Source organism: Triticum urartu, chromosome 7A (genome assembly GCF_056163025.1).
Source record: "Triticum urartu cultivar PI428250 chromosome 7A, HENAU_Tu73, whole genome shotgun sequence".
In the NCBI taxonomy this organism is placed as follows: Eukaryota; Viridiplantae; Streptophyta; class Magnoliopsida; order Poales; family Poaceae; genus Triticum; species Triticum urartu.
In genome coordinates, this window is record NC_141879.1 from 686,694,064 (window position 1) to 686,766,152 (window position 72,089).

General features: G+C 51.1%; 1 protein-coding gene across 1 annotated transcript; it reads right to left on the bottom strand.

Annotated features, from left to right (window-relative positions):
- Nucleotides 1-3,532: 3,532 nt before the first annotated feature.
- On the bottom strand, nt 3,533-34,859 carry LOC147961524 (uncharacterized). The gene is made up of 5 exons (XM_087533844.1): nt 34,350-34,859; nt 33,886-34,254; nt 33,692-33,763; nt 33,590-33,619; nt 3,533-3,769 (listed from the first exon to the last, which is right to left on the bottom strand). The coding sequence occupies exons 1-5, from the start codon at nt 34,857-34,859 to the stop codon at nt 3,533-3,535; spliced, it is 1,218 nt and encodes a 405-aa protein (XP_087389970.1).
- Nucleotides 34,860-72,089: the final 37,230 nt, after the last annotated feature.

Genomic DNA, 72,089 nt, shown 5'->3' on the forward strand with positions numbered 1-72,089 from the left:
TGCTAGCTTTGACACAGATCTGGATGACTCTAAGTCACAAACCGGATACATGTATATTTTGAATGGTGGGGCAGTAAGCTGGTGCAGTTGCAAGCAAAGCGTTGTGGCGGGATCTACATGTGAAGCGGAGTACATGGCAGCCTCAGAGGCAGCACAAGAAGCAGTCTGGGTGAAGGAGTTCATTACCGACCTAGGAGTCATACCCAATGCGTCAGGCCCAATGACTCTCTTCTGTGACAACACTGGAACTATTGCCCTTGCCAAGGAGCCCAGTTTTCACAGGAAGACCAGGCATATCAAGCGTCGCTTCAACTCCATTCATGAAAGTGTTCAAAGTGGAGACATAGAGATTTGTAAAGTACATACGGACCTGAATGTAGCAGATCCGTTGACTAAACCTCTCCCTAGAGCAAAACATGATCAACACCAGAACTGCATGGGTGTTCGATTCATCACAATGTAACTAGAATATTGACTCTAGTGCAAGTGGGAGACTGTTGGAAATATGCCCTAGAGGCAATAATAAAATGGTTATTATTATATTTCTTTGTTCATGATAATTGTCTATTGTTCATGCTATAATTGTGTTATCCGGAAATCGTAAAACATGTGTGAATACATAGACCACAACACATCCCTAGTGAGCCTCTAGTTGGCTAGCTCGTTGATCAAAGGATAGTCAAGGTTTCCTGACTATGGACATTAGATGTCATTGATAACGGGATCACATCATTAGGAGAATGATGTGATGGACAAGACCCAATCCTAAGCTTAGCTCAAAGATCGTGTAGTTCGTTTGCTGTAGCTTTTCTGAATGTCAAGTATCATTTCCTTAGACCATGAGATTGTGCAACTCCCGGATACCGTAGGAGTGCCTTGGGTGTGCCAAATGTCACAACATAACTGGGTGACTATAAAGGTACTTTATAGGTATCTCCGAAAGTGTCTGTTGGGTTGGCACGAATCGAGACTGGGATTTGTCACTCCGTATGACGGAGAGGTATCTCTGGGCCCACTCGGTAATGCATCATCATAATGAGCTCAAAGTGATCAAGTGATTGATCACGGGATCATGCATTACGGTATGAGTAAAGTGACTTGCCGGTAACGAGACTGAACAAGGTATTGGGATACCGACGATCGTGTCTCGGGAAAGTAACGTACCGATTGACAAAGGGAATTGTGTACGGATTGATTGAATCCTCGACATCATGGTTCATCCGATGAGATCATCGTGGAGCTTGTGGGAGCCAACATGGGTATCCAGATCCCGCTATTCGTTATTGACCGGAGAGGCTTCTCGGTCATGTCTGCATGTCTCCCGAACCCGTAGGGTCTACACACTTAAGGTTCGATGATGCTAGGGTTGTAGAGATATTAGCACACGGTAACCCGAAAGTTGTTCGGAGTCCTGGATGAGATCCCGGACGTCACGAGGAGTTCCGGAATGGTCCGGAGGTAAAGATTTATATATAGGAAGTCCAGTTTCGGCCTTCGGGAAGGTTTCGGGGTCACCGGTATTGTACCGGGACCACCGGAAGGGTCCCGGGGGTCCACCGGGTGGGGCCACCTATCCCGGAGGGCCCATGGGCTGAAGTGGGAGGGGAACCAGCCCCTAGTGGGCTGGTGCGCCCCCCCTTGGGCCTCTCCCTGCGCCTAGGGTTAGAAACCCTAGGGGTGGGGGCGCCGCCCTTGCCTTGGGGGGCAAGGCACCCCCTTGGCCGCCGCCCCCCCTAGGAGGTTGGATCTCCTAGGGCCGGTGCCCCCCCTAGGCACCCTATATATAGTGGGGGGGGGGGAGGGAGGGCTGCGCACCGAAGCCCCTGGCCTCTCCCTCTCCCTCCCGTGACACTCCTCCATCTCCCAGCGCTTGGCGAAGCCCTGCCGAGATCACCGTTGCTTCCACCACCACGCCGTCATGCTGCTGGATCTTCATCAACCTCTCCTTCCCCCTTGCTGGATCAAGAAGGTGGAGACGTCTCCCAACCGTACGTGTGTTGAACGCGGAGGTGCCGTCCATTCGGCACTAGGTCATCGGTGATTTGAATCACGTTGAGTACGACTCCATCAATCCCGTTCTCTTGAACGCTTCCGCTCGTGATCTACAAGGGTATGTAGATGCACTCCTCTCTCCCTCATTGCTAGATGACTCCATAGATTGATCTTGGTGATGCATAGAAAATTTTAAAATTCTGCTACGTTCCCCAACACATTTCTCAAAACCAAGAGAAACTAGTGTACGATCAAGCTTGATATTCCACGCCCGAGGAGCTTGGCATAGCCCGTACAATGCCTTGTGAAGTTTAACACCTTGCGCATCTCTTCTTTTTTGATGTAACCCGGTGGTTGCTTCACATATACTTCTTCTTTCAACTCCCCGTTCAAAAAAGCAAATTTTACATCCATGTGATGTAGCCTATAAGATTCTTGAGCCGCGAGAGCTATAACTAGCCTCACCGATTCCATCCTTGTGATAGGAGCGAACATTTCCTCGAAGTCTACACCTTGCTCTTGCACATATCCTTTGGCTACGAGCCTTGCCTTATGCTTCACCAAGTTTCCTTCGGCATCTTTCTTGACTTTGTACACCCACTTGAGCCCTATGATTTTATGGTCGTTGGGTGGATCCACAAGCTCCCATGTTTTGTTGTCTTGGATCGATCCCAACTCCACGTCCATAGCGCGACGCCAACACTCCTCCGTGTTTGCATCTTCAAATTTCGTCGGTTCCTCGACGCTAAGCAAACACTGTCGACCTCTTCTTTTAATTTTCACCGGATTTACTTTTGGAAGCGCTTCCTTTGGATATAAATCCACCACTGGTCGAAGACATACGGGTGTCGGCGGACGTTCCCTTGTCTCCTGTACAGTCAAAGACGAGGAATCATCATCTGAAGTTGCCACACTTCCGTTTTCAGGCGATTGGAGCACTCTTGGGCTGGCTACACGTCCACCAGGTGAACCATGTGAGATTGGTGTATGTACAGGAGAACCAACAATCCCATGCACGTGGCCTTCTGGCCCTCCTGACGCAACGTGAGGGCTACGTCCTGGGCTGGCTTCTCTGGACTCTGGCTCGAGTCCATCTTCAGGTCCATCAGTTGGGCCACTGGATGGGCCGCTCCCCTCTGACACGTTCTTTTGGCCAGCTGAGCGAGCGCTACCAGGGGCGTTGCGGGCGTTGCTGCCTGGCGTGCCGTACGCAGCTTCGTGCACGTCGGCTGCTGCTCCTTCTGGCGCGTGCCTCGCGCCATCGTTTTCTGCCGTGCTGCTCGCGATGCTCGAAGTCTTCGGTTGATCATTAATGTCTGCATGCTCGTAATCATGATAAACAATGTCGAAAATTTCATCGAAAGACGGGTATACCGGTGATATGTCTTCAACGTATCTATAATTTTGAAAAACTCTTCCTGTAAACCGACAGATTTCTGACTGTTTTAAGCCGCGTCGCTCGGATGATGCGTGTCTGATATGGGTCCACAAATGCTTATCCCCTCGTTCCCAACCGCCCAATGCTTATCCTCTCCTCCGCTCATTCTTCCACCTCGTCTCTTCCTACCCATCCTCTTCCCATACCAAGGTAGCTGTGCACGGAGATGCCGGAGGCGATGCCCGGCCGCACCTTGCTAAAAGATCCTGCTGCCCGGCCGCAGCGATGCTGCAGGAGGAAGCGTTGTCGCCACTCGCCATGCTGCCCGCGTGCTCCTTCCAGCATGATGCCGGATGCACCCATTGTGCTGCGAGCAGTGGGCGTCCTCGCCGGCGACGCCTACTTCAGAGAAACACGGGGGAGGGAGGTACATGCTTGAGGGAGGTGAGGGTGCCTGACGTATGGCGGCTACGCGGATGCCACTGCTGCTGCCCCCGCTTCATATCGATGCCGGTGTTGCGAATTGCGATGGAGCTTCTCAGAGTTACAACGAGCTTCGCCGGAGCCGTCGGTGCTGCGTTGGAGCTCGAACTTGCTTGCAATGGAGCTTCGTGGAGTTGCAATGGAGCTTTGCCGGGCCGTCGATGCTGCATTGGAGCTCCGGCAGGGCTGCAATGGAGTTTCACCAGAGGTCGATGCTGCTGCCACGAGAGCTACAATGAAGCTTTACCGAATGCCACCCCATGGATCTCGTCGCCGGCGGACACTACTAGGAAAATGCCTACTAATGGCGCATCACTGGTGCGCCATTAGTATCACGCCACTAATATTTATTACTAATGGCGCACCACTGGTGCGCCATTAATATCTGGTATACTAATGGCGCACCACCCAGTGCGCCATTAGTATATAACACCATGCGCCATTAGTATGCCTCCCAGGGGCCATATTTAACCATGTGCTTTGGCACACTAATGGCACACTGCGGATGGATGCGCCATTAGTATACTTGGTATACTAATGGCGCACTATTTGGTGATGCGCCATTAGTATATTTTGGCATACTAATGGCGCACTCTGTAGTGATGCGCCATTAGTATGAATATTAGGTTTTTTTTACTTTTCTAATTTTTGCACAGGTTACAAAATATATTATTTGACAGAATATAGACAGTAGCACAAAGCAACAGCAGATTCATCGAATACAATAGAAGATTAGTCTCCGAATACACTTCATCATATTAGTCTCCGAATTCAAAAGACCGAACAAAGATAAAACATTACAAGTCTCGAGACCGCGAGTATCGAGTTTGTCTTCACATTACAAGTCGATATCGATCATCTAAACTACCATCACATAGAAGAGAGCTGTGGTCATCATGATGAGCATCATCGCGATGAAACTGGTCTTCATCCGGTTCCTCCAACGCTCCCTCCTCTCTCCCGCTAGATAGCGGGCGTATCTAGATTCCGCCTCCGCCCTAGTGGTGTACCCTTTGTAACTGTTACCGATGAAATGGTGAACCTGTCTCTGACACTCCTCCCAGTCGTCGTAGACTCCGGGAACCTTACCCTTGTACACGACATACGACGGCATCTCTATGCACAAGCGAAACAACAGGCAATACATACATAAGTAATATATAAGTATGCAACAAAAGGATCGGAAGAGAAAAGCAAGACATGACATTAATAGCACGATTCATGGTTCTACTAATAAATAGCATCGATTACATCTAAGTTGAACGACTGTCCAAACCAAAGAGACATACAAGTTCATTAAAGTTTAATTACAACATGAGCCAATCAATGTTTCAGAACTACACATAGCATCACTACTGTCGACTCGACTCATGAGACCGGAGCGTGGATGAAGCCGCCGTCTGTCGTGATGGTCATGAAATCATGGGCGTTGTCAGCCTGCATTTGTAGCGTTCCGTCTATCTCCCCGTTGGATGGTTGATATCTGAGGTAGAACTGCCCCGAGGTATGAAGGACATCTTGATGGATGATGTCTGCAAACTCCGACTGGATGCGAAAGAATTCTTGTCTGATGTCCGCATCCTGGATTGCCGACAAGCTCGCGGCCCAATCTTTGAGATTATTTGGTAGCAGAAGATGATGATGGTCCCTTACGATCGCCCGCATGTGATGGAGGGCGTAGTAGGCATCCTTCTGACCGCCAGGCGGCTCCTTGACGCAGTAGAATGTCGTATTTGTGGGCGAACACGTGCTTGCCGTACTTATGAACTGCCCTGGTGAAGGTGCTTCCAGACTTGGCGTAGCCGGGGAGAACATCATCAAGAACTTTCTTGATATTTGTGTAGTCTATCTTGGAGTTACGGTTCGGGTCGAAATACGTGGCCATGGAATATTTCGGGCTTAAGAGGATGAGTGTGCAATGTGTGTCACTGCACAGAACACGGAACGTTAGAAAAAAAAGAACGATCGAAATCTAAGAAATCATATGTTACGAGGCGGTTAAGGGATGACTTACTCGGGAAAGTAAGCCACAAGGAAGTTATCCTTATCTGGGTTCGCCAGAATGACGTCTTCGAGGTGTGAACTCGTGACTTGGCGGTCCCCAGCGCTGCTCAAGAGCTTGGCACGCATGTAGAAGGTGTCGAAGATCACGATGTCCGGGGTCTTGTCTCTAATGATCCGCATCTCCATACTCAGCGAAAACAGCCGAACGAAGGTGTAGTGCAGCGGATGAAGGTTAAACATAGTAAAGATGTCATCAAACCGCAGGACGATCGTACCCCCGATGTCGCCATCCACAAAGCCCTTGCCCTCTGGCACCTTGGCCACGAAAACCGGGTATGCCACATCATTCTCTCTTAGACGCCGCTTCTCCAAATAAAGAACACTGTTGTGCAGACTCCGCATAGCACCGGTTGCAGCATTGAGCATATTTGTCGGTAGCATCGCCCTACCCGCCACATGCACCCTCCTCGAGATATCCTTAGGTGAAGGTGGCCCGTCCTGAGCACGGATCATACTCGGTGCCGGCTGGCTCTCACCGGCGCCCTTTTTAGTTTGCCGTTTCCGGCTCTTCTTCTTGATCTGTTATAATGGGACCGAGTTCTGCTCAAAGACCGCCTTCTTGAGCGTGTTGGCGCTGATAATATTTCGCACCTCAGCTATCTGAGGCTCAGTGAAGGCGGCAGCTGGAGGCGTCTCCTGAGAACTGAACGCTAGATGACGCCTATTGCAACTGGGTTTCTCCGACGTACCAGCTAGTTCGCGGTCGTCTTGGTTGGGTTCTTGAGAAGGAGGCCCGCAGAACTCGTCATCGTACCCATGTTCGGCAAAGTACTTATCGACGTTGGTAAATGTACCGTTGTCGTCGTCGTCCGGATCTTGTGCCATAGGGATGTCCGGCATGTCCGGTAGCGTTGTGGCATTCTTGCCATGGCTTGGCGCCGGCACGACTGGCGGTCTTGTCTGTGGGGTGGTGTCCCCCGCCCCCAAACGAATCTGGCTCTTCGGCCAAAGCAGGGGCCAACTTACGCAGGCGCTGAGGGTCATCTCATCTTCTTCGTCGGCCCCAGCGGGTCGAATCGGAGGTAACAGCTCGTCGCAGCCTGGCAGCACCCGAACCACTTCAACCCTATACATTGTGGGTGGCATCGGATTACCGTGGAACACGGGGTTGCCCGGTTGAACGATTCTGCCCTTGGCGACATCGACCAACTCGCCGCCCACGAAGTGCAGGAGAGTGCAAGGAACGTCGGCGGCACCCTGCAAAAACATGTAGGGCGTCAGGGATGCCCAGTCAAAGGCAAGGAGATGAAGTCCTCGGCCGAGAGGCTTAGTTACCGTGATGCCGTCGAGCTCGGCTAATGTCCAGGCACCGCCAATGGCGGGCGTGCAACTGACAGAGGGGCCGCTTGCTGGCGAGGTGCCGGCCGGCATACACCCGGGTGCATTAAGCTCCAATGCCGGTGTCGGAGACACCAATACCGCCACCGCCGGAGACACCAATGGCGCCGCCTCCGTAGACACCAATACTGCCGCCGCCGGAGACACCAATGGCGCCGCCTGCGCGTTGTGCGAGTTGCTGCCCGTGAAGCTGGGAATCGGGGGTGGCCCCTGTTGGCCACCCGCAATCCATGTCGTTATCCCATGAATCAAGGTAGGCATAATGCCAGTGAGCGTCGATCCCAGTTGTTGTTGCACTTGCTCTTGGACCATCTCCGGAATCCGCGCCACTTGCGCCTTGAGTGCTTCAACCTCGCACGACTGGCTTTCCGAGCTGGTCTTTTTCTCCTTTCGCCCACCAGCGGTATAGTATGACGACCATTTTGTGGACAAGCCTTTGCCGGCCATACGACCAGCTGACGTTGGCTTACTGAGCTTATACCTGTTTTTCATTACGTTCAACGCCCTATTCAAATGGGTGTCGAAAGGGGAGCTCTGAGACGACCCCGCGCTACTGCTTTCTTTGTCCTGCGGAAGGAACGTGGACCATTTAGAAATATTGGGGATTAATTAGAATGCAACCATATGGAGCTAATTACGCGGGGGTGTATTCCTTACAGAACAAGCTCAAGCGCCTTGGTCTTCGGATCCGTGGTAAGCTCCTTTGTTACCGGGTCCTCCTTGTACCGGGCCCTGAGAAAGTTCCTGGTCTGCTTGTCACGGTATATCTCGAAGCAGGGCGATAGGCCTTGCTCGACACGCTCCGCATCCTCCTTGTCCCATATAGGCTCCACCACTCTGTAACCGCCGGGACCGAGTTGGTGGACCCCTCAGTTCAACTGCCGCATTTCTTTCCCCCACTGACTTGATTCAGAGGTTGCGGGGCTCTTGCACTTGATCTTGAACTCCTTGTAGTCATCTTCGCTAATCAAAGGATATTTCGCCTTGATCTTCTCATAACTATCACCTTTGTCAATCATTGCCTTCACCATGCTTTCCCAAGTAGACAGGGCCGTGCTCATCCTCGTGAGGGTGGCACCGTTCACTTTATTCCCCGAGAGGCGTGTGTTTGCGAACTCAGCGGGGAACTTGTATCGTTCGTGCAGCTTCGTGAAGAGGAGGCTGCGCAAATTCCCTCGGTCCTTATGCCTTAGGTTCTCGGTGTTGATCGAGGCGGTGCTCCGGAGAATGCACCCGAGCTGAACCGAGTACCCCTTGACTACGTGTTTGGGCGCCGTCGGATGCCCGTCGGAGTTTACTTCAGTAAATTCCTCCCTGACGGTGCCGAGCACGTTCGGGCACCGGTCCTTCCGTTGCCTCTTCGGTTGGCTGCCATCTGTGCGTGCGCCGCCATCATCAGTGGTGGCATCCGTGGCGCCATCATGAGTGGTGTCATCCCCGACACCACTAGGTGTTGTGTAGTCAGGATCGGTGTCTTCCGCGGCGTCCTCATAGCGGTGAGGTTCTTCCTCCAACTCTCGGGACAGCTCCCAGAATTGCTTGCCGCCCGAACCGCCAGCCTCATCGTTGTGGGCCATGTTTCGCTCTAAATAGGAAAAAAGTTTGGTCAAAAAGTTGGTTATTGTCAAGGAACAAGATCATGGTCTCATCATTTAGGGTTTGTCGACACCGAGGCATCCTAAAACCTAACCTTTTATCATTTAGGGTTTGTCGACGCCGAGGCACCCTAAAAGCCTAAGCGTACATCATTTAGGTTCTCATCGACACCGAGGCACCCTATAGAAGCCAAGTTAAGTTTTCATCATTTAGGGTTTATCGATGCCGAGGCACCCTAGGTTGGGCCTAATCACTTGGCTCTATTGCCACCTATGTTGGGTTTATCATCTAGGGTTTATCGATGCTAAGGAGAATTCTAAGCTGGGCCTAATCACTTGGCTCTATTGCCACCTATGGTTTAATGCAGCAAGAATGGCGGGGCAGTTGATCCTACTTAACTAAGTACTAAGATACCCCGGCCCATGCATTAGTCGCAAGTACCCCATATGTCCTATTTTTAGCAAAGTCATGCTAAAATTCACGGAAAATTTCAGCATGACCTTTGCTGAAAATAGGACATATGGAGTACCCGAATTTGCCGGAACGGAAGTTAATCGACATTCCGGCAAACTCAAGGGCCTCTCGGGGTACCTGCAAATTCATCACGACACAATGGTCGGAGGCAAAACCCAGCCACAGACCATATGGTCCTCTACTTTCATATGGAAAAAAATCAGCTCAACTTATGTGAGCTTCCATTCCAGATATAATAGGTCACCCAACAAAAAATCATCAATAGTATGATCAATTTTGAATCAATAGACATACTTCTCAAAAGAGGCATGATCAAATTCTAGTGCCCTTGACTTACTAGTATTTATCTCTTATGACTGATGAATGTGCATTGAGTCTAGAAGCAAAGACTCTACAGTGAAATGAAAAAAACCTTGGAAATATATTTATGATAACTCTAAATGGATCTGAAGGTGCAGATGCACTTGTAAAAAAAGGTATGCATTTGCAGCAGCTTTGTTCTGATTATGACACCATTCTGTTAAGAAGGCAAAATAACATTATCATCCCAATTCATGGTTGAAGTTGAAGACCCTAAGCTTTAAAATGCCAAGTCTCCATTACGCATGTTAACTTATTTACCAGTTCAGAACTATCACCAGAAAATAGTAAATCCACATTGACCACATAATATTATTTTGCAACCACTCAGTTTGTCCTTGACTGGGACACTTGAAGCACAAAACAACTAATGCAGAGCTAGGTTGTATGTTTGGCTTAAGGGTTTTCCTTTTCAAATTCTGACTCTGTTTCTAAACAAAGTAGGCTTCTATCCTGTCTAGAACGTAACGAAGATGTGCTGGATAAGATGAGTGTTTTTTAACAATTTTCTCATTTTGACAGCATCTGTATCACATTACACTTGATATATTTTCACTCCTGTGTGTTGTAATGAAGATGTCTTGGTGAGACTTGATATATGTCAAAAATTAGAAAAATCACAAGGTACTTTCTCTACCTAATAAACTCCATATGACCACATAAAACCCTGTTTAACACACCTGTAAAGAGGAACAACCCCCCTAAGGAGCTAGAAAGCTATATCGCCCACTGCCTCGTCGAATGTCTGCCAAGGGAAGAGATAAAGAGCATATAAAACATTACCCACACAAAAAAATGAGAGCATGTAAAAAATTTAAAAATGAGAACCATATTGACCAATCTAAACTTGGCATTACACTTGGCACGGAGGGAGTACACAATGACATAGTAGTTATCAATTTTCTCCTGTATGAGCTGTAGCTATCCCCACATACAAGAAAAAACTGAAAGCAAAGCTTTACTCTCCCAACAAGATTCTAAGCATACTACTTGACTAATAATAGAAAGCCCATGACAGTGAGGGTATCTAATACAGTAGTATTTCTAATTCTATAAGCCTGCAAGTTTATGAAATTGACACAAACCAATTTGGTTAGCATGTCACGGCAGCACATGATAGTGAGGTAGCAGCAGAAATGCACCTGATGCAGAAACGTAACCTACTGCCGCTGGATCATCAACCTAGATTCTTGCATTACAGAAAAGAGCATCACAAACTCAATTCTGGCAATCATTCAGCACTAGTATTTCAACGACTTGCAGATGATAAGCAGCTACATATATACATGTCTACAGACGACAAAGGCTAAGGTGAGGTGAACTTGGCGACGGCCGTGGTGCCCTCGGACCTCGCCGGGGAGGGAGATGCGGATGGAGGTCTGGACCCTAGATCGATGGAGCAAGAGCGCGCCGTCGCGTATAGGCAAATCAAGAAGCTAGGGCTTCGACCGTGGCGGAGGTCAGCGGTGATGGTGCGAACCCTAGAACTAGAGGAGAGATGAGGGGGGACAGCGGAGGAGGTGGAGCGAAATTACCTACGGGAAGCCGCCGGAGAAGGGGAGGTGACGGCGAGGGTGGAGTCCGGCGGGGTAGAGGCGGTCATCGTCTCCTCCTCCTTGTCGGTGTACAAAAAGAGGGGTGCACTTTTGGTACCCCTATAACTGTGCACGGGCAGTCTGAGCCACGGGCACCACCACACTGAGCAAGGCAAGGGAGGTGAGCCAAGGTAAGGCCGAAGCTCAGGAGAAGCAAAACGACGCCAAGACGAAGACCACAAAGAGCAAAGGGGACGAAGCGGACCCCCCGGCAAGATCCTTGCCGGGAGGCGGTTTTAGCAAACCCGGCAAGACCCTTGCCGTGACAGCTCGCCCCACACCTACGGAGTGAGTCACCCTTGAGTCCACTGCCCCCATGGGGCAAGGATTTGGGAGACATCCCCGTGGTGGCATGCAGATCTTTGTGAAGACATTCGAGATCAGATACACCCTTCAGAAGATGATGATCCTTGGCAGGATCCCAGCCAAGGAGGACCACAAGGCCCCCGGCAAGAGCCTTGCCAAGGATGACAGCAGGCACCACGGCAAGACCCTTGCCGGGGCCCCGACAAGGCCCTTGCCAAGAACACCCGTTGGGCCACCATCAGGCCCACGCCAGTCGAATCTCCACCGCCGTTCGCATGCAGCTGCTGACCCAACTAGCTGGGCAGGCACCTGCGTGGCGGCATGCAGATCTTCATGGAGACCCACCACTGCGCCACCTCAGCTGCCTGCCTGCCTACATGGCACTGCGGGCGCCGCTGGCCAGGGCGCGTGTCGACGCGAGAGGGAGCGGCGACGAACGAGACAGGGCTCTCCCCCGTCCCCGATAAAGCAAGGACACCTGGGCAAGACGCATTAAATGCGCCTTGTCATGTAATGCGAGGGATAACCTCACATCACTGTTCCCTTTCCACCTCCTGGTGCTACTGTGGCAACCCCTTTCCTATAAAAGGAGGCCCGAGGCGACCAGGAGGAGGATTTGGCTTTTTGGAGCTCCTCACGCCCCATAGCTAGCTCAAGAACACAGATATACAATCCACCAAAGAAGGAGTAGGGTTTTACGCATCCCCGCGACCCTAACCTAGATAAAAAAACCATGTGCTATCTGTTTGATCCGCTCTTCTCACGACCCCGCTCCCCGCAACCGTAGTAGGGATTCTTGTGATCCCATAGGTGTCGTTCTCACCGACATCTTCGGCACGCCAGGTAGGGGGCGCAATGGTGAGAATCGGCTCTAGCAGTTAGCACGGCACTCCTTCATCTTCGTGACCCTTGAAGAAGAAAGGAGGCCAGAAGATCGACACTCGAGCGATCGCAAACAGAAGCTAAGTTGCACTGAACCCTTATTTGTGCTCCCCTTCTTATTTGAGGTTATTCCCCTGGAGATATTTGCTTTGTATGAGAAACCTACACACCAGGGGGCTCTACCACGATCAGCAATGCCCTTGCCCTGTTTCGAGTCCGCTCAACAGCTCAAGCGGCTGCGTCGAGAATGGCAGAGTAGCCTTCCGCGATCTGCAACGCCCCCGATTCTGACTCGAGTCAAGCTCGACAGTTCGAGCGGCCGCGTTCAGAACGGAAAGGTGGCTCGTTCGGCAGCACGCGTACCCGGCTGGCCATGGGGATCCATCCCCAAAACGCCGCTAGGGGCTTCCGCGCCGGCAAGCCTTCCCGATCGGAGTAGGGCGCGCATACAAAGAGGAATTGAACGGGGAAATAACATGCATGAAAATTAAGAGTACTTCAAAGTTATATTACATCACATCATAGCTGCGGTTCTAACTAAAGATAAAATTTGTCTTGGTCGGGAACCCACAGCGGCGAAGAAGAACGGGATGCCTAATCCCGGCGTTGGCCTTCCACCCTCTTGATTTCGTCGATGCAGTCGGTGATGGGTTTGATGCGCTCCTTGAGCACCGTGAGGTCAGCACCATCCGGCAAGCTATTCATCGCGGCCGCGAAGTCAAGATCGGGATTCCAGTACACCGTCTTGGTGAGGACCTTGGTCACGACCCTCCGGCAGAGTCGCCGGGCCTCCTCGGCCAGCGTGGCCGCCCTGTTGGAGTGAAGATACGCCAAGGCTCCGAGGACGCCCTCGGAGAACAGGGTCAACTTGGTGTTGACGGTCCCGCTGCGCTCAGGGGCGTACCTCACGTGTGACATCCCCATGGTGGCCAACTGCGAGGTGACCCTGCCGGCGACCTCCTCTAGGCGGCTGATCCATCTGTTCTCATCCGCCACATAATCCTGGTGGGAGGCGGCCTCATTCGCCCGCAGCTGCTTCTCCTCCTCCAAGCTCCTGGTCAAGGTCTCCTCCCGAGCCCTGCTCTCCGACAGCATCTTCTCGAGATCCCCCAGCTTCAGCTTGAGGTCTCTGACGGAGTTTTGCGCTTCGGAGAGCTCCCCAGCCCTGCTGATGACCGCTCCTTGCGCCTCCACCAAGGCGCTGTTAAGCGTGCTCTTCTCGTTGGACAGCTTGAGGGCCTGCTCCTTCAGCTCATCCTGCGCCACCTCCAACTCCCTTACCTTGCCGGCATGGGCCAGAGCCTGGGCATCGAGTGCCTCCTTGTGCCTCTGCTCCAGCTCGCGAGTCCGCCGCACGACAAGGGCCTCGAGCTCCTCATCCTTGCCACGGAGCGCTGCGGCAAGCTTTGCCTCACGCGCGGCGAGGTCCTCTTCCTGGGAATTCAAGGTGGCTTGATGCTGGTTCCGGGCGGCCTCGGCCGCGGCAGCCAAGTTCGCCGCCTTTTCCTGGGCCTTCTCGATGTCGGCCATCTTCATGGTGAGCTCCACATCGCACTCGGCCAATTTCTCCTGAAAGGCCCTCTGCTCCTCACGAGCCTGGTGGAACCAGGTTTGCGTCTCGGCAATGCGCGCCTTGAAGTCCACCTCCGCGTTGTCCACCGTTGCCATCCTGGACTTGACCTTGTCTAGGCGAGCACTGTAGAGCACTTGGAGCTTCCGGAAATTGGCCCCCATGGCACGGAAAAGCTGCTCTTCTGGAGAACCGTCGCCACCAATGCCCGGCTCATCAACCACCTCGAGCCCGGTGGCGGCAAGCACCTCGCCGTCGAAAACTTCCCCTTCGGCGGGCGCCCGGCTTGACGCCCCTGGGAGGTGGAGGAAGAGATCGTCGCCCACCTTCAGATACCTGCCGGGGCCCGGGGTTGAGGAGGAGGGAGGCTGGTCACCCACCACCTCTTCCTCGATGGAGGCGTTGCCGGCCCCACCGGTAGGTCCATCGCTGGTGCCCTCGGCAGAAGCCTCGCCGGTCGCCTTGGCGGCCCCCGCCGCGGTGTCCTCGGCAGCATCCTTGGCGGCCTCCTCAGCAATGTTCCCGGCAACGGTATCCACGTCCTCCATACCTGTTGAAGGAGGGCCTGGGCAGCAATAGGAGCAATGAAGCCAAGAAAAGAATAAAGGAAAAACAGAGACGAAGGACAGGCGACTCACTAGTGCCAGGCTGAGAAGCAGAAGTCCCCTCTCCGCCAGCATTTGGCGTTGTGGCAGAGCCACCAGCGCCCAAGTTCCCCTCTTCCTCCATGGGTGTGGGCTCCGTGCCTGATGCCCTTGCCGGGGACGCCCCCCGCGGCGGCGTAGTCGATGGGGGTGGTGTGTTAGGGGTAGCCCTCTGTGGCTCCTCCTACTGCCGCTCCCCTCCTGCAAACCCGGCAAGGTCAGCATCATAGCATCGAGCACTTACCACATGTCGAGTAAGAAGAGGGTGACGAACTTACGCTGGGGGCTGCGCCGGGGGCTGCTGTCCGGGCTGCTCAGCACCACCAGTGGTGTCTTTGAAGCCCCAGCCGGGGGCTGGCTGCTCGTCGAGGTCCTCGCCCTCTTCGCCCTCTAGGCCAACGTCTCTGTCTCCCTACGGAACCAAAAATGGATCAAGACAAGCAATCCAATTCAAGGAAATGGAAATGACAGTAAGGAACGGAGAACTTACTCGTCATCCGTGTCCTCCTCTTCCACCAGTTTCCTTTTCCTCTCCGGGCTGAGAGGCCCGAGATCAAAAGGGAGCTCCGCATCATCATCCGAGTCAACGCCTGCCGGAGGAGGCAAAGGAGGCGGCGGGGTTTGTGCACGCCCGGATGAGGAAGGGGCTGTTGTCTTCTTCTTCTCAGCGGCCTTCGTCAGCCTCTTGGCTGCCGTGGCCCTCGTGTGGCGCCCAGACCCCTCCAGGGTCAATTGAGGCCGCACAGCCCTGCCGGGCTGGACCGGCTCACCGGAGCCAGCCCGCTGCGGGACTCGCCCTCTTCCCCTGGTTGGCGTCGAGCCCGCCGCTGCGTCCTCCTCCTCCCCCGACGACTCGTCGGCCACGTCTTCGACGAGCGGAGATTCAGTGTTGGCACTGCTGACCTCCGCGGAGGCCGCCGCCCATTGAGAGAGCTCCTCTTCCTCCGCCGCCGTTGCGGCCACGCCCCCGGCGCTGCCGGCCTCCATGGCAAGCTGTGCCTCCCTCGCCCTAGTGGCGATGTAGTCCAGCTCTGCCTGGGTGGTGTCCATGATAAGCCACCGCTCGGCGTCGGCATTGACGTACACCTCGATCAGGGTGTCGAAGAATTGCTGCACGTCCTCGACCTTCGGCTCCTTCCAGCTCGGGACACGGCCATGCGCATTACAGTCCGGCATCATGGCGATGATCTTGGACCGATGCGAATTGTTGCACAACGGGACCACCCCCGCTGGCAGCTTGAAAAATGGCCCCTTGAGGGCCTTGCCAACCTTTGCGGCAGCCCTCGCGGCCTTGCCGGTCCGCTCGACCTCGCCATCGCGACACACATCAAGCTGGAAAATCCGCTGGCAGAAGTGGGCATGCGCCAGCACTATGAAGTTGTGATCGAGGCCGGGGCGGAGTCGAATAATGTCAGCCGGGTTCGTGAAGAGCCAAGCTGGCCTCCCCTTGCTGTGCAACGGGGCGATCCGGTGGCGAATGAAGTCCGCCTCGATCATCTCAAGGGTGAGTCCGGCCTGGGTGAGCCAGAGAATCCTGGTGGTGGCGACGGTGAGCCTCCCATCGGCGGCGTCGACATCGCTCCAATCGCTGCTACGGACCGGCGGCACTCGGCGGACCTTGCAGAATTCCGGCGGGTTTTCATCTTCAATCCAGCACCACCGGCCACGCAATTCCTCCCACCTCTCCTTCACAGTACCGTCCAGGTATGCCCCCTTGGATCTTGGGATCCAGGTGATGCAACCGGAGACGGCTCCTCCCGGCTGGATTCGAGGGAAGAAGTAATGGTGGAAGAGCGCCGTGTTGGGTTGCACCCTGGAAAAGCCTTCGCAAAGATGCGCGAAGAAAGCCATGCACGCCACCGCATTCGGAGTAAAATCCAAGAGGCGAAAGCCGAAGGTGCGCATAACGTCGCAGAAGAAATCAGAGAAAGGAGGGCATAACCCGCAAGAAAAGTAATCAACGAAGAAGGGGTACCGATTTGAGGCAGGATCAGCGCAAGCGGCAGGAATGATGCGCGTCGCCGGGTGTCCCGAACACTCTCCCCCCATCTTCACCCCCCATAGGGGCTTGAAGGAGGCCCAGAGCTCTTGAACATCAACCGTCGAGGGGAAGAAGAAGGCGGACTTCGTCCGGTCCCCCAACAGCGCGCTCTCTGGCGGCTCCACCGTCCCGGCGCCCTTAGCCACCCCCTTGCCCTTGGCGAATTTGGGAGCCATGGCGACCAAGAAGTTCAGAGGGCTAAGGAAGGGGGATGGCAAAGCAGCGGCGGCGGGCGATAGAAAAAGCTTAGGAAGGAAGGAAGAAAGGGAACGACGGCTCTGAGATCGGAAAAGGCACGAGGGAAGAGGAGAAAGTGAGCAGCGCGCCCACGGTTATTCCTTATGGGGGAAAAACGCGGGCCGCCTCCTTTCACATTAACTGTGATGTGACGCATGCCCGCGGGAAGCAACCCCATGCATGCCGCCCACGTCACACACGCCTCCGCACGCCGCGCCACGCACGGGAAGCATGGGAAGCGCAACGCGCGAAGAGACTTACCGCGGTAAAAACCGCACCGCCTGCCCACGCACCGTTTTTGGGCCTAGCCCAACGACGCAATTGCGCTTACGTGTGGCCCAGGCCCAGGGGCTCCTGTCGGTGTACAGAAAGAGGGGTGCACTTTTGGTACCCCTAGAACTGTGCACGGGCAGTCTAAGCCACGGGCACCACCACACTGAGCAAGGCAAGGGAGGTGAGCCAAGGTAAGGCCGATGCTCAGGAGAAGCAGAACGACGCCAAGACCAAGACCACAAAGAGCAAAGGGACGAAGTGGACCCCCCCAGAAAAATCCTTGCCGGGAGGCGGTTTTAGCAAACCCGGCAAGACCCTTGTCGTGGCAGCTCGCCCCACACCTACGGAGTGAGTCACCCTTGAGTCCACTGCCCCCATGGGGCAAGGATTCGGTAGACATCCCTGTGGTGGCATGCAGATCTTTGTGAAGACATTCGAGATCAGATACACCCTTCAGAAGATGATGATCCTTGGCGGGATCCCAGCCAAGGAGGACCACAAGGCCCCCGACAAGAGCCTTGCCAGGGATGACAGCAGGCGCCATGGCAAGACCCTTGCCGGGGCCCCGGCAAGGCCCTTGCCAAGAACACCCATTGGGCCACCATCAGGCCCATGCCAGTCGAACCTCCACCGCCGTTCGCATGCAGCTGCTGACCCAACCAGCTGGGCAGGCACCTGCGTGGCGGCATGCAGATCTTCGTGGAGACCCACCGCTGCGCCACCTCAGCTGCCTGCCTACCTACATGGCACCATGGGCGCCGCTGGCCAGGGCGCGTGTCGACGCGAGAGGGAGCGGCGACGGACGAGACAGGGCTCTCCCCCGTCCCCGATAAAGCAAGGACACCTGGACAAGATGCATTAAATGCGCCTTGTCATGTAATGCGAGGGATAACCTCGCATCACTGTTCCCTTTCCACCTCCTGGTGCTATTGTGGCAACCCCTTTCCTATAAAAGGAGGCCCGAGGCGACCAGGAGGAGGATTCGGCTTTTTGGAGCTCCTCACGCCCCATAGCTAGCTCAAGAACACAGATATACAATCCACCAAAGCAGGAGTAGGGTTTTACGCATCCCCGCGGCCCGAACCTGGATAAACGAACCGTGTGCTATCTGTTTGATCCGCTCTTCTCACGACCCCGCGCCCCACAACCGTAGTAGGGATTCTTGTGATCCCATAGGTGTCGTTCCCACCGACACTCCTCCTCCTCGTCCTCCTCCTGGTCCTCCTCCTTTGGCTCGGGGCGCGGGGGAGCTGCAGTGGTGTGGGGCGCGGGGGCGCGTGGGTGGCGGTGCGGGGGAGCTGCGGTGGTGGGGGCGCGGGGGCGGCGGGGGTGGAGTCCAGCGGGGGTCGGGGCGGCTGCGTCGGGGCAGCGCGCGGGTGGATCTGGCGAGGGAGAGGGACGAAGGGGATCTGGCGAGAGGGAGGGAATTAGCTAGGGGGGAATCTTACTAATGGCGCGCCCGCGGTCGGTGCGCCATTAGTAATCTTTTTTTTACATAGCAATGGCGCACCAGGCAGAGGTGCGCCATTAGTAATCTTTTTTTATAAATAGCAATGGCGCACCAGCCAGAGGTGCGCCATAAGTAATTTATTTTTATTTTTTGTTGCATGTAATAATTTTTTAGAAAATGAAATATGAATATGAAAAAGTAATATTTTTTATAAAAACAGTAATAATTGTTGTTTAACAACAACTGTAGTCTACACTTTATTATTATTATTTTTTAAATGAATATGAATATGAAACGGGGGGTGCTCGTCGGCGGCGGTGGAGCGGGCCGGGGAGGGTGCGGGGGCTGTTCTTCGGCGGTGGTGGAGCGGGGGAGGGTGCGGGGGGTGCTCGTCGGCGGCGGTGGAGCGGGGGAGGGTGCGGTGGGTCGTCGGCGACGGTGGAGCTAGCGGGGGAGGGTGCGGGTGGGATCGAGATCGAGATGGAGGGGGATTGCGATCGAGATGGAGGGGGATAGAGATCGAGTGTCCTCATGAATATTCAATATTTTATCATATTGAATATGAAAAAATATCATCAAATTTGAAAAAATATTCATGAATTCAAAAAGTGCCCATGAAATTTAAAAATATTCATGATATCAAAAAGTGCCCATGAAATACAACCGAGAAATGAAGACTACGATTTAAATACAGTCGATCTTAGCTAGCTATCTGTTCATAATCTTCTTGGCCTTCTTTTTTGCAAATGGAGTTCTTCTGTGGAACGGACGTCCTTTAGGTAGGGTGGTCCTGCTTCTTCTTGTGGTGTATGCTGATACTACTTCATCATCGTCGTCATGTTCGATCTTCGGGTCGCCGTACTTGTCGAAGTCTTGCTCATTGGCTACTCCATCCATTCCGATGATCTTCCTTTTGCCTCTCCTCACGACAACATGACTGGGCTTTGACGGGTCGGTAATGAAGAAGCATTGGTCCACTTGGGAAGCCAGTACCCATGGCTCATTTTTTGCGGTGACGTTTGCGCCCCGCGGTCTTGGATTTGGCTTCGGGTATAACCATGGTGGTGAAATACCGGTCTTCTTTTAGGACGCTCTTGGCCCATCTGACACGGAACATCGGGACCTTCTCTCCAGCGTAGCTCAGCTCCCAGATCTCCTCGATCCTTCCGTAGTATCTGTCCTTGTCGTTACCGGTGTAGGATTCCATCGTTACCCCGGAGTTCTGATAACCATCGCTCTTCATGTCCTTGTCCTCGGTGTATAATGTGTAGCCGTTGATATCGTATGCCTCATAGGTCATCAGGTTGTGCTCGGCGCCCTGTGACAAGGCGAATATGAGTTGTTCTTCCGCGGAAGAATCCTCATGTAAAGGTTACGACAGAAGCTTCTGCTTGAACCAACGCGTGAAACATGAGTTGTGCTCTTTGAATATATCTCCGTCCATCCTCTGTTGGCCTCGGTCATTGTACGTCTTCTCAATAAAGGTTTTGTGCTCTACCACCCAAGGATCGACCACGTCTATGTGTTGTAGCGCGACTAGGTTTGCTCTTTCAAAGTCGGCGAGTCGACCCTCGAAGTCGACATGCATTTCGCGGCGACCCTCACGGTGACCCCATCCAGCGAGCCTGCCGAGGTGCCTGTTGACGGGCAGACCAACGGGGTTCTCGATGCCTAGATAATTCGTGCAGTAGGAGATGCACTCTTCGGTCAGAAAGCCCCTGGCTATACTTCCCTTTGGAAGTGACATGTTGCGAACGTATCCTTTGATGACACCATTCATCCTTTCGAACGGCATCATGCTGTGCAGGAACGTCGGCCCGAGTTGGATGATATCCTCCACGATATGGACCAGCAGATGCACCATAACGTCGAAGAATGCGGGCGGGAAGTACATCTCAAGCTCGCATAGTATCACCACGATCTCTTCCTTAGCCTTCCGAGTTGCCTCACGCCAACCGACTTCCGAGAGATGACGTCGAAAAAGTTGCATAGGCCAAATAGCGTTTCACAGACGTGCGCGTCCATGATCCCACGGATTGCAACTGGAAGTATCTGCGTCATCAGCATGTGACAGTCGTGAGACTTCATCCCGCTGAACTTCTGCTTTGCTGGGTCTAGGTATCTGCTTATCTTCCCTGCGTAACTGTAAGGAAGTTTTACTCCTACGAGGCAGGTGAAAAACTGCTCGATCTCCTCCTGACTTAGAGTGAAGCACGTGGGAGGGTAGTCATTTCCGGTCTTCTTGGCCTTTTTGCCTTTGCGACGACTTTCTATGTCCTGCTTCGCCTCATCATCATCATCATCATCATTAGCGTGAAGCTCCTGCCTGATGCCCATTGATTTCAAGTCTGCCCTTGCTTTCGGCCCATCTTTGGTCCTCTCTGGCATGTTGAGCAGGGTACCAAGAAGACTCTCGCACACGTTCTTCGTGATATGCATGGCATCAAGGCTGTGAGGCACACGGTGGATCTTCCAGTACGGCAAGTCCCAGAAAACAGACCTCGTTTTCCATACCTTCAGCAGCGGCTCTGGCGCCTTTCGCTTCTTTCCCGGCTCTGGCGCCTTTTGCTTCTTTCCCGGCAGTGGGCAATCTTTCCAATTTTTCAACAGCCCGTCTATTTCCTCGCCGCTCCTCGTACGCGGGCGTCTTCGGAGTTCGGTTTTACTACCGAACAGATCCTTGCATTTCCTCCACGGGTCATCATCGCGAAGCCACCTTCGATGTCCCATGAACACGGTTTTCGAAGACCCAGGATCTCTATCTAGCTGGCGATACGTTGTGTCATCCATGCACCTGACGCATCCAGAAAATCCGTGGACCACCTGCCCCGCGAGATATCCGTAACCGAGATAGTCGTGCACCGTCGTGAGCAGTGCAACTCTCATAGGGAAATATTCTTTCTCTGCAGCGTCCCACATATTGGCCGGCGTTTTCCACAGCGTGTCTAGCTCCTCTTTCAGCAGCCTCAGATACAGATTGATGTCGTTCCCTGGTTGTTTCGGCCCTTCAATTAACATAATCATGTGAATGTACTTCCTCTTCATGCACAACCAGGGGGGAAGGTTGTACATCCACACAAACACAAGCCAGGTGCTATGCATGCTTCTCTGGCTGCCAAACAGATTGACTCCATCGGTGCTCGCGCCCAACACGATGTTCCTTGGATCCTTCCCAAATTTTGGGTGTTCGAAGTTCAACGCTTGCCACTGGCTCCCATCCTTAGGGTGACTCAGCATCTTGTCTTTTTTATTTATCTCCGGATCATTTGCGTCATCTTCTCGCTTCTTCTCCTTCCTATCCGCGTGGCAACGTAGGAGCTTTGCTACCTTAGGGTCCGCGAAATACCGCTGCAGACGAGGAGTGATCGGAAAGTACCACACCACTTTTCGAGGAGCTTTCTTCCTCTTCTTGTATCGAGTGACGCCGCACATCGGACATATGGTAGACTCCGCGTGCTCGCCCCGATAAATGATGAAATTGTTCATGCACACATGGTATTTCACGTGCGGTAAATCCAGAGGACACATGACTTTCTTCGCCTCCTCGAAACTGGTCGGGCACTTGTTCCCCTTGGGAAGACATTCCTGCCAGAATGACATGTTCTTGTCGAAGCATGCATTGGTTATTTTGTGTTTTACCTTCATCTCCAAAGCCATGAGCGTTACTTTCAAGCGGGTATCCTCGGGTCTGCATCCTTCATACAATGGAGTAACCGCGTCTATCTCCAGTTGATCCAGCTTGGCTTTCTCTCGGGCGGCAGCTCTTGCGTTATCCGTCTGCTTGAGAAGCAACTCTTGAATATGAGGGTCCTGCACCCAGCCCATCGATGGTCCATTGTCGTCTACTCCTCCGGTATCTTGATCTTCATGATCATGCCCTTCGTCTGCTCCGGCATCTTCCTCATCATCATGTCCGGCATCTTCTACATGATGACTGTGTACAGCATCACCGTCGTGATCATGTCCTGGAGATTCTTCGTCTTCTCGCCCGCCCGAGCCGCGGTGGTTGTCTTGCTGCCCTTCCTCATTTCTTGCCAGGCCCCCGTGGACGACTTCATAGTCATCTTCATCACCTTGCCACCGATAGCCATCCATGAAACCACGCAAGAGCAGGTGGTCCCGCACCTGCCCGGAATCTGGGTCCGTAATAAGGCTCTTCAGCTTGCATCTTTGACACGGACATCTTATCTCTGTCTCGTTCTTTTGAAGCATCTCGGCCTTCGCGGAGCTCAAAAACCTATTCACGATGCCTTCGGTCATCGTGCGGACCATGGTCGCCTACGGGGTAGAGCAAAACGATATTTTAGAACCAAGAAAAAATTTGGCATGACTTTCCCTAAAAATAGGACCAAAAAGAATGCATAGTGCCAAAATTCTCGCCGAAGCGGAAATGAATCAACATTCCGGCAAAATATTGGCAACTATCGCATTTCAAATACCGGTACCTGCAAACACAAAAATATATGCAACGCCACAAACATATGCAACACCACAAACATACATAGATCTAGCTAGGCCACAAAAAGTGCATGTGCACGTTGTTGGAGCGAGGTAGGGAGAAAAAAAGTAGATCTACAACATGAAGCTAGCTTTCCCCTTACATACCTATCAAAAAAAGGTAATTTCAACACTTAATTTTGATGAATCTATGGTGCAAATGAGGTGAGGAGGAGGAGGCAGCCGACAAGCTTAGAGAAGGAGGTGGGGGGAATGAAGTGGGGAAAGTGAGTGTGTAGGTGTGGCTGTCCAAAAATATCTAGCTGGTCCTAGGTTACTAATGGCGCACCACACAGCCATGCGCCATTAGTAACCCAACATACTAATGGCGCACCACACAGACATGCGCCATTAGTAGTTTTGCAAAAAAGTAAAAAAAATAATTTTTATACTAATGGCGCACCGTGGCACAGTGCGCCATTACTAGTTTAAACTAGTAATGGCGCACTATGCAACGTTGCGCCATTAGTAGTTTTGCAAAAAAGAAAAAAAAATACAGTAGTGGCACACTCTATGGCTGGTGCGCCATTAGTAGTTCTAACTACTAATGGCGCACTCTGCCCGGATGCACTATTAGTATGTTTGAAAAGATGAAAAAAACATTTTGTTACTAGTGGCGCACCGTGTGCCTAGTGCTCCATTAGTGTCTTCCACACTAATGGCGCATCTCCACATGGTGCGCCATTAGTATATAGTAGTGGCGCACCACTTCTCTGGTGCGCCATTAGTGTCAATTTCATCTTTAGCCCTTTTCCTAGTAGTGGGAGCTGCCATGCAACACCCCTGCTGTTATGAGTTGCGACGTATCTCGCCGGTGGAGGAGCTACTGCAACGCCCGTCATGCTGCGACGTGCGCCCCGGGTCTCACCGCCGGTGGAGCTGCATAGCAACACGCATTGTGCTGTGACACAATTTCATCATAGGATCTCGCTGGCGGCATCGAGGACCGTTGCATCGAAGCTCCCGTGGCGTCAAGGACTGCTGCATCGCAGCTTCGACGGTAGTTGTATTGCAGCTCCGGTGGCATCGAGGAACGCTGCATCGCAGCTCCGGCGGCGACGGGTGCTACATCACAACTCCGGCGGCCTCGCTGCATCGTAGCTCGGGCGATGGTGTCCGTTGCATCGCAGCTTCGACGAACTTGCTATACCGCAGCTCGAGTGGCGTGACGGCCGTTGCATCCAGCCGCTGCCTCCATGCTGATGGGCGTGCTTGGAGCGCCACTCTTGGGCGCTGCATGGCGAGACAAAGTAAACGGCTATTATATGCACGATCGGATGGTTATTAAGACGGCTTATATTTGGGTGCTATCAGCCGGCTTACGCCTAGCATCGGCCTATAATTTTTGATTGCTCCATGCTATATTATCTACTGTTTTGGACATTATTGGGCTTTATTATCCACTTTTATATTATTTTTGGGACTAACCTACTAACCGGAGACCCAGCCCAGAATTGCTGTTTCTTTTGCCTATTTTAGGGTTTCGAAAAAAGGAATATCAAACGGAGTCCGAACGGAAAGAAACCTTCGGAACGTGATTTTCTCACCGAACATGATCTAGGAGACTTGGACCCTACGTCAAGCAACCAACAGGGAGGCCACGAGGTAGGGGGCGCGCCTACCCCCCAGGCACGCCCTCCACCCTCGTGGGCCCCCTGTTGCTCCACCGACGTACTTCTTCCTCCTATATATACCTATGTACCCCCAAACGATCAGATACGGAGCCAAAATCCTAATACCACCGCCGTAACTTTCTGTATCCACGAGATCCCATCTTGGGGCCTGTTCTGGAGCTCCGCCGGAGGAGGCATCGATCACGGAGGGCTTTTACATCAACACCATAGCCTCTCCGATGAAGTGTGAGTAGTTTACCTCAGACCTTCGGGTCCATAGTTATTAGCTAGATGGCTGCTTCTCTCTTTTTGGATCTCAATACAAAGTTCTCCCCCTCTCTTGTGGAGATCTATTCGATGTAATCTTCTTTTGCGGTGTGTTTGTTGAGACCGATGAATTGTGGGTTTATGATCAAGTTTATCTATGAACAATATTTGAATTTTCTCTGAATTTTTTATGTATGATTGGTTAGCTTTGCAAGTCTCTTCGAATAATCAGTTTGGTTTGGCCTACTAGATTGATCTTTATTGCAATGGGAGAAGTGCTTAGCTTTGGGTTCAATCTTGCGGTGTCCTCTCCCAGTGACAGTAGGGGCAGCAAGGCACGTATTGTATTGTTGCCATCGAGGATAACAAGATGGAGTTTTCATCATATTGCATGAGTTTATCCCTCTACATCATGTCATCTTGCTTAAAGCATTACTCTGTTCTCTTGAACTTAATACTCTAGATGCATGCTGGATAGCGGTCGATGTGTGGAGTAATAGTAGTAGATGCAGGCAGGAGTCGGTCTACTTGTCTTGGACGTGATGCCTATATACATGATCATACCTAGATATTCTCATAACTATGCTCAATTTTATCAATTGCTCAACAGTAATTTGTTCACCTACCGTAAAATACTTATGCTCTTGAGAGAAGCCACTAGTGAAACCTATGACCCCCGGGTCTATCTTCGTCATATTAATCTTCCAATACTTAGTTATTTTCATTGCTTTTATTTTACTTTGCATCTTTATCATAAAAATACCAAAAATATTATCATATCATATCTATCAGATCTCACTCTCGTAAGTGACCGTGTAGGGATTGACAACCCCGTTGGTTGCAAGGATTTATTTGTTTTGTGTAGGTGTGAGGAACTCGTGCGTAGCCTCCTACTGGATTGATACCTTGGTTCTCAAAAACTGAGGGAAATACTTACGCTACTTTGCTGCACCACCCTTTCCTCTTCAAGGAAAACCAACGCAAGTTCTCAAGAGGTAGCAAGAAGGATTTCTGGCGCCGTTGCCGGGGAGGTCTACGCAAAAGTCAACATACTAATTACCCATCACAAACCCTTATCTCCCGCATTACATTATTTTCCATTTGCCTCTCGTTTTCCTCTCCCCCACTTCACCCTTGCTGTTTTATTTGCCATCTCTCTCTATCCTCCCTCTCTTTCTCTATTTGTCTCTTTTTGCCCGTTTCTTGTTTGCTTGTGTGTTGGGTTGCTTGCTTGTCACGATGGCTCAAGATAACACTAAATTATGTGACTTTACCAATAGCAACAACAATCATTTTATTAGCACTCCGATTGCTCCTCTTACTGATGCTGAATCTTGTGAAATTAATGCTGCCTTGCTGAATCTTGTCATGAAAGATCCGTTTTTCGGCCTTCCTAGTGAAGATGCCGCTACCCATCTAAATAGCTTCATTGATTTGTGTGATATGCAAAATAACAAAGATGTGGACAATGATATTGTTAAATTGAAGCTATTTCCTTTTTCTCTTAGAGATCGTGCTAAAGCTTGGTTTTCGTCTTTGCCTAAAAATAGTATTGATTCGTGGAATAAGTGCAAAGATGCTTTTATCTCTAAGTATTTTCCTCCCGCTAAGATCATCTCTCTTAGAAACGATATTATGAATTTTGAGCAACTTGATCATGAACATGTTGCACAAGCTTGGGAGAGGATGAAATTAATGATACGTAATTGCCCTACTCATGGTTTGAATTTGTGGATGATTATACAAAATTTTTATGCCGGATTGAGTTTTGCTTCTAGAAATCTTTTAGATTCGGCCACGGGAGGCACTTTTATGGAAATCACTTTAGGAGAAGCTACTAAACTCCTAGATAATATTATGGTTAATTATTCTCAATGGCACACTGAAAGATCTACTCATAAGAAAGTGCATGCGATAGAAGAAATTAATGTTTTGAGTGGAAAGATGGATGAACTTATGAAATTATTTGCTAATAAAAGTGTTTCTTCTGATCCTAATGATATGCCTTTGTCTACTTTGATTGAGAATAATAATGAATCTATGGATGTGAATTTTTTTGGTAGGAACAATTTTGGTAACAACGCGTATAGAGGAAATTTTAATCCTAGGCCTTATCCTAGTAATTTCTCTAATAATTATGGTAATTCCTAAAACAATTCTTATGGAAATTATAATAAGATGCCCTCTGATATTGAATCTAATATTAAAGAATTTATTACTTCGCAAAAGAATTTCAATGCTTTGATTGAAGAAAAGTTGCTTAAGATTCATGAGTTGGCTAGGAACGTTGATAGAATTTCTGTTGATGTTGATTCTTTGAAACTTAGATCTATTCCTCCTAAGCATGATATCAATGAGTCTCTCAAAGCCTTGAAAATTTCCATTGATGAGTGCAAAGAATGAACCGCTAGGATGCGTGCTAAGAAAGATTCCTTTATAAGAGCGTGTTCTTCTAGTTTCCATGATAATAAAGATGAAGATCTAAAAGTTATTGATGTGTCCCCTATTAAATCTTTCTTTTGCAATATGAATCTTGATAATGATGGGACTTAATATGATCCACCTTTACCTAGAAGGCGTTCCAAAAATTCGGAGTTTTTAGATCTTGATGCTAAATTTGATAAAAGTGGGATTGAAGAGATCAAAGCTTTAAATAGTAATGAACCCACTATTTTGGATTTCAAGGAATTTAATTATGAAAATTTCTCTTTGATAGATTGTATTTCCTTGTTGCAATCCGTGCTAAATTCTCCTCATGCTTATAGTCAAAATAAAGCTTTTACCAAACATATCGTTGATGCTTTGATGCAATCTTATGAAGAAGAACTTGAGTTGGAAGTTTCTATCCCTAGAAAACTTTATGATGAGTGGGAAGCAACTATTAAAATTAAAATTAAAGATCATGAATGTTATGCTTTGTGTGATTTGGGTGCTAGTGTTTCCACGATTCCAAAGACTTTCTGTGATTTGTTAGGTTTCCGTGATTTTGATGATTGCTCTCTAAACTTGCACCTTGCGGATTCCACTATTAAGAATCCTAGGGGAAGAATTAATGATGTTCTTATTGTTGCAAATAGGAATTATGTGCCCATAGATTTTATCGTTCTTGACATAAATTGCAATCCTTCATGTCCTATTATCCTTGGTAGACCTTTCCTTAGAACGATTGGTGCAATTATTGATATGAAGGAAGGAAATATTAGATTCCAATTTCCGTTAGGAAAGACATGGAACACTTTCATAGAAATAAAATTAAATTACCTTATGAATCTATTATGAGAGCCACTTATGGATTGCCTACCAAAGATGGCATTACCTAGATCTATCCTTGCTTTTTATGCCTAGCTAGGGGCGTTAAACGATAGCGCTTGTTGGGAGGCAACCCAATTTTATTTTTATTACTTCATTTTTGCTCCTGTTTAGTAATAAATAATTTATATAGCCTCTGTTTTGGTTGTGTTTTTTGTGTTTAATTAGTGTTTGTGCCAAGTAGAACCGATGGGAAGACTTGGGGAAAGTCTTGTTAATCCTGCTGTAAAAAACAGAAACTTCAGCGCTCACGAGAACTGCTGACATTTTTATTTGTAAAGTGATATTTAGTTAATTCTTTTTGAATATGATTAATAGATAAATTCCTCACGTCCAGAATTTTATTTTACAATTTTTGGGTTTCCAGATCTTACGCTAGCTACAGATTACTACAGACTGTTCTGTTTTTGACAGATTCTGTTTTTCGTGTGTTGTTTGCTTATTTTGATGAATCTATGGCTAGTAAAATAGTTTATAAACCATAGAGAAGTTGGAATACAATAGGATAAACACCAATATAAATAAAAAATGAGTTCATTACGGAACCTTGAAGTGGTATTTTGTTTTCTTTGGCTAACGGAGCTCACGAGATTTTCTACTTTAAGTTTTGTATTGTTAAGTTTTCAAGTTTTGGGTAAAGATTTGATGAATTATGGAACAAGGAGTGGCAAGAGCCTATGCTTGGGGATGCCCATGGCACCCCCAAGATAATCTAAGGACACCTAAAAGCCAAAGCTTGGGGATGCCTCAGAAGGCATATCCCCTTTCGTCTACTTCTATCGGTAACTTTACTTGGAGCTATATTTTTATTCACCACATGATATGTGTTTTGTTTGGAGTGTCTTGTAAGATTTGAGTCTTTATTTGTTAGTTTAACACAATCATCCTTGCTTTACGCACCTCTTGAGAGAGACACACATGATTCGGAAATTATTAGAATACTCTATGTGCTTCACTTATATCTTTTGAGTTATATAGTTTTGCTCTAGTGCTTCACTTATATCTTTTAGAGCATGGTGGTGGATTTTTTTATAGAAACTATTGATCTCTCATGCTTCACTTAGATTATTTTGAGAGTCTTAAATAGGATGGTAATTTTCTTAAATAATCCTAATATGCTAGGTATACAAGATTAATAATAAAATTCTTTTATGAGTGTGTTGAATACTATGAGAAGTTTGATACTTGATAATTGTTTTGAGATATGGAGATGGTGATATTAGAGTCATGCTAGTTGAGTAGTTGTGAATTTGAGAAATACTTGTGTTAAAGTTTGTGATTCCCGTAGCATGCACGTATGGTGAGCCGTTATGTGATGAAGTTGGAGCTTGATTTATTTATTGATTGTCTTCCTTATGAGTGGCGGTCGGGGACGAGTGATGGTCTTTTCCTACCAATCTATCCCCCTAGGAGCATGCGCGTAATACTTTGCTTTGATAACTTGTAGATTTTTGCAATAAGTATGTGAGTTCTTTATGACTAATGTTGAGTCCATGGATCATACACACTCTCATCCTTCCACCATTGCTAGCCTCTCTAATACTACGCACCTTTCGCCGGTATCATACACCCACCATATACCTTCCTCAAAACAGCCACCATACCTACCTATTATGGCATTTCCATAGCCATTCCGAGATATGTTGCCATGCAACTTTCCGCCATTCCATTTATCATGACACGCTCCATCATTGTCATATTGCTTTGCATGATCATGTAGTTGACATTGTATTTGTGGCAAAGCCACCGTTCATAATTCTTTCATATATGTCACTCATGAGTCATTGCATATCCCGGTACACCGCCGGAGGCATTCACATAGAGTCATATCTTGTTCTAAGTATCGAGTTGTAATTCTTGAGTTGTAAGAAAATAAAAGTGTGATGGTCATCATTATTAGAGCATTGTCCCAAGTGAGGAAAGGATGATTTAGACTATGATTCCCCCACATGTCGGGATGAGACTCCGGACGAAAAAAAGAGGCCATAAAAAAAGAGAAAAGTCCCAAATAAAAAAATGAGAGAAAAAGAGAGAAGGGACAATGCTACTATCCTTTTACCACACTTGTGCTTCAAAGTAGCACCATGATCTTCATGATAGAGAGTCTCCTTTGTTATTACTTTCATATACTAGTGGGAATTTTTCATTATAGAACTTGGCTTGCATATTCCAATGATGGGCTTCCTCAAAATGCCCTAGGTCTTCGTGAGCAAGCAATTTGGATGCACACCCACTTAGTTTCTTTTTGAGCTTTCATATACTTATAGATCTAGTGCATCCGTTGCATGGCAATCCCTACTTACTCACATTGATATCTATTGATGGGCATCTCCATAGCCCGTTGATACGCCTAGTCGATGTGAGACTATGTTCTCCTTTTTGTCTCCTCCACAACCATCATTCTATTCCACCTAAAGTGCTATATCCATGGCTCACACTCATCTATTGCGTGAAAATTGAAAAAGTTTTGAGAATGTCAAAAGTATGAAACAATTCCTTGGCTTGTCATCGGGGTTGTGCATGATTTAAATACTTTGTGTGGTGAAGATAGAGCATAGCTAGACTATATGATTTTGTAGGGATAACTTTATTTGGCCATGTTAGTTTGAAGAGACATAATTGCTTAGTTAGTATGCTTGAAGTGTTATTATTTCTATGTCAATATTGAACTTTTGTCTTGAATCTTTCAGATCTGAATATTCATACCACAATTAAGGAGAATTACGTTGAAAATATGCCAAGTAGCATTCCACATCAAAAATTCAGTTTTTATCATTTACCTACTCGAGGACAAGCAGGAATTAAGCTTGGGGATGCTTGATACGTCTCCAACGTATCTATAATTTTTGATTGCTCCATGCTATATTATCTATTGTTTTGGACATTATTGGGCTTTATTATCCACTTTTATATTATTTTTGGGACTAACCTACTAACCGGAGGCCCAACCCAGAATTGCTGTTTTTTTTGCCTATTTTAGGGTTTTGAAGAAAAGGAATATCAAACGGAGTCCAAACGGAATGAAACCTTCGGGAACGTGATTTTCTCACCGAACATGATCCAGGAGACTTGGACCCTATGTCAAGCAACCAACAGGGAGGCCACGAGGTAGGGGGCGCGCCTACCCCCCCCCCCCCCAAGGCGCGCCCTCCACCCTCGTGGGCCCCATGTTGCTCCACTGACGTACTTGTTCCTCCTATATATACCTACGTACCCCCAAACGATCAGATACGAAGCCAAAACCCTAATTCCACCGCCGCAAATTTCTATATCCACAAGATCCCATCTTGGGGACTGTTCCGGAGCTTCGCCGGAGGGGGCATCCATCACGGAGGGCTTTTACATCAACACCATAGCCTCTCCGATGAAGTGTGAGTAGTTTACCTCAGACCTTCGGATCCATAGTTATTAGCTAGATGGCTTCTTCTCTCTTTTTGGATCTCAATACAAAGTTCTCCCCCTCTCTTGTGGAGATCTATTCGATGTAATATTCTTTTGTGGTGTGTTTGTTGAGACCGATGAATTGTGGGTTTATGATCAAGTTTATCTATGAACAATATTTGAATCTTCTCTGAATTCTTTTATGTATGATTGGTTATCTTTGCAAGTCTCTTCGAATCATCAGTTTGGTTTGGCCTACTAGATTGATCTTTCTTGCAATGGGAGAAGTGCTTAGCTTTGGGTTCAATCTTGCGGTGTCATTTCCCAGTGACAGTAGGGGCAGCAATGCACGTATTGTATTGTTGCCATAGAGGATAACAAGATGGGGTTTTCATCATATTGCATGAGTTTATCCCTCTGCATCATGTCACCTTGCTTAAAGCGTCACTCTGTTCTCTTGAACTTAATACTCTAGATGCATGCTGGATAGCGGTCGATGTGTGGAGTAATAGTAGTAGATGCAGACAGGAGTCGGTCTACTTGTCTTGGACGTGATGCCTATATATATGATCATACCTAGATATTCTCATAACTATGCTCAATTCTGTCAATTGCTCAACAGTAATTTGTTCACCCACTGTAAAATACTTATGCTCTTGAGAGAAGCCACTAGTGAAACCTATGGCCCCGGGTCTATCTTCATCATATTAATCTTCCAATACTTAGTTATTTTCATTGCTTTTATTTACTTTGCATCTTTATCATAAAAATACCAAAAATATTATCTTATCATATCTATCATATCTCACTCTCGTAAGTGACTGTGTAGGGATTGACAACCCCTTATCGCGTTGGTTGTGAGGATTTATTTGTTTTGTGTAGGTGCGAGGGACTCGCGCGTAGCCTCCTACTGGATTGATACCTTGGTTCAAAAACTAAGGGAAATACTTATGCTACTTTGCTGCACCACCATTTCCTCTTCAAGGGAAAACCAACGCAAGTGCTCAAGAGGTAGCAACCGGCTCGGTGGAGTTCCAATTCCATGACCTTGCTTCTTCGAAGACCACGTCGCGTGTCACAACCACCTTGTTGGTAGAGGGGTTGCACGCATGGTATGTCTTCGTACCCTTTTCATAGCCAACCAACACCATTGGAGTACTCCGATCCGCCAATTTGCTAGTATGCCCGGTCACTGTCTTCACATGCGCCACGCACCCGAAAGTGCGAAGATGATCAACCGTGGGCTTGTGACCGTACCATGCTTCGTACGGCGTCATCCCAACCACACTCTTGGTTGGAGCCCGGTTCAGCAGATAAATGGCCGTATTGACCGCCTCACCCCAAAACTTGCCCGGCATGCCTTTCTTCAACATGCTTCGTGCCATCGCCACCACGGTTTGATTCCTCCATTCCACAACACCGTTTTGCTGCGGTGAATATGGTGCCATAAGATACCTCTTGATCCCTTGAGCTTCGCAAAATTTTGTGAATGCACGAGACTTGAACTCACCGCCCCATCGGTACGGAGGGCCTTCAGCTTGGCTTCAGATTCTACTTCAGCCACCATCTTTATTATCCTGAAGGCTTGCAAAGCTTGGTCCTTCGTCTTCAACAACACGTCCACATGAATCTACTGAAGTCGTCGACGACGAGCAAGAAGTATCTATTTCTGGCGGGGGTGGCCTGTGTAATCGGTCCGCACAAGTCTCCGTGTACCAACTCAAGAGCTTTACTCGCTCTAAAGTTTCCCTTTCTTGGGAACGGGGCTCGCCTTTGTTTGCCAATGAGACAACAATCGCACACTTGGTCGACATGATTGATGCACGGTAGACCACGTACCATCTCCTTTTGTCCAAGTTGCCGAAGAGCCTGGAAATTTAGATAATCATAGCACGCATGCCGCTTCCATGCCGAGTCGTCCATGCTCGACAAGAGACATACCGGATCCAGACGATCCAAGTTGAGGACGTTGAGCCTGTTTGGTGACCTCCGCACCTTCATAATCAATATCCTCTGACGATAATACCCCCATAGAAAGCTATCTCCGAGCACAATCTTGCACCACGCTCCTCGAGTTGACCAAGACTTATGATGCTATTCTTTAGCTTGGGAATATAGTACACATCCGTGAGTACCTTGTGACCGCCATTCTTCAACTCAAACATGACAGTACCTCGCCCTGCGATGTCAACGGTCCGTCCGTCGCCGAAGCGAACCGTGCCTCCCACCGAAACACCGAGCTCAGAAAACTGGTCCTTGTCGCCGGTCATGTGGTTGCTAGTGCCCGTATCGAGGTACCACACGTGCCTCGATGTATTCATCCTCTTCTTGTCATGAAGATAAACTGCCTCCTCTATGAGCGTGACAACCTCTGTAGCCGACGCCTTTGGAGCTGGACTATCCTCGTCCATTAGCTCGCATACTTCGACCATGAGCATCATGTCTCCATCATCGCCTCCTTTGGCCATGAGAGCTTTCTCCTTCGGTGGTTTCTTGCACTCTAACTTGAAGTGCCCCATGATGCCACAGTTGTGACACTTGATCTTGCACTTGTCGAACTTCTTCTTCTTCGGAGCACCGTCGCCAGCGTTCTTCTTACTTTGTTCTTTTGGCGCATGATCTTGTCGTGTGTTGCTGCTAGAGCCCTCGCCTCCTCTCTTGAGTCCAGCGCCACCCACTGAGCCCGTGTGAGCATGACATTCTCATCGTTCCTCCCATCCCCGATACTGTACCGCATACGCTCGTCGTGAGCCTTGTAGCGTCCGACGAGATCGTCGATGGAGAGAGTCTCGAGATCGATGCACTGCTTGATCGCCATGACAATTTGCAGATACTGGGGAGGGGCTGCGCGCAAGAACCGCCGGAAAACCGAGGTCCCTGTGAGGTTTTCACCAAGCGCGCGGATCCGATTGACGAGAGTAGCCACCCGTGAAGCGAACGCATCCACGGACTCATTGTCGCCCATGACCAAAGTCTCATAGTTCCTTAGGAGAGTTTGGAGATTGGCTTGCTTGACGCGGGTGTGTCCCTCGAACATGAGCTTCAAGGTATCCCACGCTTCCTTCGCCGTTTCTTTGGTGATCAGGTGTTGGAGGACATCCATCGGCATTACCGAGTAAATCGCTGACGCCGCCTGCCGATCCTCACTACCATAAATATGTCAACTTGTGACCTTCTCTTAGTCACCCCAGCTGAATTGGTCGTAAATCCATGGCCATTTCGCTTGGAATGGCTCAAACCCTGAAATTGCTTACACCAAATGGTCACAAAGCAGACAAGAGTGGCCAATGACCTTATTTCTACCTGATTATGAACAATATAAATGGTCATGAGGTTGTGAACGTGGATGCATTGGTACTTATTGCTATGACTAGGCACCACCTCATCAGTTTTGCCTATGTGTCATGTCCATGTGTCAATTTTTGCCCTAGGTTGTGAAGCAACCTATATTTCTGTTATTCCCAAAATTCCCAAAAAATTCTCGTAAATTCTTTGGATCATATCTTCGTCAAATATGTAAAAAACCTATCCAAAAATGTTCTCAGAATGGGTTGAAAGTTGGCACGCGGTGTTGTTATGTTGTTAGTAGGTCGCCTGCCAAGTTTCGTTGCATTCAGAGTTCGTTTGATGCACCAACGATTAACTATAGCGGCAGTATAGCTGGTCTTTACGTCGGACGTTTTCGGTCTCCGGAAACGGTTGCCGCGCTGCCTTCTTTCCTCTGCTCTCAGCCCAAGGCTTTCTGCATAGCCCACTACCACTCACCGCCAGACCCAACCTAACTTTCCTCACATCCGGAGCCGTTCGATTGATATAACCACCTGACCCCTCTTTGCACAGTGCATCGACCCCCTCGTGCGTCCGAAAGATGTCCCGAACCTGACCCGGACAGTCGTCACCGTTGGGTCCGGATCATCCCCAAACATCTACAAAACATCTCTGTTTTGTTATTTGGACACCCTAGCCTTTTATCCGGGACCGTAGGATTAAGATCGGAGGGACCAAATGCCCCTATCCAAAAATCCACTTGTTTTATATATCGGACCAAGCCCTATTTTCTAGGGATCCTCCTCCCCGCCGCCACTCTTTCTGGTTCCCCTCGGGATCACCAGTGCCTCCACTTGGTCTCCTCGATTTCCCCATTGGCCCAATTCCACCGCAACCTCCTCCTTCTCGATCCAGACAGCCAGCCACCTCCCTGCCAATTTCAGCGCCCCAGCCTCGCCTCCTGCATCCTCCCGCAGAGGCACCTGCCTCCTCACCTTGGCCCAGCGCCACCACCCGTCGACTGCCTCGCCGGAGTAGCGCCGCCAGATCAGGCCAGGATCCCCTCGCGCCCTCTCCTTCCCTTCCTCCTTTCTCGTTTCCTCCTTCCCGCCTCTCATCTCTCCCCTGTTTCTCTTGACAGACGCTGAGCCACCATGTGCGCGCCAAGTTCTTGCCGGGAGCGAAGCCGCCCGGATCCGGCTGTCTCCGAGTCGTCCGCACCCCTGCCTCACCATGGAGTCTGTTGGAAAAGGCAGTGTCTATGAGGCGCTTAGGCATGCCTAGGCGCAAGGCAATGGCCAAACGCCTCGCCTAGGGCATAAGCCGAAGTCTAGGTAGAGTAAGTCTACCCAAGCGAGAAATCATGCCATATTGCACTGATATGCCAAAAGGGCCATATTCCAATTGTAGTAGCTAGTAGGTAACATATAAACCCTGATAGTAAAAAATATGTAATCGCCTAGGCTGCGCCTAGTGCGCTTAAGCACTGCCTAGGCACTAGGCAAAGGCCACCCGCCTTGCTTACGCCTACCGCTTTTTCCAACCTACGAGCCTCCCCGGCTTGCCGGAGTCCCAGCAGCCCCGCCTGCTCCCCTGCTGATGCCGCTGTTATGCTCTGACGAAACTGCACCTGGCCCCGCCTCTTTCCAGGAAGCGTGCCTGCCGGCGTTGACCACCACCACCAGGCCGCCGCCCGTCCATGGTCGCCGCCGCCAGGATCTGCTTGCATGCGCTGGCTTCGCGCCATCCCTGTCGCCGGAGGATGCAGCCCCGCGCCCCCGAGTCCTCTGCCTCGCCGTGGTCGAGCGAGACGACATCAACCCCAGCCGTGTTGACCGCTCGCTCATCCTGCGCCTGTCTCACCTGTTCCCGCTCGTGTGGGCTGCACACCACTCCAAGGCCCAGCCGGATCACTCGGCCTACCTCCTCCACAGATCTGGACCATGGCCCACTGGGTGAGGCCACCCCAACGCCCCTTTTTTTTCCTCTGTTGGGCTTGCTATCCAAATTTGGCCCATGATACGTTTTTTTTCCTCTAGGCGATTTTGCTAATATTCCAGAGAACGATGTTTTTACAGAAAAGACCCTCATGTTCATACATTTAATATCTCACAAACTATGCATCTTTTGTAAAAACTTCATATATGACAAATGCTTAGATTTCTGTCTAGTTTCATAATATGCAACTTTCATCCATGTTTGTAATGCTTAAAATGATGTTTGATTAAATTTGCTCATATAGCATGCTAAAACGGGTTAATTCATAACTAAACAACCGTAGCTCCATTTTAAATAAACTTTATATGTAAATGGGGTAGAAAAATGCCTAGTTTAACATGGTGTACTTACTTTGCATGTTTAACAACTCTAAAATATGCTTTAGGACAGAATAGTACCAAATCTAATATATGCTCATGATGATTTACCGGAATTGTTGTTTGTTTTTTGAGGGAATTGACAGTAGGAGAGAACTCCTACTGTTTTTTCATATATCTATATAAATGGAGTGTTTACATAGACATACAAGGTTACAAACTCAAGGCAACCACCCACTGGCCTCACCACTAGAGGGGGGTGAAAAAACTCAACACCTACACAACTTTTTTGGGACGATGTGTTCACATAGAGCCGTGTTTACAAGAGGGTAGACTATAGATAAGCAAAGCCAAATCCCGCGTGGTCAGGTCAAAGCGTGGCCTAGTATGTGAGGAAGGCCGCCCTGTGAGCAGCTTTGATCCTATGTTGTAGCAGTCCCAAATCCTCTTTGAAGCGTGCGTGCCAGGACCCAAAAGTGGGATCGATCCCTCTAAAGTGTTTGTTGTTTCTTTCTTTCCACAAACTCCAGGCAGCCGTTAAGAAAACTTCAATGAAGAAAGGGTTAGGCCAGGTTGTTCGTGCATTTTGCAGAGCATTCAATCTGTCATCAAAGCCCGGCCACTGAATATGCAGTGTGTCCCAACAACTCTTGCTGAACTGGCACGTAAACACCAGGTGATCCACAGTTTCTTCAATGTTCTGTCCGCAGAGGAGAGAAGCGAAGTCATTACCGATGTTGTAGTGCCTTCTGCGGAGCATGTTACGTGCGTTGAGCCTGTCATGTGACAGCAACCATCCAAAAACTTTGATCTTCATAGTACAACTGGATTTCCAGAGATGCCAAAAAGCAGGGTGTGTGTTTGCATCATGGAAATAATTGGTGTAGTAATCAGTAGGTCTGAAATCAGCCGCACCCCAGATGTAGTGCCATATGTCAGTGAGAGACGCGGAGGGGGAAAGCCTGGTTGATTCCTCTTGTATATCTCATATCTCTTGAAGATCCTGAGGGGAAACTGGTAGTTGAAAGGTTTCATGCAGAGCTGTGGAGGCCCAAAAGTCAGCGACAGTCATATCTTCATGTATGGAAAAAGAGAAGGCACGAGGATGCGAGGTTTCCAGTACATCATGGGACCAGAGATCTTTCCAGAGCAGCACCGTCGAGCCGTCCACAAGTTGCACCTTCGAGATCCCTCTATAGATTGGTGTAAGCTTGAGAATGTCTCTCCACCAGAAGGACCCCACCAGATCCGCAGCATGTGGCACTTGATTAGTATAGTGAGTATCCCAGGTCATGTTAACCCAATGCACGTCTCGTTTGTTGAAAAATTTATGCAGAAACTTCAAGAGAAGGGCCTCATTATGAATTTTGATATTAATCACCCCGAAACCACCCTTGTTTTTGGGTCGACACACCAAATCCCAAGCTGCCAGGGAATTACACTTGTCTCCTTGCTCGGTTTTCTTCGTCCAAAGGCAATGACGTCTTATTCTATCCAGGATCTCAATAAGTTTCGGCGGGAACTTTAGGGTGCACATGGCAAATATCGGAAGAGAGGTGACAGATGCATTAAGCCATGAAAGCCTACCCCCGTAAGACATCATGGCGATGGTGGAGCAGAGACGACGCTCTAATCTGCAGACCAAGGGCATGAATTCCTGGATAGTTGGTCGAGAAGTGCCAAGGGGGAGACCGAGATAAGTGAACGGCATCGAGCCAACAGTACAACCAAAAATGTTGGCTAACATTGCAGTGGCATTGGCATCAAGATTAATGGGAATAAGGGTGGACTTATGAAAATTAATCTTGAGGCTGATGGAAGCAGCATAATCAGTGAGGATCTGTTTAACCCTAGCAGCTTGAATAGGGAAGGCCGGTAAAACAAGGAGGGTATCGTCCGCATATTGAAGGATAATAAGTTTGCCCATTGCAAGGAAAAGGTAAGAGCAACTCCCCTTGTCTGAACGCTGCATTAACTGCTGCTTGAAGAAGCTCAGCAGCAAGAATGAAAATGAGTGGGGGCAGGGGGTCCCCTTGTCGCACCCCACACAGGCATTGAAATTGTCGGCCGGGTATGCTGTTGAGAAGCACCAAGGATCGACCAGAGGAAAAGAGGCATCGGATCCAAGAGATCCATCTGTCAGGGAACCCCATATGCTGCACGATGTTGATCATTGGTTCGTGCGCTATGGTATCAAATGCCTTGGCAAAATCAAGTTTGAGGAGGATGATCTCTCTGCCCGAACTCTGGCAATGATGAAGGTATTGATACGTCCAAGCAAGACAATCTTGTATGGTCCGGCCTTTTATGAATCCATATTGGTTGCGATGGATTAAGTTCAGAATGGTACCTTGTAACCGATCGGCCAATAATTTGGTGAGCAGTTTCAGACAGCAGTTTAGCAAAGTAATGGGTCTGTAATCATTGACCGACTCTGGGGCATTAATTTTTGGTATGAGTGTAATCAGCCCATCATTGATGCTGGTGATATCCGGTGTACCTTCATAAAACTGTGAGCAAAGAGTGTAGAAGTCATGACGAATAATAGGCCAACATGCTTTCAGAAAAGCCCCACTGAAGCCGTCAGGACGAGGAGCACGATGAGACAGCATGTCTTTGACTACACGATCAATTTCATCATGAGTGAAAGGGGAAGTCAGATGCTCAAGGTTGGTGGATTGTGGGATAAGAGCTGCTAAGTCAAATTTCATGTCAGAAGGAGAAACTGTCCCTAGGCAGGTCTTGTAAGTGTGGAATAGAAGGGCCTCTTTAGCAGGGTGATCCTCAACTAACATGCCATCTTTAGAACGGAAGGAAGCAATATTGTTCTTGCGGTATCTTTCTGTGGCCAGAGCTTGGAAAAATTTGGTGTTTTCATCACCGAACTTAATCCAACGAATAGTGCAGCACTTTTTCCAATATAGCTTCTAAAATTTGAGAAGTTGCAACAGGTGAGACTTGAGTATGCATCTGAAGTTTGCTTCAGGTGTAGTTAATTGCCGTTTATTTTCAAGCTCATCCAGTTCAGCCAGAACCGCATTGCAGTTGGTGATTGTGATAGAAAGGCATGAGATATGTTTACTCCAGGATTTGAGAGCATGCCTAAGATCCTTAAACTTGCGGCAAAGGATGGTGGCTGCATTGGTAGATTGAATTGGTCGATCCCAGACTTTCTGCACTACATCTGCGAAACCTGGGTGGAGGATCCAGTATGGTTCAAAACGGAAGAGTTTGCTCTTTGGAATGTTTGTCTCAATAGAGACAACACAGGGGATGTGGTCAGACACTGGCTTGCCAAGTGGTTTAACAAGAGTTTTGGGGTATATATTGGTCCAATGGAGTGAAGTAAAAAATCAGTCAATCTGTTCAAGTAGAGGATCAAGCTGCATGTTACTCCAAGTGTACGTTCTACCTTGCACAGGGATCTCAATGAGTTGTTGTTTATGAATGATATCGTTGAATGTAAGCATGTCCTGTATGTTACCCCCTGGCTTATTACGATTATCAGGGGCGCGCATGTAGTTAAAATCCCTGAGAAGAAGCCAGTCCTGCCCGCTGGGAATGTTAACATCATAAAGCCATTGCGTGAACACCTGTCGATCGTCCCCAGCACACGGCCCATAAATATTTGCGAGCATCTAGTTTTGAGAGGATTGCGTGCTGACGAAGTTAATAACTAGCACAAAGGGATCAGATGAAACAATCGTGCCTGAGAAAACAACACTTTTCCAAATCGTGAGCAACCCACCCGAGGAAACACGCGAAGGGACAAAAGCAAAGCGATCGAATTGTCTAGGGCAACATGTTTTAATAAACGCAAAAGAGACCTCTGACATTTTAGTCTCCTGAAGACAAAAGACATCAGAACCACTAGTTTTAATCACATTATTAAGAGCTAGCTGCTTCTTCTCTGAATTGAGTCCGCGGATGTTCCATGAAAGCACATTCCAGCAGCTGAGGTGCGGCATGACAATTAGGCCGCGTTTTGAGGGAGGGCATCATCCTGATTCTCCATGGAGGGATCAATAACAGGAGCTGCAGGCATGACCATAGGTTCAGCAGACTGAGCTTCAGTAGAGACCTCAGAAGCAGGTATGGCACACCTGTTGATCCCAATTGACTACAAAGTAGTAATAGGAATTGGGGGCGGAATGTCACCTGTGGAAGGTGTTGCAGCGCTGGTGGATCCAACAGAGGGAAAGATCCGAGGCTTCACTTTGGAGTTAGTCTTGCGAGTATCAGTGGGGAGGGGGACTTTGAATCCATCATATTTGTTTGAACGGAGACTGCGACGAACTTTAGTTGTGGAGATAGGAGCAGCAGATCTAGTCTGTTTGGTGCGAGTCCCAGTAGTGACCGTAGGAGCCACGGTCCCAGTCAGAGCAGATCCAGAGGCAGTGTTGTCTGTCACGATCATAGACACAGGCAGAGCATTCCCAGGTGCAGTGTTAACCTTAGGAGGCACATCTACAGACATAACATTCCCAGGGCAGTGTGGATAGTAGGAGTCACAACTTCAGTCAGAACATGTCCCAGATCAACATTAACAGTGGGGGGCACAGGTACAAGCAGAGCAGCCTCGGGTTCAGTTCAGGTTCAGAAGTGTCGCCCTGAATAGCATCATCAGAAATCTCCTCTATTATCACTGAAGATGGTGCCGACTGGGAGTGAATGCTTGACTGGTGAGATAAGTTGAAACCCGCAGAGTCATGCGTGACCAAAACTGAGAGATGCACAGAATCGCTATGCAGGCCCAATCCATCTCTCCAAGGTCCAAACGAAGCAAGAAGCGGGCTGACAGCTTGGAAGATGTACATGTTCAAGTGTCGCCTGGGGATTGGGTCATGCAGCAGTTTGGACAAAACTTCATTACCTTGAGCAGATAGGCCAAATCGAATACCTTGGCCAAGCACCTCCAGAGAGATCGCCAAAGCTTCAAAGCTCATAGAGGTGTCAGTCACAGCCATCTGTAGGTCAGGAAGAGAGTGATGATCAGACTGAGTGGAGCTTGAACTGTCAGATGCAGTGATTGAGTCATTCCAGGCCTGAAATGCATTGTCAGTGATGTTATCTTCAGGAACCAAACCATGCTGCACAGTCAAACCTTGAGCAGCCAACCGGGCTTGATAATTGGCAAGGTGTGGTGGCATCTGCGGAAGGGGAGGGACAGCAGGTGCAGGCCATGCTCCCCAAGCCGCATTGGCATTGCCCAAATGTTCAGGAGCTCCATTAGCTGCATCTCCATTGTTGCCACTGCCTGGGGCACCATTCTGAACCAGCTAGTTGTGCACTTGTTGCTGATAGAGCTGCTCGGCTGTAAGTTCAGGGCCAAATTGGGGGTGAGGATTACCATCAGGCGGCGGCTGCTCCTCGTCGGCCGCAGGAACCTCAGGGAGTAATTCATTCCAATCATTGCTGCGGAGAATGGTGATCTGAACTATCCAGCAGTCACGAGCGCCTCCCAATTGCCAAACAACGAAACTCTTGGGGATTAAACGGAGATAGATAACTTTGGATTTTAGGAGAATAAAACGACGATCTTGATGCGGATTGTACCAAGAGACTAAAGAACCCTACCCGCCCAGAGCTTTCTTGATATAGTAATCCGTCTGATAATCATACGGAAAACCAAACATCATGAGCCAGACCTCAGGGCCAAACGAGGTGGTCCGTCTATTAAGCGCCTCATTATGCGGAGCAAAAGTGATCAGCAAATCCTCATCTTAAAATTCCAGCGGGGTATTCACAGCAGTGTCTCTCTGAAAGGAATCCACGAATCCAAAAACCCCAATACCCAAAGGGTGATCACTGACCTCAGTAGTAAACAGCTACGATTCATGGAGAAGGGCGACGATCTGGTTACGGATGATTGCGCGACGATGCAGAGGAACGTAGTGGCTCATCTCTACAATGGCCAGGAAGTCATGGTTCAGCGGCGCAATAGGGCCGATGACCATACCAATGCGCACCAGGCGGTCCTCCGGGCCCGGCTCGATGGCGAACCCCGGAGGGAGGAAGGGCGCCGGATTGAGCGGGTAGTTCGCCATTGTAGGTGAGTGTGGTGCAGTGGGCACAGGCGGAGCAGAGTGCAATGGAGGAGGCTCCTGTGGTGAGGGCGACTGTGGTGATGGGACGGGGCAGAGGGATGCCGGTTGGGTTTCCAAGAAGGAAGCTGGAGCGTGAATGCGGGCGGTGGGAGGCAAAGATGCCTTCAAAACCCATTTCCATTTTTGTTGATATTTCAACTTGTGGCACGATTTAGCCACGTGTCCATAGAATCCACAGGCACTGCATCTGATGGTCTTCCTCGCATTAGTGGTTTCGAGGCAGTGTGATGAGTGAGGACCCAAAAATCCAGATGAATTGATCACACTCCCCATTTTTGACTCGGAATGAGCTCGGTGAACAACGGTGGCACGTTTGGGGCAATCTGTAGTTTTATGATCCGAAGCAGAGCAGTTAATGCAAATTAGGCGTGCGTGGCAGGCTATCTTACCGTGGCCCCAGTGAAGGCATCTAGAGCAAAGGTTGGCCCAATTAGTGGCAAGAGAATTGATTTCATGCAACGGATAATCAGCTTGCGCTACTCAGCTTTATGTCTTGCACTACGGACGGGGGGCCACATGTCATGGGGTGGGGCATAAGTGAAAGCAAAACGTAGATAACAATTCGGTAGCGGGGGGTAAGGCAAATTCACTGGACATTTGAATTGTCCAATTAAAAGGCACTCAATGGCCATATCTTCCTCAGACTTCGCAAGGGATAAAAAATGATTCATTAGTGCCAAACGATCCGTTGATGTAGCGGAAACCACGCTCTGCTGTAAGGGATGTGGAAATGAACCAAAATGAAATTGAATATTTTTCTTGGGAGCAATCAAAGTGGAAGCTTCATGATCGTGGGAAATTGTGAAATTCCAATGTTTCTCATTGACGAGTTCAATTTTGCTCAGCTCCATAATAGATGAATGATCCCTAAGCTTATCCTTCTTTAGGAAATCCAAAGAAGATGATAAAGCTATAGGCTTATGATCCTGAATATCACCCAACTCTTGATCAGCATGCCAATGGGAATCAGAATAGAACTTAGCAAAACGACCATTGAACAGGTGGAAATGACACACAAAGTCAGGCCAAACATGATCTTTAAGCCCATAGATGAAATGTCCCACCTTGTTGTTGGCCACAGAAAAACGAAACGATCGAGGGGTGAGTGAAATCACATTGAAGCCCGAGCATAGCCCTCCAAGACAGCATTGAAGGGCAACCCCCACAGAATCAGTTGTGAGGGGAAAGGATGCCCACGAGAAGGACACCACCAGAAAGAACTCCTTGGTGTCTCGGGAGGGAGAGAAATGAATTGTAGACCCAAATCTTCTTCTCACCTGGTGTGCCAATTCCAAGCCCGGGGCAAAGTCCCAATGCAGAAGGCCTTCCATGGAGGATTACAGTAAAGATCGCCATTGGTGGTGGGAAGCAGGTGGGAGACACTACTAGGGAAAAGCCTATACACAGAATTTTACCAGTAGCGTTGTACAAAATCAAGCGCTGCTGCTACTTAGTAGCAGCGCGCGTAAATAAACCGCGCTACTGCTATGACTTTAGCAGTAGTGCGTACTAGCGAAAAGCGCTGCTGCTACGTTTGAACTGGGCGCACATGGCTAGCCCAACCTAGCAGTAGCGCGTATATGTTGGGGAACGTAGCAGAAATTCAAAATTTTCCTACGTGTCGCCAAGATCTATCTATGGAGAAACAAGCAACGAAGGGAAGGAGAGTGCATCTACATACCCTTGTAGATCGCTATGCGGAAGCGTTCAAGAGAACGAGTGTCGGGTGGTAGGTGCGACATATGCCAACGGGTGGCTTACCATTGTGGGAGCCAGTAAAACATCGTCGGTGCCTGGAAACGGGATGAGGCGAAGACATGCACGCCGGCGAATCTTACCTAGCTTCGGGGCTCTCCGTGGAGATAACACCCCTACTGCTACTCTACGGGGTCTCCGCATGATCACTAGATGAACAAGTAGCTACACGATGCTCCTTGAGCTGTTTGGCGAGAGGAGGAAGAAGGGCTCTGCTTGCTCTCTTCTCCTCCCTACGTGGTGCCTAAAACTAGCAAGGATCAACCCTTTGCATGGGTGTCCCAGGGGGTTTAAATAGGCCTACCCCCCGGGGTACAATGGTAATCTGACTGGGCGTGGGGCCCAGCCTTCTGTGTCTATGCTCGCCAGCTTCCGTGGCGACTGCTGGGGCCCGCCGACTGGTGGGTCCCGCCGGCTGCCGGCTCCTGGGTCGACAGGCATGCCCCACTGTCTAGGGCTTTGTCGGTGACTGGCTACTGTTGCTCAATCTTGGTGACAAGGGCTTCGCCGAGGTAAGCGTGGCTACAGTGCTGCCGTCCGGCGGGCGATCACTGTAGCCCCTCCGCGTCTTGTCTCCTTAATGGGGCGTCTTCTTGGAGGGAGGTGGCAAGCCGGCTGTGGGGAGCCGGCTCTATCTTGGGCCGACTGGGGGAGCTCTGGCCGCCTTCGGGTGTCTCTCTGCCCGAAGGGGCCCACCGCCCGTGGGCCGTACTGGCAGCCCGTCGTGGATGACATTAGGGTCAACGTGGCAACAGTGCTGCGCCGGACGGGTCATGGCCACCAGTACGACGCACTGTGCTAGGCGTGCTCCGGGATTCGGGGGTGGCCAGCCTTACTGTAGCCACGCCCCGTCACATCGTCATTATGTGGGTGCAGACTTCGAGGGTACGATCTCGACCGCTTTATGGGAGCCGGCTCCTCAGAGACGGCCCTCCCGCGGCTTTCTTCATGAGGGCTGAAGTCGGGCCGCCTTCCGATAGCCGGCCTGGGAGACAGCCAGCCAGGGGAAGGCGGCCCCATGTCTTGGATTCTTGAGAGCCGGATCGGCTTGTAATTTTTTCAGAAAGGCCAGGGGGAGCCGGCTAGGCTACCCTTGGCACTTACTCCGACAGTAGTCCCCGAAGCTGAGCGAGCTTCGAGGCTAATAAAGGGACGAGAAGCTTGGTCAGCTTCCTATCCTGAGGGGTCGGCTTTGCTTGTGCGCGCCGACTTCGGAGAGCTCCATTTCTCGTAGGCGGGAACGCGGTCGACCTGCGAGCTGTCCGCAGGCCATCCCGCGGGCCACGTGGCAAGGAAACCCTGCCAGTGCACGCGCGCGACGGGACGCCGCCGCAGGCCCGGGCCCACCACTACTAGGCCTCGGCCCGAGCGTGGATCTTCTGCGGCGCATGCGGACCGCTCGCCTTCCCGCAGCGATTTTATTACGCCATTAGGGCGTAATAATCGCGGGACGTGGGGGAGTGGGCACAGTGGATCCCCACGTTCCCCCACGCCACGCCTCCTCGGCTCCGCCGCGCGGTCTATAAGTAGGGGGAGGAGGGGGAGCGGCAGAGGCTCGCACGCTCTCCCTCGCTCCGCCCCCTCTCGTCTTCCTTCTTCTCCTTCCCGCCGCCGCAGTAAGTCTTTGCCGCGCCATTCCGCCGCCGCATCGTCTTGCTTCTCGCCGCGCTGCCCCATGGCGCTGTCAAGCTCGTGGGATGGCTCCAACGTCCATGAGGACCACGTCGAGTTCCTCCGCCAGACGCGACGCCTGCCCGGCGAGGACTTCGTTCGGGTTCGTCTAGCGCCGGAGAAGGAGATTTCGCCGGCACCGGAGGAGGGCGAGCGGGTGATCTTCCGCTCGCACTGCCTACGCGGCTTCGGCCTTCCGGCGAGCGGGTTCCTCCGAGCCTTCCTCGAATTCTACAACCTCCAGCCGCATCACCTCACGCCCAACGCGGTGATGCTGCTGTCGGCCTTCGTCACACTGTGCGAAGGCTTCCTTGTGGTCCTCCCCATGCTCGAGCTCTGGGCGGAATTCTTCCAAAGCAAGCTCGGCACCGTCGTCGCGGGCGTGCCCGCCCCTTGCGGAGCCTTTATTGCCATGAGGCAGGCGAGCGAGAACAACCCGTTCCCGCCCATCCCGCTGATCCAGTCGGTGAAGCTCTGGCAGAAGTCATACTTTTACGTGAAGAATGTCGCGCAGCAAGGTGACTACGTCAACCTGCCGGCTTATGAAGCTGGCCCGCCGGCTGGGAGGCGACCTTCGTGGAGCTTCCAGGCTAGGTCGTTGTCTCAGGCCGGGAATGCAGCCTTCTCCCGGCTTCGGGTGATGATCCAGTCGGAGGGCCTGACCGGAGCCGACTTGGTGGCCGCCTTCGTGGAGCGCCGGGTTCTTCCCCTCCAAAGCCGGCCTCACATGGTTTGTCAGATGAGCGGCCGCTTCGACCCAAGCCGGCTGAGCACCAGGGAGATGCGTCATGCGGAGGTCTCCTACATGGTGAACTATATCTCCAACTGCAAGCTCGCCGAGGATTGGCGGTACGGGAAGGGGCCGTACTCTCGCGCCAACCCTCCGCCCGTCGTAAGTTCTTTCTTCTTTTCTTCCTTTGGTAGCCGGCCTCATGATAGCCGGCCTCTGATCAGTCGGTTTGCCCCTAGCAGAACCCTCTCCTTCCGCCGACGACCGGGGCCGCAGGGATAGAGCGCCAGCTCGTCCCTGACCGCACGGTGGACGACGCCGACGACCCGGACATGGGAGCGGCCGCCATGGAAGATGCCATCGTGGGGGAAAGCGACGAGGCCGGAGGCGCGGGGCTCACGGCCGGCTTCGAGGACTGGCCGGATGATGCCGAGGTCGAAGTCGCCCCGCGCCGCCAGCCGGCGCCTGATCATCAAGGCGCGAGCTCGTCCGCCACGCCGGCTGCTGGCGGCGGCGCCCAGAAGCGTCGGGCCATGTCGATCCTCTTCGGTAGCCGGCCGAAGAAGTCCAAGGCTTCCACGGCGGCGACCAAGCGAGATGAGGCGGCCGCGAAGGCAGCCCGCTTCCGCAAGGCGGTGAAGCAGCCGCAGGAGATCTGAGCGTAAGTCGTCGAATGCTTGGATACATATTTTTTGTTGTTCTTTTCGATTGAAAACTCTTGTAAACCTTTCTTTGCTCGCCGGACAGGGCGCCGCTTTCCCTTGAGCGGGGTCCGGGCGGATCCGTAGTCGGGCCGACTGGAGGGTCTTCAGGCTCCCGCTGCGTGGATCCCCGCGCCGACCTCAGGGAGGCCATGGACCAGAACGCACGAGAGGTGCGGGAGGAGTGGGAGGTGGCGGAGCGAAGGGCCGCCCAGGCGACGAAGGAGCAGGCCGATGTAGCAGCCAAGGCCCGGGCGGAGGCGGCAGCTGCGGAGATGGAGGCGGAGGCTTCGCACAACCAGCCTCCGCTGCTAGCCATTCCCCTCCGCGCCATGGCCCCCAACATTCCTGTGCCTCCGCTGGAGGAGGTCGACCAAGAACCGTCGGTGATGGAGCGGAGGGAGGACTCCGTGATCTTCGTGGAGGGGGCGCCGCCGGCAACGCCAACCGGAGCAGGCCAAGGCGGCCAGTCAGCTGCGGCGCCAGAGCAGCCAGCCGGGGGTGAGCCGGAAGCACGAGTCGGCCTCGAGGTGCAGCCGGCAATGCGCCGGCGCGCAGGGGGAGGCACCGCTGCACTGGAGCCGCACCGAGCTACGGGTGCCAGCCAGATGGCAGAGGCCTTGGAGGCGGCCAGCACCGGCACGTCCAAGTGGACTCCCAGCGGTGGGACGGGCAAGCTGAATGTGGCGGCCCAAGAGGTTCAGAACCGGCTTCAGGCCCAAGCCGCCTCGCTGCAGCAATACACCCAGGAGTTCCTTGCGACACGGGCCGTCATCCGGGTGAGTCTTCTATCTTTGGTTGTTTTGTTCTCCTGATTTCTTCCGTGGGGGCGCGTAAGCGCACCCAGTAGGTGTAGTCCCCGAGATTCGGGCCGACCGCTGAGCAGTCGGGACGGATCTTCCTTGACGATTACCTTATTCTCGCCTCCTGTCTAATCTTCCAGGAGTATCATAACCTCCGCGCTGCCGCCTTCAACTCCCAGGCTCAGGAGCTGGGTCGGAGAACCGAAGACCTGATCAGCAACCGGACTACGTACTTGGTTTCGTTCATCTCCTGTGGGGGCGCGTCAGCGCACCCACTGGGTGTAGTCCCCGAGATTCGGGCCGACTGCTGAGCAGTCGGGTCGGATCTTTCCTGACGACTTCACCTTACTGGTTTTTCTTTTGACTTTCCTTCTTGCAGAAGCCAATGCCGACTTAAGGGGGCAGCTCAGCGAGGCGCAGGCCGCCCTTCGCGCCAAGGAAACCGAGTACGACGCCTTGGTCCTGGAGCGTGACCACCTGGCCAAGAAGCTGGCTGACCCGGAGGAGAGCCACAAGGCGGCTCTAAAGAAGGCGCAAGATAACGAAGCCGCCCTGAAGGCCGAGTTCGAGACTGAAGCGGCGGGCTGGGCTGAGACCAGGCAAGCGCTGAATGAAGGCTTCAGCCGTATTGAGGATTTGATCGACGGTAAGCTGCTTTCCTCGCTCCTTGCCTGCCCCTTGCCGCCTGACTTGTGTTCTGACTTGAGCTGCTTTTTATTCTCTGTGCAGACTACATTCCTGGCTACTCCGTCTTCGCTGCCCAAACCATCGAGGCCTATCGCGAAGCGCGCCGGCAGGCGGGGGCTGAAGTCGCCGGACGCGAGTCGGTCGCTCGAAGAGCAACTCTTGGCGGTCCAAGCGCGGCTGCAGCCGGCTCATCGTATGCTCCGCCGCCTCCAGCGCGCCGGAGCGCAGGTGTTGGCCGCCCTCTGGCCAAGCGAGACGATTCCCCGCACCCCGAGTCGGACTGCCGACTGGCTGGAGGTTGCGGTTGGCCGCTTCAAGGCCTGGAAGGCATCGGCGGCCGGCTTGGAGCTGGGCGGGCGCTGGAGTTCGTCCGAGCTTGGTATCCGGGGCTGAACCTGGACCAGCTGCGCACCTGGCGGCTGGAGGCCGACGAAGAGCTAGCGGAGGTGCGGCCGGCTATCGCTCAGCGCACATCGACAATAGCCGAGTGTACTGACATCAGCGTCTTCGCTCCCGAGATTAATGATGACGGCGTTGCCCAGCCAGAGGAGTGGTTCGGGCTGGACCCGGCGGTGGGTGAAGACTCGGCAGAAGAGATCGCCTCCAGCGACGAAGGCGAAGACGACGAAGGAGAGGAAAGCGAAGACGTCGAGCCGGCCGGTGGAACAGCCAACCAGCCTTAGCCTGACCGTGCCTCCAGCAACGAGGCGCGCGCAAGCATGCCTTCTACGGGAGGCGGTGATCATGCCGAGGTTCGCCAGCCGGCCACTCCTCTAGCCGTCACTGCCGTCTCCACCGACCTGCCCGGCTCGTCAGTCGCTCCGCCGGCTTAATCTGCCGTCCTTGTTTTTTCCTGCTTGTTTCCTTCTGAACAATTTTATTAAGCTTCCGCAGTTCCACCCATTGGGGGTGTATCCAAACTATGTTGAATGCTGGCCTTTTGAAGGTCTTTTATGTAAATATTAACTTGTGCATGTTTGGTTTCCATTCACGTATGCTTTTTATCCTTAGGCTGTTTCCTTTGCCGCCTTCCCCTTTTGGGGAGGCAAGTACTCGAGCTTTCTTGGATTGAAGTGAAGTGAATGGAAGCCGGCCGGCCGGCTACTCTGGTAGTCGGTTGGTGGTGGGAGAGAAACCGGCTTTTGTTATATTAGTCCGTTAGTCCCTAGCCGTTTTTCGTGTGGGCATCCTTTCCTGCCTTTAACTCTTGCCAATCGGACAGCCGGTTCTTCAAACTGCGACTTTTGGCAAGAGAAGGCTTGGGTGCCGGCACACTACTTGTCTGACCGCGGGTAGGACTTCTAATATAACTCCAGTCGGCCAGTCCCCGGGCCGACTAGTCGAACCCGGTGCCGGACGGAACAAGTAAATGTAATGACAAGGTCATAAGCATGATACTCTTCATTCATAGATAAAAGATGGCAGTCCCCGAGCTCTCCTCGGGGGGCCTGTTGTCTCGTACTTAGTACAAAAGTTAGCGTGATACATACTGCATTTCAGCTATAAAACCTTCGGAGGAGGTTGGCGTTCCATGGTCGTTCCAACTCCTTGCCGGAGTCGTTTGTCTTTCGTGCCTTCGGCTTCTGCGCGTCGATCAGGTAGTAGGAGTCGTTGCCTAAGGCTCTGCTGATGACGAAGGGGCCCTCCCAAGGGGCCGAGAGCTTGTGCTGGCCGGCTGTTCGCTGGATCAGCCGGAGCACAAGATCGCCCTCTTGGAAGGATCTTGGCTTGACCTTCCGGCTGTGGTAGCGGCGCAGGCCCTGCTGATAGATGGCGGACCGGCTGAGGGCTAACAGCCGGCCTTCTTCCAGCAGGTCGACGCCGTCTTCTCGTGCTTCCTTGGCCTCCGCTTCCGTGTACATGGTTACCCGAGGCGAGTCGAACTCGATGTCAGTTGGGATGACCTCCTCGGCACCATACACGAGGAAGAAAGGGGTGAAGTCGGTTGACTTGTTTGGTGTAGTGCGCAGACTCCAGAGGACAGCCACCAGCTCATCGAGCCGACAGCCGGCTGAACGCTCCAGTGGTACGATCAGTCGGGGCTTGATGCCGGAAAGGATGAGGCCGTTGGCTCGCTCGACCTGGCCGTTTGACTGCGGGTGGGCGAAGGATGCTAGATCCAACCGGATGCCTTGCATCGCGCAGAAACGTGCCAAGGCTCCCTTGGCGAAATTCGTGCCATTGTCGGTGATGATGCTGTGTGGCACGCCGTACCGAGTTGTTATATCTGCGATAAATGTGACGGCAGTCAGCCCATTCAGCTTCTTGATCGGCTTTGCTTCAATCCATTTGGTGAATTTGTCCATGGCGACAAGCAGATGTGTCATGCCGCCGCGCGCCGTCTTGAATGGGCCCACCATGTGCAGTCCCCAAACGGCGAAGGGCCAAGTGAGGGGAATGGTCTTGAGTGCTGAAGCCGGCATGTGTTGCTTGGAACTGAAGAGTTGGCACCCTTTGCAATGTTTAACTAACTCCTTGGCGTCATCCAAAGCAGTCGGCCAAAAGAAACCATGGCGGAAGGCTTTGGCGACGAGTGATCTTGAGGCCGCATGGTGGCTGCATTCTCCTTGGTGGATTTCTCTGAGGATTGCAATGCCCTTCTGTTCCTCAACGCATCGCTGGAGGACTCCAGTGACACTGCGCTTGACGAGTTCTCTGTTGACGATTGTGTATGCTCCGGCTCGGCGTTGGACTTGTCTTGCCTCTACTTTGTCAGCCGGCAGATCTTGGTTTATTAGGAAGTTGAGGATGGGTTGAGCCCATGACGGAGCTGTGACTTCTTCTATTGCCAAAACGGCTACTGCGACCAGGGCAGGCGGGCTGGGCGGTGAAATGCTGGAGCCGGCCGCCGCCTGTTGTGTTGGTGTAGTCTCCGGGCCAACTACCGCAGTCCCCGAGCCGGGTGAGGCAGTCCCTGGGTCGGGCGTAACTACGGAAGTCCCCGAGCCGCCTGCTGACGTCCCTGGGACGACTATCAAAGTCCCCGGGTGTAACGCCCCGAGACCGATGTGCCAGGTGTCGTTCAGTTATTCGCCGTCGTTGCCATGTCATTTGCTTGCGTGTTGCATTTCATCATGTCATCATGTGCATTGCATCATCATGTTTTCAAAACTTGCATTCGTCTCAGTCTCCTCGTTCCGTCCATTGTCCGTTCTGAGCCCAGACACACTTGCACGCGCCCGCGGCATGTCCGAAATATTATTTTATAAGTGGCAGGGAAATGTTCTCGGAATGGGATGAGAGTTGACGTGTGTTCTTATTATAGTGTAGATAGACCGCCTGTCAAGTTTCATCGCATTCGGAGATCGTTTGATGCCCCAACGATTAACTATAGCGGCAATATAGCTGGTCTAACGTCGGACGTTTTCGGTCTCCGGAAACAGTCGCCGGGCCTCCATCTCTTCTCTTCTCTCAGTGCGAGACCGTCTACACAGCTCACTACCTACCGCCAGGTCCAACCTAACCTCTCTCGTCAGCCCGCGGCCCCCTCGCGGGCGTCTGAAAGTTGTCCCGAACCCGACCCGGACTGTCGCCACCGTTGTGTCCGGATCATCCCCAAACATCTACAAAACGTCACCGTTTTCTTATTTGGACTTCCTAGCTATTTTATTCGCGATCGTCCGATTGCGATCGTAGGGTCAAGATAGCCCCTAACCTAATCCGTGAGGTATATTTATAGTCCACCCCTAGTCTAATTTCAGACCAAATCCCTAAATTTTAGGGATCCATCCCACCGCCGCCACCATCTTCCTCGGGATCCAGATCCACCCATGCTCCCTCGTTTTCCACAGCAAGCAAACCACTACATCGGAGCCGCCCGAATCCCACAGCGCCTCCTCCTGCCTTAGTCGCGCCGCCCCTGCCTTCTGGTTCATCCCCTCCTCCACGAGCTGCCCAGCCGGGCCTCTCCTGCAGCTGAGCCCCTTCCTCGCACGTCGGTCTCCTCTCGCTGATCCGCCTCGTCCCGGAGCAAGCTCCCCGGTGTTCCTCGTCGTCCTCGCGCTGGTGCTTGCCGGCCACCCAAGAAGCAGCAGTCCGGAGCCCTAGCTGCAACAACCTCGACCCGCGCCGTCTTCCCCGTCAACCACCTCGAGCGTGGGCCTCGTCCAGCCTCGTTGTCCCCGACCTCTTTTCCGGCTGGATCCGCCCCAGCGCCGTGGTTCCCCGGCGCCTCGAACCTCCCCTGCTTCGTTGCTGCTTGAACTCGGGCACGCTCCCAAGACCCATGGCGCCCCTCCCGTGTGCGCCTCTTCTCGTCCTCCGCGCCGTTTTTCCCGTTGTCCCTGCGCGCTGACCCAATCGCCCCGCCTCATGGTTTGCCATCGCCGCCGGAGACCAAGCAGCGCCGCCCCGCCTGCATCACGCCTCTCCCCATGCCCGGATCTGCCGCCGCACACACATGGGCCGCCTCCCCTTCAACCGTTGACCACGGCCACCGCACCCCCTCGCTCGATCCAGGCGGGATCGAGGAGCGGGAAGAGCCCAGGCCTCAACCGCCTCCAGACCCAGCGTCGCCCCCTGCCGGCCTCCCTCTTCACCGACCGGGCCTTGGCCCATGGTGAGCAGATCCCCAACGCCCCTCCTCTGTTCCTGCTTGGGCTTAGCCCGATTCGGCTACTGCTGATGTCCTGCGCCCAGTAGTTTCGGCCCGTGATGTTTTTTTCAGCGCCTGGGATTTTTCCTAATTATTCCAGAGATTGCCAGTTTTATAGATTAGTCCCCCTAGTTCATGCATTTAATAACTCACTAACTGTGCATCGGATTAAAATGTTTTATATATGAAACTTGCTCAGAATTTTGTGTAGATTAATAATATCCAACTTTCATTCATGTTTAAAATATTTAAAATGTTGTTTGGTTAAATTTGCTCCTATGCCATGTTAAAATGCTTTAATTCATAACTAAATAACCGTAACTCCGAATTTAATAAATTATATATGTAAATGGGGTAGAAAAATGCCTAGTTTAACATGGTGGTTTTACTTTGCATGTTTAACAACTCTAAAATATGCTTTAGGATAGAACAGTACCAAATCTAAAATATGGACATGAGGATTTTTCGGACTTGTTGTTTTGTTGTTCCGGCCTCACTTAAACTTGACTAGATAGGTAGTTTTGCTTTGCTTCACTTCTTGCCATGTTTAACAACATTTAATATTGTTGGGTACATAAACAAGATCGAACTCAATAAGTCACGTGGTGTTTCGTCAATATGCAACGGAGTTGCATATTGAGCTCCACTTAATTTGTAGGATTGTTTGTGCTCTTTGCCATGCCATGCCTCATTAGACCGGACATGCATCATACTTGGTTGTGCATCATGCCATGTTTATGTCGTGGTTGTTTACCATGATTGTTTGCTTCTTTCCGGTGTGGCTTCTTCGGGTTGGTTCCGATAACGTTGCGTTTGTGAGGACCCATTCATCTACGTCCGTTTGTCTTCTTCATGGACTCGTTCTTCTTCCTTGCGGGATCTCAGGCAAGATGATCATACCCTCGAAATCACTACTATCTTTGCTATGCTAGTTTGCTCGCTCTTTTGCTATGCCAATGTTACGATGCCTACCATTTGCTTGTCAGCCTCCCAATTGCCATGTCAAACCTCTAACCCACCTTGTCCTAGCAAACCGTTGATTGGCAATGTTACCGTTTTGCTCAGCCCCTCTTATAGAGTTGCTAGTTGCAGGTGAAGATCGGAGGCCATTCCTTGTTGGAACATCTTTTATTTACTTGTTGGGATATCATTATATTGCTATGTTATCTTAATGCATCTATATACTTGGTAAAGGGTGGAAGGCTCGGCCTTATGCCTGGTGTTTTGTTCCACTCTTGCTGCCCTAGTTTCCGTCATATCGGTGTTATGTTCCCGGATTTTGCGTCCCTTACGCGGTTGGGCTATTATGGGAACCCCTTGACAGTTCGCCTTAAGTAAAGCTCTTCCAGCAATGCCCAACATTGGTTTTACCATTCGCCACCTACCCTTTTCTTTCCCTTGGGTCAGCCAGCCCAAGGGTCATCTTTATTTTACCCCCTCGGGCCAGTGCTCCTCTAAGTGTTGATCCAACTGAGCGATGTCCGAGGCTACCAGGGGCAACTCTGGGCTGGCTTACCCGACGTCTGGCTCATCTGAGTGTGCCCTGAGAAAGAGATATGTGCAGCTCCTATCGGGATTTGTCGGCACATTCGGGCGGTGTTGCTGGTTTAGTTTTACCGTGTTGAAATGTCTTGTTGTACTGGGATACCGAGTCTGATCGGAATGTCTCGGGTGGAGGTCTATTCCTTCGTTGACCGTGAGAGCTTGTGATGGGCTAAGTTGGGACACCCCTGCAGGGATTTGAACTTTCGAAAGCCGTGCCCGCGGTTATGGGCAGATGGGAATTTGTTAACGTCCGGTTGTAGAAAACCTGAACTTGACCTTAATTAAAATGAATCAACCGCGTGTGTAACCGTGATGGTCTCTTTCCGGCGGGGTCCGGGAAGTGAACACGGTTGTTGGAGTTATGCTTGACGTAGGTTGTTATAGGATCACTTCTTGATCATACTTTCTCGACCGTGCCTTGCCTTCTCTTCTCGCTCTCATTTGCGTATGTTAGCCACCATATATGCTAGTCGCTTGCTGCAGCTCCACCTCATACCTTTACCTTACCCATAAGCTTAAATAGTCTTGATCACGAGGGTGCGAGATTGCTGAGTCCCCGTGGCTCACAGATACTTCCAAACCCAGCTTGCAGGTGCCGATGAGACCGTGCAGTTGACGCAACCAAGCTCAGGAGGAGCTCGATGGAGCTCAGGAGGTGTTGTTTTCGTTCTAGTTGATCAGTAGTGGAGCCCGGTTGGGGTCGATCGGGGACCTTTGTCGCATTTGGGGTTCTTCTTTTATTTTGGCTCCGTAGTCGGGCCTTGAGTGTATTTGGTTGATGTAATGCTTTATTCATGTAATTGTGTGAAGTGGCGATTGTAAGCCAACTATGTAATTTCTTTCCCTTATTATATTCCATGGGTTGTGTGAAGATTACCTCACTTGCGACATATGCCTTCAATGCGATTATGCCTCTAAGTCGTGCCTCGACACGTGGGAGATATAGTCGCATCGAGGGCGTTACACCGGGTCACCTTCTTGGCTCTTCGAGCCGGACCCGGCCGCGTCGGGGTCAGGCGGCACGAAGATGGAATCGGACTCTGGAGACGGCTTGATAGACGGCTTGAGGAGGCGTTGTAGAGAGACGCCGGTTGGTATTGCTTGCCGGGTGGAGCCTATTCGAGCCAGAGCATCAGCTGGCTCGTTGTTGGCTCGCGGTACGTGGAGGAACTCGCATCCTTCAAAATACCCACTGATCTGCTGAACGAGGAAGCGGTAGCTTGCCATATTTGCGTCCTTGGCGTCCCAGTCACCGGATGATTGCTGGACCACCAAGTCCGAGTCGCCATAACATAGGATCCGGCAAATGCCGAGCTCTTTGGCAAGCCGGAGCCCATGTATGAGCGCCTCGTACAAGGCTACATTGTTGGAGGCGGCAAAGTGGATTTGCAGCGTGTATCTGAGCTTGTCGCCTTTGGGAGAGGTGAGGACGATGCCGGCTCCCAAGCCGGTGCGCATCTTGGACCCATCGAAGTGCATGCGCCAATGAGTGGAGTCGGGAGCCGGCGGCAGGTACTGGGTCTTGGCCCAATCGACGAGGAAGTCGGCCAATGCTTGGGATTTGATGGGGGTGCGAGGCTGGTAGAAGATCGCGTAAGGGGCCAGCTCGATGGCCCATTTCACCACCCGGCCGGATGCATCCCGGCTGCCTATGATCTCGGCCAGCGGGGCGGTGCATACGACCGTGATGGGATGCTCTTGGAAGTAGGGCTTCAGCTTCTTGGCGGCGAAGTACACACCATAACACATCTTTTGGTAGTGCGGGTAGTTCTGCTTTGAGGCGGACAGTACCTCGCTCAAATAGTACACCGGCCTCTGGACCGGCTGGGCTCGGCCCTCTTCTAGGTGTTGGACTACGATGACGGTGCTGACCACCCGGCTGGTTGCGGCAATGTAGAGGAGCATGGGCTCTTTCTCAGTCGGCGCTGCCAGGACTGGCGGTGTGGCCAGCATCTTCTTCAGCTCGTGGAAAGCTTGGTCAGCTTGGTCATTCCACTCGAAGTGAGTGGTCTTCTTCATGAGGCGGTAGAGGGGGAGAGCTTTCTCTCCGAGCAGGCTGATGAAGCGGTTTAGGGAGGCCAAGCACTCGGTGAACTTCTGGATGTCTCGAAGCTTGGTGGGAATCGCCATTCTCTCAATGGCCTTGATCTTCACCGGGTTGCATTCGATGCCGCGTTCGGAGACCAGGAAGCCTAGGAGCTGGCCGGCTGGCACTCCGAACACGCATTTCTCGGGGTTGAGCTTGATTTGGAAACGGCATAGGTTCTCAAATGTTTCTTTGAGGTCTTCCAGCAAGGTGCCCCGCTTCTCCGTCTTCACCACAATGTCGTCTACGTAGACGTGAGCATTTCTGCCGAGCTGCTTGAGGTGGCACTTCTGCATGCAACGCTAAAAAGTGGCACCGGCATTTCTCAAGCCGAATGTCATAGTCAGGTAGCAGAAGGCTCCGAATGGCGTGATGAAGGCGGTCTTCAGGCGTTCAGACGGATCTAACTTTATCTGGTGGCATCCTGAGTAAGAATCCAAGAAACTCAACAGCTCGCATCCGGCCGTGGAGTCTATCACTTGGTCAATCCTTGGCAGGGCAAAGGGATCTTTGGTGTAGGACTTGTTGAGGCTCATGTAGTCTATACACATGCGCCACTTGTTGTTCTTCTTTAGCACGAGGACCGGGTTGGCGAGCCACTCTGGAAAGAAAACTTCCATAATGAAGCCGGCTGCTAGAAGCCGGGCTATCTCCTCTCCCACAATCCTGCGTTTCTCCTTCGACAGTCGGCGGAAGGGTTGTTTGACTGGTTTGGCGTCTTCTCGGACGTGTAATTTGTGCTCGGCGAATTCCTTCGGAACACCCGGCATATCCTTGGGGGACCATGCAAAGATGTCCCGATTCTCACGGAGGAAGTCGGCGAGCTCGCCTTCCTATTTGCTGTTTAGGTTTGCCCCGATGACAGCAAACCTCTCTAGGTGCTCGGGGTCAAGAGGTATCTTCTTCGTCTCCTTGGCCGGCTGGAAAGATCCTTGGGCATCATACTCCTTGGGATCGGGGGACAGGGCCGACTGCTTGCCGGCCATGGCCACGACCCGGTCCAACATCTTCTTCTCTTCGGCAATCACAAGGGACTCGGCCAGCCGGCTGCCGGCTGCTGCGCACTCGGAGGACTTCTTGTAATCGCGGGCTACGGTGATGACGCCTTTGGTGCTTGGTATCTTCATCTTGAGGTATGCATAGTGGGGAACTGCCATGAACTTGGCCAAGGCAGGTCGGCCAAGCAATGCATGGTAAGGGCTCTCCAGGTCCACCACTTCAAACCAGATCGCTTCCCGGCGGAAATGCTCCTTGTCCCCAAAAAGTACATCAATCTTGATCTTGCCAATGGGGGCGCAGGACAGGCCGGGTACGATGTCGTGGAACACAGTCTGAGTAGGCATGAGTTGCTTCATCTTGACATTCAGCTTCTCCATGGTGTCACGGTACAGGATGTTGATGCTGCTCCCGCCGTCTATCAGCACGCAGGAGAATCGGGCAGCGCGTCTGTCCATTGCAAGGGTGGCATCCAAAACCAACGCATAAGAGCCGGGAGACGGCATCACCTCTGGGTGGTCGGTCTGGCTCTAGCTGATAGGTTTTTCTGACCAGTGCATGTGCTCGGCGGGGTTGGCAGCAACCATGTTGACTTCTTGGTGCTCTCGGCGTTTGCTGCGCCGGTCTTCGGGCTGACTTGTAAAGATGATATAGGCGGCATGCTCGTCGGGGAACTCGTCGTGCACGGCTCCGACTACGGGCCGAGCAGCCGGCGGCTGCAGAGCCGGAGGCGGCGGACCGGCAGGCGGAGGCGGTGCGAGCCCTTCGCCTTTAGAGATTCGGGTGAGCCAGTGGCACTTCCGGGTTGTGTGGTTGGACGGCTTCGCGCCGCTGTGGAACTTGCACGGGGCGTCGAGAGTTTGCTCGTAGGAAAAGGCCGGCTGCCAAGCCGCCCTGCCGCCCTTGGGTTTCTTGGGCGCGGGCCGCCCTTCGGGCGGCACGTCTTCGACTGTGGCCACCTGCCGGCTGACGGGAGGCGGCGCGGGGCCCTTGCGCTTGTGGTCGTTCAAGTGTGGGCGTCGGCCGGAATCCCCAGCCGGCGTCTTGGGCGCCGGGTTGAATACTTTCCCGGATGCGTCTACCCGGAGCTCGGTCTTCATTGAGGAGTCGGCGGTGGCGTACTTGTCCGCTATGTCCAGAAGCTCGTTGAGGGTAGTCGGCTCGTCGCAGAGAAGCTTGTGCTTGAGGAGGGTGCCTTCTCGGCACCCGGCAGTGAAGTATTCTATGGCTTGCACCTCGTGCACCCCTTCGCAAGAGTTGCGGAGCTTGGCCCAATGCGTGAGGTAGTCGCGAGTGGACTCGGCGGGGCCTTGTACGCACAAGGAGAGCTGTCTGGGCTTGGGAGCCCGCTTGTAGGTGCTGGTGAAGTTGCGGACGAAAGCTTCTGTGAAATCTAGCCAGCTGTTGATGCTGTGTGGTTTGAGGCTGTTGAGCCAGGTCCGCGCCGTGCCCTGCAGCATGAGGGGCACGTACTTCATGGCAACACGCCTGTTGCCGCTGGCTATGCTAACCACCATGGAGTAGTCGATCAACCAATCTTCCGGCTTCACGGAGGCGTTGTACTTGGGCGTGTCTCTTGGGAGCGAGAACCGTTTGGGGAAGGGCTCGTCACGGATGCGGGGGCCGAAGCAAGGCGGGCCGACATCGTCTTCTTCTTCCAGCGCCAGGGATCACGCCAGGCGCTCGATCCGATGGCGGGTGTCGTTCTCGCCGACTCCTTCGCGGCGACCTAGCCGGCCGCTGAGAGTCGGATGCGCAACAGGCGGCGGGGTGGGATATCTCTCTCCACGGGGCCGGGCGGAGGCGGGTTGCCCCACCACTCCACGGCCCGAGCGTGGCCTTCTGCGTCTCGCTCGATGGAGATCCGGGTTTGGCTTCGGCTGGCAGTCGGCTCTTTCTCGCGCCGTGCACGGTCTCTACCCGCAGTCGGTGTCCGGGACGTCGCGCCGTGATCTCGGCGCGGGGGAGGGCTTTCCACGCGGGCGTCGGCTTCGTGCCGCCGCGCGGCAGCATCGATCAGCTGCTGGATGCGTCGGGTCATGTGGGGGAGTTCTTCGGCCCCCAGTCCGTCTAGCTCATCTACGGCCGCCTGGGCGGCGCGCAGGTTTTCGAGTGGAGTGGTGTAGACTGGGCGGTCGACTCCTAACGTGTCGGCAACGACAGCGCCGCACTGTCTGACAACGCCAGCCCGGCTAGGCCCGCCTAGGGGCGGCGTGCCAAAGGCGGCGCGGTCGGCCTCGCGTCGGTGGGCCTCAGCGAGGCGTCTCATGGAAACCAACTTCCGGCCCTCCGCGAGGAGGGCGAGGCAGCGAGCCTCCAGTGCTTCAGCGTCGGCGTCGGCCGGGAGGGGGATGGACAAGTCGTGGACCGCCGCGTGCGGGGTGTCGTGGGCGCTCTCGTCAGCAGCGCCGCCGTGGCCGATGACCATCACCTTGGTGGTGACAGCGTCGCAGCCATCGGCTCAGGGAAGCGGGTCGTTGTAGATCGTGACGTTGGTGGGGAAGGTGTCGAATGAGGCCGTGTCGGAGTCGACTGGCATCGGATCGGTGGAGCCAACCGACTCCAAGTCCACAGCAGGCTCGCCGGAGACATGGAGCCGGCCGAGGAGGTTGACGAGTTGGTCGGTGCCCGCGTCGGAGGCGAGCTCGTCGGAGATGAGGGTCTTGTCGAGGAGATCAGCATGGCTGCTCGCTGCGCAGGCGTTGGTGACGCCTTGCAGCGCGTCGTGGTAAGCGCCATCGGGCGTGCCGGGCTGGCTACGCTCGCGGGGGAGGAAGAGGGTTCCCGTCCAGAACAGGTCTCCGGACGACGGTGCACCTGGCCCCACGGTGGGCGCCAAATGTCGGGTGGTAGGTGCGACATATGCCAACGGGTGGCTTATCATTGTGGGAGCCAGTAAAACATCGCCGGTGCCTGGAAACGGGATGAGGCGAAGACATGCACGCCGGCGAATCTTACCCAGCTGGGGGGCTCTCCGTGGAGATAACACCCCTACTCCTGCTATGCGCGGTCTCTGCATGATCACTAGATGAACAAGTAACTACACGATGCTCCTTGAGCTGTTTGGCGAGAGGAGGAAGAAGGGCTCTGCTTGCTCTCTTCTCCTCCCTACGTGGTGCCTAAAACTAGTAGGGATCAACCCTTTGCATGGGTGTCCCGGGGGGTTTAAATAGGCCTACCCCCCGGGGGTACAATGGTAATACGGCTGGGCGTGGGGCCCAGCCGTCTATGTCTATGCTCGCCGGCTTCCGCGCCGACTGCTGGGGCCCGCCGACTGGTGGGTCCCGCCGGCTGCCGGCTCCTGGGTCGACAGGCAGGCCCCACTGTCCAGGGCTTTGTCGGTGGCTGGTTACTGTTGCTCAATCTTGGTGATGAGGGCTTCGCCGAGGTAAGCGTGGCTACAGTGCTGCCATCCGGCGGGCGATCACTGTAGCCCCTCCACGTCTTGTCTCCTTAATGGGGCGTCTTCCTCGAGGGAGGTGGCAAGCTGGCTGTGGGGAGCCGGCTCTATCTTGGGCCGACTGGGGGAGGTCTGGCCGCCTTCGGGTGTCTCTCTGCCCGAAGGGGCCCACCGCCCGTGGGCCCTACTGGCAGCCCGTCGTGGATGACATCAGGGTCAACGTGGCAACAGTGCTGCGCCGGACGGGTTATGGCCACCCGTACGGCGCACTGTGCCAGGCGTGCTCCGGGATTCGGGGGTGGCCAGCCTTACTGTAGCCACGCCCCATCACATCGCCGTTATGTGGGTGCAGACTTCGAGGGTACGATCTCGACTGCTTTATGGGATCCGGCTCCTTGGAGGCGGCCTTCTCGTAGCCAGCTCCTCGGAGCCGGCCCTCCCGCGGCTTTCTTCATGAGGGCTGAAGTTGGGCCGCCTTCCGATAGCCGGCCTGGGAGACAGCCAGCCAGGGGAAGGCGGCCCCATGTCTTGGATTCTTGACAGCCGGATCGGCTCGTAATTTTTTCAGAAAGGCCAGGGGGAGCCGGCTAGGCTACCCGTGGTCACTTACTCCGACAACGGGGTTGAAGGAGTCATACTCGTCGTGATCCAAATCACCTGAGATCCTAGTGCCAAACGGACGGCACCTCCGCGTTCAACACACGTACAGCCTGGTGACGTCTCCCATGCCTTGATCCAGCAAGGAGAGAGGGAGAGGTTGAGGAAGACTCCATCCAGCAGCAGCGCAACGGCGTGGTGATGGTGGAGGAGCGTGGTACTCCAGTAGGGCTTCGCCAAGCACCGCAAGAGACGAGGAGGAGAGAGGGTTAGGGCTGCGCCAAGAAGAGATCAAATCGTCATATCTTGGGCAGCCCCAAACCTCAACTATTTATAGGACGAGGGAAGGAGGGTGCGCCCCCTCTAGGGTTCCCACCCCTAGAGGGGCGGCAGCCCTAGATGGGTTTGAGGGGGGCGGCCAAGAGGGGGAGAGGGGGGCGCGCCCTAGGGTGGGCCTTAGGCCCATCTCCGTCTAGGGTTTCCCCCTTCTCCTCCTAGCCGCGCCTTGGGCCTTGTGGGAGGCGCACCAGCCCACTCAGGGGCTGGTCCCTTCCCACTCTTGGCCCATGCAAGCCTCCGGGGCTTGTGGCCCCACTTGGTGGACCCCCGGGACCCTCCCGGTGGTCCCGGTACGTTACCGATAAAACCCGAAACTTTTTCGGTGACCAAAACAGGACTTCCCATATATAAATCTTTACCTCCGGACCATTTCAGAACTCCTCGTGACGTCCGGGATCTCATCCGGGACTCCGAACAACATTCGGTAACCACATACAAACTTCCTTTATAACCCTAGCGTCATCGAACCTTAAGTGTGTAGACCCTACGGGTTCGGGAACCATGCAGACATGACCGGGACGTTCTCCGGTCAATAACCAACAGCGGGATCTGGATACCCATGTTGGTTCCCACATGTTCCACGATGATCTCATCGGATGAACCACGATGTCGAGGATTCGATCAATCCCGTATACAATTCCCTTTGTCTAGCGGTATTGTACTTGCCCGAGATTCGATCGTCGGTATCCCGATACCTTGTTCAATCTCGTTACCGGCAAGTCTCTTTACTCGTTCCGTAACACATCATCCCGTGATCAAATCCTTGGTCACATTGTGCACATTATGATGATGTCCTACCGAGTGGACCCAGAGATACCTCTCCGTTTACACGGAGTGACAAATCCCAGTCTCGATTCGTGCCAACCCAACAGACACTTTCGGAGATACCTGTAGTGTACCTTTATAGCCACCCAGTTATGTTGTGACGTTTGGCACACCCAAAGTATTCCTACGGTATCCGGGAGTTGCACAATCTCATGGTCTACGGAAATGATACTTGACATTAGAAAAGCTTTAGCATACGAACTACACGATCTTTGTGCTAGGCTTAGGATTGGGTCTTGTCCATCACATCATTCTCCTAATGATGTGATCCCGTTATCAACGACATCCAATGTCCATGGTCAGGAAACCGTAACCATCTATTGATCAACGAGCTAGTCAACTAGAGGCTCACTAGGGACATGGTGTTGTCTATGTATCCACACATGTATCTGAGTTTCCTATCAATACAATTCTAGCATGGATAATAAACGATTATCATGAACAAGGAAATATAATAATAATCAATTTATTATTGCCTCTAGGGCATATTTCCAACAGTCTCCCACTTGCAGTAGAGTCAATAATCTAGTTCACATCGCCATGTGATTAGCACTCACAGGTCACATCGCCATGTGACCAACATCCAAAGAGTTTACTAGTGTCACTAAACTAGTTCACATCATCATGTGATTAAGACTCAATGAGTTCTGGGGTTTGATCATGTTTTGCTTGTGAGAGAGGTTTTAGTGAACGGGTCTGCAACAATCAGATCCGTATGGACTCTGCAAATCTCTAGGTCATATTATAAATGCTGCTTCCACGCTCCACTTGGAGCTATTCCAAATGGTTGCTCCACTATACGTATTCGGTATCTCTACTCAGAGCTATCCGGATAGGTGTTAAGCTTGCATCGATGTAACTCTTTACGTCGAACTCTTTATCACCTCCATAACCGAGAAACATATCCTTATTCCTCTAAGGATAATTTAGACTGCTATCTGGTGATCTACTCCTAGATTACCTTTGTACCCTCTTGCCAGATATGTGGCAAGGCACACATCAGGTGCGGTACTCAGCATGGCATACTGTATAGAGCCTATGACAAAAACATAGGGGACGACCTTCATCCTTCCTCTTTGTTCTGCCGTGGTCGAGCTTTAAGTCTTAACTTCATACCTTACAAGTCAGGCAAGAACTCCTTCTTTGACTGATCCATCTCGAACACCTTCAAGATCATGTCAAGGCATGTGCTCATTTGAAAGTACCATTAAGCGTTTTGATCTATCCTTATAGATCATGATGCTCAATGTTCAAGTAGCTTAATCCAGGCTTTCCATTGAAAAACACTTTCCAAATAACCCTATATGCTTTCCAGAAATTCTACATCATTTCTGATCCACAATATGTCAACAACATATACTCATCAGAAATTCTATAGTGCTCCCACTCACTTCTTTGGAAATACAAGTTTCTCATAAACTTTGTATACACCCAAAATCTTTGATCATCTCGTCAAAGCATACATTCCAACTCCGAGATGCTTACTCCAGTCCTTAGAAGGATTGCTGGAGCTTTGCATACTTATTAGCATCTTTCAGGATTGACAAAACCTTTTGGTTGTATCACATACAACCTTTCCTCAAGAAAATCGTCGAGGAAACAATGTTTTGACATCCTATCTGCAAGATTTCATAAATAATGAAGTAATCGCTAATATAATTCCAACAGACTCTTAGCATCGCTACGAGTGAGAAAGTCTCATTATAGTCAACTCCTTGAACTTGTCGGAAAAATCTTAACGACAAGTTGAGCTTTCTTAATGGTGATACTTACCATCATTGTCCGTCTTCCTTTTAAAATCCATCTGTACTCAACAGCCTTACGACCATCGAGCCGTTCTGCCAAAGTCTACACTTTGTTTTCATACATGGATCCTCTCTCGGATTTTATGGCCTCAAGCCATTTATCGGAATCCGGGCCCACCATCGCTTCTCCATAGCTCATAGGTTCATTGTTGTCTAGCAACATGACTTCTAAGACAGGATTACGTACCACTCTGAAGTAGTACGCATCCTTGTCATCCCACGAGGTTTGGCAGTGACTTGATCTGAAGTTTCATGATCACTATCATAAGCTTCCACTTCAATTGGTGTAGGTGCCACAGGAACAACTTCCTGTGCCCTGCCACACACTAGTTGAAGAGATGGTTCAACAACCTCCTCAAGTCTCCACCATCCTCCCACTCAATTCTTTCGAGAGAAACTTTTCCTCGAGAAAGGACCCAATTCTAGAAACAATCCCTTATTGCTTTAGGATCTGAGACAGGAGGTATACCCAACTGTTTTGGGTGTCCTATGAAGATGCATTTATCCGCTTTGGGTTCGAGCTTATCATCCTGAAACTTTTTCACATAAGCGTCACAGCCCCAAACTTTTAAGAAATAACAGCTTAGGTTTCTGTAAACCATAGTTCATACGGTGTCATCTCATCGGAATTACGTGGTGCCGTATTTAAAGTGAATGTGGTTGTCTCTAATGCCTAACCCATAAACTATCGTGGTAATTCGATAAGAGACATCATGGTAGGCATCATATCCAATAGGGTGCGGTTATGATGTTCGGACACACCATCACACTATGGTGTTCCAGGCTGTATTAGTTGTGAAACAATTTCCACAATGTCTTAATTCTGTGCCAAACTCGTAATTCAGATATTCATCTCTATGATCAGATCATAGATCTTTTATCCTCTTGTCACGACGATCTTTCAACTTCACCCTGAAGTTACTTGAACCTTTCAATAATTCAGACTCGTGATTCATCAAGTAAATATACTCAACATCTACTCAAATCATCTGTGAAGTAAGAACATAACGATGTCCACTACATGCCTCAGCACTCATTGGACTGCACACATCAAAATGTATTACTTCCAACAAGTTGCTTTCTAGTTCCATTTTACTGAAAACGAGGCTTTCAGTCATCTTACCCATGTGGTATGATTTGCATGTCTCAAGTGGTTCAAAATCAAGTGAGTCCAAAACGGTCCATTTGCATGGAGTTTCTTCATGCATATACACCAATAGACATGGTTCGCATGTCTCAAACTTTTTCAAAAACGAGTGAGCCCAAAGATCCATCAATATGGAGCTTCTTCATGCGTTTTATACCGATATGACTTACGTGGCAGTGCCACAAGTAGGTGGTACTATCATTACTATCTTATATCTTTTGGCATGAACATGTGTATCACTACGATCGAGATTCAATAAACCATTCATTTTAGGTGCAAGACCATTGAAGGTATTATTCAAATAAACAGAGTAACCATTATTCTCCTTAAATGAATAACCGTATTGCGATAGACATAATCCAATCATGTCTATGCTCAACACAAACACCAATCTTGATGGTAGAGGGAGCGTACGATATTTGATCAACCTTGGAAATACTTCCAACACATATCGTCATCTCACCTTTTAGCTAGTCTCTGTTTATTCCATAGCTTTTATTTCGAGTTACCAACACTTAGTAACCGAACCGGTATCTAATACCCTGGTGCTACTAGGAGTACTAGTAAAGTACACATTAACACAATGTATATCCAATATACTTCTACCGACCTTGCCAGCCTTCTCATCTACCAAGTATCTAGGGTAATTCTGCTCCTGTGGCTGTTCCCCTTATTACAGAAGCACTTAGTCTCGGGTTTGGGTTCAATTTTGGGTTTCTTCACTAGAGCAGCAGCTGATTTGCCGTTTCATGAAGTATCCCTTCTTGCCCTTGCCCTTCTTGAAACTAGTGGTTTCACCAACCATCAACAATTGATGCTCCTTCTTGATTTCTACTTTTGTGGTGTCAAACATCGCGAATATCTCAAGGATCATCATATATGTCCCTGATACATTATAGTTCATCATGAAGCTCTAGCAGCTTGGTGGTAATGACTTCGGAGAAACATCACTATCTCATCTGGAAGATCAACTCCCACTCGATTCAAATGATTGTTGTACTCAGACAATCTGAGCACAAGCTCAACAATTGAGCTTTTCTCCTTAGTTTGCAGGCTAAGAAAATCATCGGAGGTCTCATACCTCTTGACGTGGGCACGAGCCTGAAATCCAAATTTCAGCCCTCGAAACATCTCATATGTTTCGCGACGTTTTAAAAAACGTCTTCGGTGCCTCAACTCTAAACCGTTTAACTGAACTATCACGTAGTTATCAAAATGTGTATGTCAGATGTTCGCAACACCCACGGACGACATTCGAGGATCAGCACACTGAGCGGTGCATTAAGGACATAGGCCTTCTATGAAGCAATGAGGACAATCCTCAGTTTACGGACTTAGTCCGCATAATTGCTACTATCATCTTTCAACTAAATTTTCTCTAGGAACATATCTAAACAGTAGAACTAAAGCGCGAGCTATGACATAATTTGCGAAGACCTTTTGACTATGTTCAGGATAATTAAGTTCATCTTATGAACTCCCACTCAGATAGACATCCCTCTAGTCATCTAAGTGATTACATGATCCGAGTCAACTAGGCCGTGTCCGATCATCACGTGAGACGGACTAGTCATCATCGGTGAACATCTTCATGTTGATCGTATCTACCATACGACTCATGCTCGACCTTTCGGTCTCTTGTGTTCCGAGGCCATGTCTGTACATGCTAGGCTCGTCAAGTCAACCTAAGTGTTTTGCGTGTGTAAATCTATCTTACACCCGTTGTATGTGAACGTTAGAATCTATCACACCCGATCATCACGTGGTGCTTCGAAACAACGAACTGTCGCAACGGTGCACAGTTAGGGGGAACACTTTCTTGAAATTATTACGAGGGATCATCTTATTTACTACCGTCGTTCTAAGTAAACAAGATGCAAAAACATGATAAACATCACATGCAATAAAATAATAGTGACATGATATGGCCAATATCATATAGCTCCTTTGATCTCCATCTTGGGGCTCCATGATCATCTTGTCACCGGCGTGACACCATGATCTCCATCATCGTGTCTCCATGAAGTTGCTCGCCAACTATTAATTCTACTACTATGGCTACTGGTTAGCAATAAAGTAAAGTAATTACATGGCGTTGTTCAATGACACGCAGGTCATACAATAAATAAAGACAACTCCTATGGCTCCTGCCGGTTGTCATACTCATCGACATGCAAGTCGTGATTCCTATTACAAGAACATGATCAATCTCATACATCACATATCATTCATCACATTCTTCTTGGCCATATCACATCACATAGCATACCCTACAAAAACAAGTTAGATGTCCTCTAATTGTTGTTTGCATGTTTTACGTGGCTGCTATGGGTTTCTAGCAAGAACGTTTCTTACCTGCGCAAAACCACAATGTGATATGCCAATTGCTATTTACCCTTCATAAGGACCCTTTTCATCGAATCCGTTCCGACTAAAGTGGGAGAGACAGACACCCGCTAGCCACCTTATGCAACTAGTGCATGTCAGTCGGTGGAACCAGTCTCACGTAAGAGTACGTGTAAGTTCGGTCCAGGCCGCTTCATCCCACAATACCGTCGAAACAAGATTGGACTAGTAACGGTAAGCATATTAAACAAAATCAACGCCCACAACTACTTTGTGTTCTACTCGTGCATAGAATCTACGCAATAGACCTAGCTCATGATGCCACTGTTGGGGAACGTAGCAGAAATTCAAAATTTTCCTACGTGTCACCAAGATCTATCTATGGAGAAACCAGCAACGAAGGGAAGGAGAGTGCATCTACATACCCTTGTAGATCGCTATGCGGAAGCGTTCAAGAGAACGGGGTTGAAGGAGTCGTACTCGTCGTGATCCAAATCACCGGAGATCCTAGTGCCGAACGGACAGCACCTCCGCGTTCAACACACGTACAGCCCGGTGACGTCTCCCATGCCTTGATCCAGCAAGGAGAGAGGGAGAGGTTGAGGAAGACTCTATCCAGAAGCAGCACAACGGCGTGGTGATGGTTGAGGAGCGTGGTACTCCAGCAGGGCTTCGCCAAGCACCGCAAGAGACGAGGAGGAGAGAGGGGTAGGGCTGCGCCATGAAGAGATCAAATCGTCATATCTTGGGCAGCCCCAAACCTCAACTATTTATAGTAGGAGGGGAGGAGGGTGTGCCCCCTCTAGGGTTCCCACCCCTAGAGGGGCGGCAGCCCTAGATGGGTTTGAGGGGGGCGGCCAAGAGGGGGAGAGGGGGGCGCGCCCTAGGGTGGGCCTTAGGCCCATCTGCGCCTAGGGTTTCCCCCTTCTCCTCCTAGCCGCGCCTTGGGCCTTGTGGGAGGCGCACCAGCCCACTCAGGGGCTGGTCCCTTCCCACTCTTGGCCCATGCAAGCCTCCGGGGCTTGTGGCCCCACTTGGTGGACCCCAGGGACCCTCCCGGTGGTCCCGGTACGTTACCGATAAAACCCGAAACTTTTCCGGTGATCAAAACAGGACTTCCCATATATAAATATTTACCTACGGACCATTCCGGAACTCCTCGTGACATCCAGGATCTCATCCGGGACTCCGAACAACATTCGGTAACCACATACAAACTTCCTTTATAACCCTAGCGTCATCGAACCTTAACTGTGTAGACCCTACGGGTTCGGGAACCATGCAGACATGACCGAGACGTTCTCCGGTCAATAACCAACAGCGGGATCTGGATACCCATGTTGGTTCCCACATGTTCCATGATGATCTCATCGGATGAACCTCGATGTCGAGGATTCGATCAATCCCGTATACAATTCCCTTTGTCTAGCGGTATTGTACTTGCCCGCGATTCGATCGTCGGTATCCCGATACCTTGTTCAATCTCGTTACCGGTAAGTCTCTTTACTCGTTCCGTAACACATCATCCCATGATCAACTCCTTGGTCACATTGTGCACATTATGATGATGTCCTACCGAGTGGGCCCAGATATACCTCTCCGTTTACACGGAGTGACAAATCCCAGTCTCGATTCGTGCCAACCCAACAGACACTTTCGGAGATACCTGTAGTGTACCTTTGTAGCCACCCAGTTACGTTGTGACGTTTGGCACACCCAAAGTATTCCTACGGTATCCGGGAGTTGCACAATCTCATGGTCTAAGGAAATGATACTTGACATTAGAAAAGCTTTAGATTACGAACTACACGATCTTTGTGCTAGGCTTAGGATTGGGTCTTGTCCATCACATCATTCTCCTAATGATGTGATCCCGTTATGAACGACATCTAATGTCCATGGTCAGGAAACCGTAACCATCTATTGATCAACGAGCTAGTCAACTAGAGGCTCACTAGGGACAAGGTGTTGTCTATGTATCCACACATGTATCTGAGTTTCCTATCAATACAATTCTAGCATGGATAATAAACGATTATCATGAACAAAGAAATATAATAATAATCAATTTATTATTGCCTCTAGGGCATATTTCCAACAGTCTCCCACTTGCACTAGAGTCAATAATCTAGTTCACATCGCCATGTGATTAACACTCACAGGTCACATCGCCATGTGACCAACATCCAAAGAGTTTACTAGTGTCACTAAACTAGTTCACATCATCATGTGATTAAGACTCAATGAGTTCTGGGGTTTGATCATGTTTGCTTGTGAGAGAGGTTTTAGTGAACGGGTCTGCAACAATCAGATCCGTATGGACTCTGCAAATCTCTAGGTCATATTATAAATGCTGCTTCCACGCTCCACTTGGAGCTATTCCAAATGGTTGCTCCACTATACGTATTCGGTATCTCTACTCAGAGCTATCCGGATAGGTGTTAAGCTTGCATCGACGTAACTCTTTACGTCGAACTCTTTATCACCTCCATAACCGAGAAACATATCCTTATTCCTCTAAGGATAATTTAGACTGCTATCTGGTGATCTACTCCTAGATTACCTTTGTACCCTCTTGCCAGATATGTGGCAAGGCACACATCCGGTGCGGTACTCAGCATGG

Excerpts from the sequence above, each read along its gene's own strand:
- LOC147961524 (XM_087533844.1), bottom strand. The coding sequence starts at position 34,859 with ATGCCGATGGATGTCCTCCAACACCTGATCACCAAAGAAACGGCGAAG. Across the intron at positions 34,255-34,349 it reads TCATGCGCCAAAAGAACAAA|TTAGAGTGCAAGAAACCACC; the intron begins GTAAGAAGAACG and ends GGGCACTTCAAG. Across the intron at positions 33,764-33,885 it reads TGAAGAATGGCGGTCACAAG|AGGATATTGATTATGAAGGT; the intron begins GTACTCACGGAT and ends TATTATCGTCAG.